The sequence below is a fragment of the Scleropages formosus genome, chromosome 14 (genome assembly GCF_900964775.1).
Source record: "Scleropages formosus chromosome 14, fSclFor1.1, whole genome shotgun sequence".
NCBI classification, from domain to species: Eukaryota; Metazoa; Chordata; class Actinopteri; order Osteoglossiformes; family Osteoglossidae; genus Scleropages; species Scleropages formosus.
The window spans coordinates 4,539,069-4,600,016 of NC_041819.1; the positions used below are offsets into that span (position 1 = coordinate 4,539,069).

Below are 60,948 nucleotides of genomic sequence, written 5' to 3' on the forward strand. Positions count from 1 at the left end.
TGTAAAAATACGGATAACAGAGTAGACATGAAGATTATTTCAATTCTTTTTATTGTAAGCTATTTAGTCCTACAGTGCAGATATTGGTAGGCTCACCAGGCTGTGTCAGATGCATTGCTCTCTGTGTCTGGAAATGGAGCACACTGACTAAAGGAAAGAAAAGAAGAAAAACCCTCGCTTTCCGAAGGCTGAAAGCACTTCCCTGTATACCTGTTTTTGTTAGCAAAGTCAAAACTTTCAGGTCATAGGGAAAGAAAAGCAGCAAACAAACAAATCGTTACGAGAATGCGCTCCGTTCGTGCTGCATGAGCTCGGTGTAGTTTTCTTTACCTCACCCCTTTCGGTAAAGGCATGCAGCAGCATCAGCATCGTGCAGAAATGACATCTGCGCTCTGCGTTTTACGCAGGTCGGCCATTTCTCTTGCCAAGGTAAGATTGCTCCCCCAGTAGGGACCTCCTATCTTTGGAGTAGCCTCAGGCCCTCTGAAAACAAGTGCTGTGAAATACCAGTTGCCTTCTATGCCTGCCTTCGCAGCTGGCAACTAAAGGTCCTTTAATAATTTTCTGATTCCATCCTATTCCCCTACTCCCCGTCTCACTCGATGGGAAACATCTAACAAGATCCCCAGGATATAACTGTGAGGCACCAAATAAGCATCCTGCTGGCCGCCCTGCAAATGCCTTCGCTTGAGCAGGATACCAAGGAGAAATCACAGGCAGGGCCACGAGACGCAGAGGTATGACCTCCACTTCAAAATGATAATGGCACTCCTCTGCAGCTGCGAGTTCGCTGTATTCCGCCTTTCTCTCGCTTTTTTTTTCCTCCGTTGCAGCGATCGTGAATAGAGCAACTAAAATTATAAAGACAATAATGATGTGTGGATACATGGCATCATGAAGAACAAACGAACATCACAAACAAGAACTCGTGATTCTATCATGAGCAGAAAACAAAGTGTCTTTAACTTTAAAGGCAAATAAATCTTTCCAAACCCAAAACAGTTACATATATCTTTACTTTTTTTTTTTCCAAATCGTAAAAATATTGATGATTTGCATGTCATCATCGAAAACAAAAACGCATTCCAACAAGCACAAATAAATATAACTATAAAAAGCAAAGAGCATACCATCTTTAAAATAAAATAAATTATCACACTTTCTCTTGACTTTCACATATTTTATCAACTTTTAACATTCATCAAGGGCTACGTAAATTATTCCAATTAAGGAATAAGCAACATTGTGGCTTTTTCTAGAAAGCCTTTTTAATAGAGGCTTTAATAAGATCAGTTTTTACTGTGTCATATGTACATTAGTTTTTTCTAACTTGTTAAAGGATCAGAGAGAAGTATGGTTTTGTAGTAAATGCCTCCCTCTGTGCTGCGTCCCACCTTCCTGCAGCGCCATTAAAGGATACATGAATAGTTCTGAAGCCAACGGCCACCCCATAATGGCTCAAATAAAAAATACATTCAAAAAGTGTGATAAGAGACTGAGCCTCTTTGACAGGAAAAAACGTGAAAATAGCCTGCAGTGTATAACAGAAATGCTAAAATGTGCCCGTTCACACAGTTCTGGGTTTAAGCAAAATCAAAAATGTTAAATCATTTAGTATGATGCAATGTTGTATAATATGAAGGAAAGTACATAATGGAAGTATTGCAGTAAACTGGGGTCTAATATCAGTATTAATTTTATCTGTAATGAGGTAATTTTTCACAAGTTCGAAGTAACAATAACATGCCTCATTCTCTATTCCTTCAGACAATACTGTGGGCATATCACTTTTTGAAAGAATTATAATAAATATGGGTCATCCCATTCAGTTTTCTATTCTCAGTACAATGTCCGCATGCTAATATTCTGTTCAACCCCTTCCAGCCGTTAAGTTACTTGTCCAGCTAGTTTCCTTTCAGAAATTCATAATCGAAGTGATTTATATTTATTTATGCTTATGTGTTTGGCAGACCATTTTTTCTAAAGTATCATACAGCTCAGAGTAAACAAAAATGCATCCCACAACACACAGAGGGTTTAAATGATTACAAATAATTACTGAAGCATTGCTTGTTTATTTGATACCACCTTCTTCATAGAGAACATATTCCAGCAATTACCTGCAGTAGTGACATACTGTACAAATAGGAAAATAGATAGAAAAAAGCAGGAAGTGAAGAGGAAAGGAACTCACTTACAAAGGATTAAGGAGCTCAGTAGGAAAATGGATCCAAGCGAAATGAGTTTTGAGACCTTGTTTGAATGGTGGAAAGGAATCAGCAGTTCTGAGGGATAAGGTTAATTGCAGAATGTTGAGATCAAAACTGAGAACCAATGGGCTTTAAATTCTAGACTCTTTATGAGCAAGCAGGCAGCCAGAGGTAAAGGAGCATAGCATTCCTGCTGGGGTGTAGGAATGGATCAGGTTCTGTAGATATATATGTGACTGCCATTTGACCATAACCAGAGCTCTGCACTTGGTGCAGACACCAAAAGGGACACCAATGGAAAGAGATGAGGAGGGGACATGCATGGCAACACTTTGCCAGGTGAAACAAAACTTGTGTTGCAATGTTCTGTAACAACTGTAGAGGTTTGATGGCAAAGGCTATAAGACCAGACAGGGGTGCACTACAGGAGTCCAGGCAGGATATTACCATAGCCTGGACCAGGACCTGGGTAGAAAGTGCTGTGAGGCACTATTGTGGTGCTATTTATCAACAGTGAAGCTCTCTAGCAATTGAAATTATAGGAGGGTGGATGTTATTCATTTTTTAAATGTTAATATAATCATATAAATCCAAATGAAGTTTTTATAACGTACTAATATACTAGCACACTAATAATGTAAGAACTCCACCAATGCATCTTTCCATGATGAGGCAAATGTCAAATGTCCAAACTAATATAATGTGTAATTGTGCCTCCCATCCCAGTCATATGCAGGGATTTCCATGTTCAGTCCCAGCCAGACTGAGCAGCCTCAAAGCTGTTTTATAAAATACCAGTCAAACGTTTGAGTACGCTTGCTGGGATTTAGTTTTTGTCGTAATTAATCCAGGTCAGTGGTCTGTATTGACCTTTATTTTCCTTGGCCAGACAGTACTTGCACAACCTTGGAGTCGATTTCAGACTGTTATCCTCATGAAAAATGAAGGACTGCCTAGCTAGCTGAAGCTTTGATGGAATCTCTGATTATATGCTATGACAGCCATGCTGGTTAACATTACCATGGACATGACAAAGATCACCAAATGTTTGACCAGTAAAGCAACCCCAGACCCTCGCACTGACTCGTCCTCCATGTTAGGAAGTCAGACCACACAAACTGGACTCATGTGCTCATCATCTCTCCATCTTAGAAATACTGTATTCTGTGACCTGATAAAATATTTAAAATTTTAAGTCATTGTACCAACTTCCACTCTTCCAGCATCCAGTTCCTGTGTTTTTTGGCAAAAGAGAAGTCTGCTTACAAGTGTGTTTAAACTTTTGACGGTTCCTCATACAAAGAGAGGGTCCCCTATTTCCTAATTTTACTAGGACCAAGAGTTGGTTTGCTCCTCGTAAAATTTGTTAGGTGAATGTGATGCAGAGTGGGCCAGGGGTTCATCATCAATTCTATATTGTTATTCTAGCTGTACTGTATCTGTAATGTAGTAGGTGGTTTTGGACTAAGTGACTGTATTTCAAGAGTTGCATCTCCGCATCTGTGTCCCCTCCCTCTGTTAGTGAAATGAACTATTGTTGACAGAATTATTTGTTTTTTTTTTTTTTTGGAGAAAAGTCTCAACTAAATGAATATATGACAGATCCCACATTTCAGATGGAAACAGAGCAGCGGACACTGTCTCTCTCTCCCACTGAGCAGCTCGAAGAGAACTGGTTGGCAGGCAGTCTGTTTTGGCCTGTTATGGCCTATTATAAATAGCAATGCTCAGTAAAAACACCTGGCCAGAGCTAGACCAGGGTGTTGAAAAATTTAACACAGTGTTTACGATTCACAATCACTATCTGTTGATGAATCAGGTGACAAACAATTTAAACTCTATGCTCACTCTATTAATGAAAAATATGTTGTTCTCAAGCTGGGGGCATGGTGGCGCAGTGGCGCAGTGGGTTGAACCGGGTCCTGCTCTCCAGTGGGTCTGGGGTTTGAGTCCCGCTTGGGGTGCCTTGTGATGGACTGGCATCCCGTCCTGGGTGTGTCCCCTCCCCCTCCGGCCTTACGCCCTGTGTGACCGGGTAGGCTCCGGTTCCCTGTATGGGACAAGCGGTTCTGAAAGTGTGTGTGTGTGGTTCTCAGAAAAGTTTGTAAGGGAAAAAAATTTGTTACTTGAAAGTGCATGTTGGGTGCTAGAGTGTAAAAGGACTGAACACATGCACTAAGTAACCCCACTCATCTCTAAACCAAGGCTGCACATAATAACTGTAGGTTAGCAAACCAAGGGCATGTGATCAAGGCCTGCTACTCTCTTGTCTTCTCAGGGTAAATACTTCACTTATTTTAATCTCCCTTCTCACATCCCTCTCTCAGCACTGGCTGCTCTCATTAGGTTCTTTAGCAGGAGATGATTGCAACTCTGCTATGATCTCTTCTCCCAGAAGATCTACTGCTCTGTCCTGCTGTGTTACCACCTCCCTCAAAATCTTGAGCCCACCAACCCGCTGTCTGCTATCCCCTGTTTTTTTTTTTTTTTTTCTCATGGCACTACTTGATCCTCTCCAATCTGGCTCCGACTCAGTTCGCTCAAACGAGACGGCTCTCCTCTCTCCTCGCTGACGTCCTTAACAGCTTACCCCCCTCTTGTCTTAATCCTCCTTGATCTCTGTGTTGCTTTTTGACACCACAGCTCGCTTGTTTCCCCCCTGTCAGCTCTCGGCCTCGCTCAGCATTTCATCTCAAGCTGCACTCAGATGTATATCAAGGCACAGTTCATGCCTTGCACCCACCCACTGCGATACCTCACATTCCACGCTTTCCAGTTCCACCCACTCACAGAGGGTTGAGCTTTAGTCCTCATTACCTGCCATTAGCACCTCCTGGCAAAATGGACCTGGGGCCTGGGTCCAGATTTATCTGCCCCTCTGTCTCTGTTTCTCTTCATATGTCACCTGTGGTACCCAACACCCAGACCAGTCGCTCGATCCTCCAGCCACATTTATAATTCAGTGTAATCAATCTACTTCACAATCTGCCCGGATGGAGTCAATATAACTCATTTGTAATAATCAGATATTCATGTTCCTTGTCTTATTGAATTAACCAAAGAGGTGTGATTTTGATCGGTGTAGTACATCTTTGATATATTCTGACTGTACATTCAATAGATTTATGATTTATGTTACTTTTAATTAGTTCAGCCTTTTTGTGTTATTTTTATGCTCGTGTGCACTTTTTACATTCATTATGCAGTATACCTACATAAATAGCACCCGTTGCCGAGTATTTTGTTTCTGATTAATTTGAAATATTAAGAGATCTTCTATGGTAATAAGTTTGAAAAAAATTGTGTCATATTTCCACTTGCTCATCATATCTGCTACTTCAGAACAACTCCACTAGTTTCAGCCATCTTCCTTATCATAAACATGAGGCAAGTAATAATAAGCAATCTTGACGATGATTTTAGTTGAACAAGATTATGACCACTTGACAGATTGATGTTGTTTATGACCGCACACTATGTTAAGCAGGGATAAAGGGTTTCCGGAGGTTAGTGTCCAGTTTGCAGAAGGGTTCCATCTGCTTCTGTTGTACTATTTTTAGTCTTGTGCCTTGGCTTTCAAAGCAGGACATCTTCATATTAAATTATCAAAATCCATGGCTTGACAACAAGAAGCCTATTTTGAGAAAAATTACATTAAAAAAACTCTAGAATTGTCATGATTTGTTAATACATTCAGACTGTGTGTGTGTTATAATTTTTACATGTTTTAAAAATCACACACACGCACAGGCTGAAACCGCTTGTCCCAAGCAGAGTCGTGGCGAACAAGAGCCTAACCTGGCAACACAGGGCACAACTCTGGAGTGGGAGGGGACACACCCAGGACAGGACGTCAGTCCGCCACAAGGCACCCCAAACAGGACTCGAACTCTAGACCAGCCAGAGAGTGGGACACGGCCATTCCCGCTGTGCCACCGTGCCCCGTTTTAAAAACCAGTGGTGTAAAAATATTGTAGTGTGACAATTTCTTATGGCTTTTGTCATGCCCATGACCACTCCCTAATAGACCACACCTGCCCCAAACCAGAGCAGCAGGGTATAAAGAAGCTGTTCCTGCTCCCCTAGGTGCAGAATCTCATCAAGGAAACAGCATCTCCTGTGCTCTGAAAGAATCACTGTCTATTTACCCGTTCTTCTCTAACCCTTATTTTCCTCCATCCCTCGCCCTTGTTTTCAACATCCACGAATCCCGACTTAAGCATCGCTTGCTTGACCTCCACTCTATAATCACCCCAAGAACCAAGTCTGCAAATTGACTGACCCACGCCTGTCCCTGATCACGACTCTTGCCTGTTCCTCTGTATCAGTAATAAAAATCCCGCACTTGTGTCCACACACTCCTCGCTCTACTACCTTCATCATTAAAAGAAGATTCCGCCTACATGATTGACCCAGCAAAGACTGAACGCCTTCAGAATGCAGTGTCCAGACAAGGGGCACTGCTCAGTTCCCACAACTAGAGCCTGTGGCAGATTTCGGAGACACTGCAGGGTCTGGTGCAGACAATCCAGATAAGGGAACCGTCGTATCAGACAAAGTAGCTGCCGCCTCCGAGCCGCATCCAACGTCATCCACTGCCACCCCAATCGCCTCTGCGATGGACTCACGGCTGGCCAAGCCTGAACGGTATGTCGGCTCCCCAGAAAAATGCTAGATGTTTCTTGTCCAATATGAGCTCATTTTCTTCAGCCTGCTGCATGTATATCACATGGATGACACCGAGATCACTTATTTGATTTCTCTGCTGACCACAGCCACACTTCAATGGGCCAAGGGCGTTTCGAAGAAATGTATACCAATCACCTATAAGAGCTTCAAGAAACAATTTGAGGCAGTGTTTGACCATCCCGTCTCAGGCCGCACCGATAGCGACCGCTTCATGAAAATCCAACAGGACAACCGGTAAGGAGTAGCGTATTCCCTGGAATTCTGGACAAGCTTCAGAAACAGCCTGAACTCCAGGATCCAGACCGAGGGAGGATTGAACTTTTGATTGATTCACTGAAAACGTCATTATGATTGACAATCTGTCTAAGGAACACACACATCGTCCTTGGCCGGCCCCATCCGTGTTCAGTCCCCACCTCAAGGCTCCAGAGCCCATGCAGATTGTGCAGGAGCGCTTGACCACCCAGGAGAGGCAATGCTGGCTCCAAGGATGGTTGTGCCTGTTCTGTGGGGATCCTGGACAATTCCATGCCGCCTGCCCTGTCTGACCACCTCCAGGAGATCTCAGCCAGGCACCAAAGGTGAGTAACGTACACCAACCGGAAAACCAGTTGTCAGTACCGATGGTGTTGTCCTGGGGAGAGAATCAAGTGGCTGCCCCCGCATTGATGGACTCCGGGGTACCCAGTTGTTTTATGGATCTAGCCTTCCCCAGGGAACAGGGCATTCCAACACAAGGGTGTGACATCAAGTTAAGGGTCACTGTGCTCAATGGGCAACCACTGGGTTCAGGGGTGGTGGAGTCCCAAACCGAAACTCTGGGGTTACAAGTCAGGGCGTGCCACATGGAAGACCTGGTATTCTTGATGATTAAATCCCCCAGTACTCCCATCATCTTGGGTCATACCTAGCTCACTCGACATGGGCCGGTGTTCTCGTGGAGCACCAAGGAGTTTGTTGCATGAGTTCCCCTATGCGCGAAGGCCTGCTTGTCACTCTCATGTTGGACCACTTCCATAGACAGCCCTGACATGTTCAGAAACTCATCCTCCAATCTGGACGAGTATGCCACAGCGGTCACAGACTTCATCGGGTACTGTGTAAATGTCTGCATACCACATAAAACAGTCCGCTCATTTCCCAACCAAAAACCATGGATAACCGTCAAAATCCGAAATAAGATCTGTGCGCAAACTTGTGCATTTCAGTCCAGAGACACGGATGCATACAAGAAGAGCAAGTACAAGCTTCACAAAGCCATCGCCAGCATGAAACAGGAATACAGCAGGAAGGTGGAATCAGAGTTTAACTGCACTCAAGATGCACGTAGGCTGTGGCAGGGAATCCAAACATTAACAGATTATAAACCACAGATGCAGACATTGACAGGTGCCGCTCCATCTCTCCCTGACGAACTGAACACGTTTTATAGCCACTTCGAGTTTGAGAACAAAGACTCCCCGGTACAGATCCCCACTGCGCTGCATGATAACGCCAGTCTCACCGTCTCTGTACCACAAGTGAGAAAAACCTTTAGCCGTGTCAAGATCCGCAAAGCTGCTGGTCCGGACGGAATTTCAGGATGAGTTTTAAAAACATGCAGTGAACAACTTCCTGTTGTGTTCACGGACATATTTAACACCTCCTTAAAATGCTCAGCTGTACCCACTTGTTTCAAAAACACCACCATTATCCCCGTTCCTAAGAAAAATAAAGTGAGCTGCCTAAACAACTATCGCCCAGTGGCACTGACCCCCATTGCAATGAAATGCTTTGAGAGGCTGGTGCTGGGATTCATTAAGGACACCATCCCAGACACTTTGGACCCACTGCAGTTTGCCTACCGCCACAAAAGATCCACTGAAGACGCAATATCACACACACTTCACACCATTCTGTTTCACCTGGATAATAAAAACTGCTATGCAAGTCTATTATTTGTGGACTATAGCTCAGCATTAACACTGTCATCCCAACCAAGCTGATCCACAAACTACTAGGGCTGGGACTGAGTGCCACATTGTGCAATTGGATCCTGGATTTCCTCACCAGCAGACCCCAGTGTGTGCAGATTGTCAGTAATACTTCCTCCCCACTGACCCTCAACACTGGCACTCCACAGGGAAGCGTCCTGAGCCCGGTGCTATATTCCTTGTTCATACATGACTGTGTGGCCAGTCACAGCTCCAACACCATCATAAAGTTTGCTGACGATACCACCATTGTGGGTCTGATCACCAACAATGATGAGATGGCCTACAGAGAGGAGGTGAGGCTCCTGGGAGAGTGGTGCCAGGACAGCAACCTGTCTCTCAATGTCAGTAAAACTAAGGAGCTGGTGATTGACCTCAGAAAACAGGATACGGCTCATGCACCCATCTACATAGGAAGGGACATTGTAGAAAGGGTCAACAGCTTCAGATTCCTTGGGGTCACCCTTACTGCCAAACTCACATGGACTGAGCACACAGCATCAACCATCAAAAAGGCCCATCAACGTCTCCACTTCCTCAGGCGTCTGAAGAAAGCCCGGATGTCCACTACAGTCCTCACCACTTTCTACAGGTGGGCTGCGGAGTCCATCCTCACAGGGAGTATTACATCCTGGGATGGCAGGTGCTCCATACAGGACAAGAAAGCCCTACAGAGGGTGGTCAAAACAGCTCAGGGAATCATCAGCACACAGCTACCAGCAGTCCAGGACACCTACACCACACGCTGCTTCAGAAAGATGATGCGCATCATGAAAGATCGTAGTCACCCCGCATGGGCACTTTTCTCTGCCATCTGCAAAACAGCTCAGGTCTATTCGAACTCGCACTGCTAGGTACAGGAACAGCTTTTACCCCACTGCTGTAAGAGTATACAACACTAAACAATGTGCCACCTTTAGTAACTAGAGTTGGACTGCTCCTCCCAAGCACATTGGTAAATTATACTGCTACTTTAAGCATTCTCATTCTCTTGTTCTTAGTTCTCTGGCTGTCAGCTGGTATTATTGTTATTACTGTTACCATTATTTATTGCTATTGCTGTTGCACTACTCACTGTCATTGTCTTTGTTTTGTTTGTGCAATATTTTGTATTGTTTCTGTCTTTGTCCATAGTCTGTGGAGAAGCATTCAGGAAGAATTTCATCATACTTGTACCTATGACAATAAATTAAACTTGAACTTGAACTTGAAGTAGCTGAGCCCTTGGTGATTCCAAGGGAATACCAGGACCTTGCGGAGGTCTTCAGCAAAAGTAAGGCCTCTGCCCTGCCCTAACACCGGCCCTTGGATTGCGCAGTTGATCTCCTGCCGGGCACCTTTCCCTGGGGCAGAGTGTACCCCTTGTCTCTGCCAGAGCAGAAGGCCATGGAGGAATTCGTGGCTGAGGCATTGGCCTCCGGGATCATTTGGCCCTCAACCTCACTGGCCTCAGCAGGGTTTTTCTTTATTGAACAGAAGGACAGAGTGCTGCGCTTGTGGATTGACTATCAGGGTCTCAATGCCATAACTATGAAATACCCTCATCCCCTACCCTCATCACCGCAACTCTGGAACAGGTCAATGGAGAGCTGGTGTTTACTAAGCTGGACTTGCGGAGTGCATATAACGTTATCCGGATCAGGGAAGGTGATGAGTGGAAGACCGCATTTAGTACATCCCTAGATCATTATGAGTACACCGTTATGCCTTTCAGTCTTTCGAACATGTCCTCAATCTTCTAGGCCTTTGTGAACCACTTGTTGGCAGATCTAATGAACAAGTGTGTGCTCATTTTTCTGGACGACATCTTGATTTACTTTGTGTCGATGGATCAGCATGACTAGCAGGTGTGCCAGGTGCTACAGCGGTTATTAGTAAACAACCTTTTTGTAAAAGAGGAAAAGTGTCTCTTCTGCCAGCAATAAGTTTCCTTCCTTGACTTTATCCTGAGTGCAGAGGGAGTGGCTATGGACCCCCAGAACGTCCAAACAGTTTTGGAGTGGCCACCCATCTGTTCCTCCTTCTCACTGAACACCGAAATCTAGAGTACCTGCAAACCGCTTGTGGCCAGAACCCCCGCCAAGCACAATGGGTTTTGTTCTTCACCCACTTTTGGTTTACTGTGTCATACCGGCCAGGCACGATGAACACTAAGATAGATGCCTTGTCCCACGTGTACAACAATGACCCGGTTCCTGCCTCACCAGAGCCTATCGTGCCCAAAATATGTGTTGTTGCTCCCGACAAATGACAATTCTTACAGGACCTCCAGTCAGCCCAGGAGGAAGAACCTGGCTCAGCAGGCAAGCCAGCCGGAAAGGAATAGATCCCAGTAAGTATGTGGCCTCCTCTGCTCCAGTGGGCACATGACTCCCCAGCTGCCAGGCACCCCTCCACCGACAGACTCTCTTCCTACTGCAAGGGAGATTTTGGTGACCCTCTATCAGAGAAGACATCCAGGAGTACGTGGAGGCTTGTGAGGTCTGTGCACAGTCCAAGACCACAAGACAGAAACCTGCAAGATTGCCAGAACCTCTGCCGGTGCCTTTCAGACCCTGGTCCAATGTGGCGATCACCTTCCTGGTAGATCTGCCCTCATCAGAAGGTAACACTGTCATCCTGGTTATCATCAACTGCTTATCAAAGGCGTGTTGCCTGATTTCCCTGCCTTGACTCCCCACTGCTCTTGCAACTACGGAGGCACTGTTCCATCATATCCTTTAACTTTATAGCCTACCAGAAGATATCATATCGGATCAGGGACCCCAGTTCACCTCTCAAGTGTGGAAAACATTCTGACACAAACTGGGGATGTCAGTAAGTCTGTCATCAGGGTACCACCCCCTGGCGAATGACCAGGTAGAAAGGCTTAACCAAGACGTCATCCGATTCCTCCACAGTTACCATTCCCAGAAGCAACACCTGTGGTCGCATTTTTTGCCCTGGGCAAAATATGCTTGTAACTCTGTTTTGAATGCATCCACTGGTTTATCCCCTTTCAGTGTGTTTTGGGATATCAACCTCCCTTGTTCCCGTGGCATCCAGGTCCTAGCAACATGCCTGTTATTGACGCATAGTTCCAGGACAGCGCAGACCCGGCATGCAGTGAAAGACTATTTCCATTAAAGTGCCCTCTGGTAAAAGATGCGGGCCAACCAACACCACCGTACTCTCTCCTTCCTGCCAAGACAGAGGGCATAGTTGTCCACTAGGGATCTCAAGCCACAGCTTGCTTCCAAGAAGCTCAGTCCCCATTACACAGGTCCCTTCAAGATCCTCCAGCAACTCAACCCAGTAACCTACAGACTGCAACTGCCCCCACAGCTGCACGTGTGTCCCACATTCCATGTGTCTTTTCTCAAGCCCTATCGGACCTCCCTGTTACATGCCTCTTGGGATGCTACGCCATCCCTGTCACAACAGGTAGATGGGGCCCCGGCATACACGGTCCCAGCAGTCCTTGATTCTAGGTGCTGGCTTGAGGGGTTACAATACCTGGTAGACTGGGAGGGGCACAACCCAGAGGAGTGGTGTTGGGTTCCTGCGCGGGATATTCACAATCCTTTCCGGATCTCTGATTTCAACAGGGACCATTCAGCACCCTGGCTGTGGGTGCGCCCTCCTTCCAGAGGTCATATGACGACGAGGGTCGCCTGTGGGGGGAGGGGGGAACTGTCACACCCACGACCTTGCCCTAATCGACCGCACCTGCCCCAAATCAGAGGAGCAGGGTATAAAGAAACCGTTCCTGCTCCTCAGGGTATGGAATCTCATCTGGGAAACACATGTCTCCTGTGCAAGAATCAGAGTCTACTTACCCGTCCTTCCCCAACCCCCATTTTCCTCCATCCATTGTCTCTTGTTTTCAACATCCACGGCTCCCAACTCCAGCATTGCTTCCTTGACCTTGATTCTGGATTTGCCCCGAGAACCACATCTACATATCGACCCACCCACGCCTGTCCCCGACCATGACTCTTGTCTGTTCCATTGTGTCTGTAATAAAAATCCCACGTGTGTCCACACAGACTCCATCGTCTCCTGCCCTTTTTCACTGACAGATTTAAATGTTTTGTTTATGTTAATCATGCATGTAACCTTGTAATTATCCATAATGTGTATGAATTAGAGCACACATACTTTAGAAGACTGGGGGTGCGGTGGCGCAGTGGGTTGAACCACAGTCCTGCTCTCCGGTGGGTCTGGGGTTCTTGTCCCGCTTGGGGTGCCTTGCGACGGACTGGCGTCCTGTCCTGGGTGTGTCCCCTCCCCCTCCGGCCTTACGCCCTGTGTTGCCGGGTTAGGCTCCGGTTCCCTGTGACCCCGTATGGGACAAGCGGTTCTGAAAATGTGTGTGTGTGTGTGTGTGTGTGTGTGTACTTTAGAAGAATGGATATTGAGCTCACTGGAACATAAAGAATTCAGAGCCCTGTGTTGAGTTTAAATTTAGCTTATAGCCAGCCAGTCTCATGCGCATTCTCATATTTCAGTACAAATTATAGTAAAATTCTTGGAAGTAGTGATCAGAGTGAAGATTTTGCTAATTACACAAAATATGAAATGATACTGTGTGTATTTCCAGGTTTACATACATACATTTTCAGAACCGCTTGTCCCATACAGGGTCACGGGGAACCGGAGCCTACCCGGTAACACAGGGCATAAGGCCAGAGGGGGAGGGGACACACCCAGGACAGGACACCAGTCCGTCACAAGGCACCCCAAGTGGGACTCGAACTCCAGACCCACGGGAGAGCAGGACCGTGGTCCAACCCACTGCACCACCATAGCCCCTCTATTGCCAGGTTTATTTAGTAAATATTTTGACACAGAGAATATGAGTTAAAATTCTGTGAAAAAGCAAAGGAAATCATTAGTTCTAATAATTTTTGTATTTACACTTCATATTTGACAAAATCATTTACACAAAAGTAGGAAATATTTTAACATCTCCAGCTATCATTATTATTAACTATTATTATTTATGTATTTGTGAAATCTTATATTCACACTTTTAGCTGTTGAATGCATTTGCTTTAACTGTACAACGTAGACTTCACAGTCACTATAATGAATCCATATATGGGGCAGCACTTTGTCTAGCGGTTAAGGACCTCGACTTGTGACCGAAAGGTTGCTAGCTCAGGTCCCAAGAGGTGCCTTACAGCAGCACTCTCACACAAGGTACTTAACTTGAATGGCTGCGTAAAAATACCCAGCTGTATAAAAAGGTGAAAGTGTCAAACTGGACGCTTTGCAGGTCTCTTTTGATAAAAGTGTCCGCTAAGCAATTTCATAATATTTCATAACAGCTTATGGCAAAACTCCCTTTTTCCCCAGTCAGTGAAAAGGGTATAAAGATATGAAATGGGTGTTTTAAGGCAGCAGAGGATGGAGAAGGGACCATGGGTAGGTTTTCAGGGTATGCTGTTTATTTAATTTATTGAAAAAAAGAATTATACTCTGCTGATGACAAATACAGATTCTTGATTAAGACTGAATACCTTTTGCTGCTGGGTGGAGGCAACAAAACTGTTGACCCATTGGAGCAGGAGTAGAGGACGTTGTGCTCAAGTGCACAGGACAAGACTCTATGACACATGTCAGACTGAGTTTCCCCACCAGCTGGGTTCCATCATATGTGACAGTATCATAGTGCTCCACTGTAGTGGCAGCTGAGTCACCTCCAGTCTCCCCAATGATTCAGCCCAGATGTTTTCTGGTAGTGTCAGGTGATCCCAGTGGTTTATGCAGGTCTTGGCACATATGCATGGTACACATTGGTTAAAGAAATTATGAAGGGCCGCTACATGGTTGTCCATTTATGGTCAACAATCCGAACTGAACTGAACCATGTTCCTCATATGATCCTTGTATCAACACTGATATAATCACCAATTAACTTAAGACTCTTATACTGTACCAGTTCTGAGAACGGACAGTATGATTTCTGTCCTTTCTCTGGGGTGATCACAGACCTGATCATAGCTGCCACTAGATTGCTAAGCACATTCTGGACATGTCTGATGGGATGAACCCCCAGAAGGCACCATGTGACTTGGTTCATCAGAATTCTGGGTTGAAAAATTAGCAGTCACTGCAAGACCAGGAGTTAATAAAACTTTAAAAATACTAAAGAAAAGCTTCCATCAACCTTCATCTTACACTTAATTTCTAGAAAAAAAAAAAGAAAAAACACTTTGAAACACTGAAACATAATGTTTTCTTGAATATCTGAGTTAGACAGGGTAATTTTTTTTTAGGATTTTTAATAGAAAATGTAACATACACGTGGTCCTAGATAAGGTAATTAAATTTAATAAATAAAAATAAACTGTCCATAACTGCAGTTATATTTCAGTAAAAGAATTTTACGTTTGAAAAGACCAACATTTATAAACAAGTATAATGCTGAGATACAAATAGTAACTGTAAAAACAGTCGATATGTTGTAAAGTCCTAGCATGTGTATTTGAATTTTCATGAACACAGAGAAGCAACATTGTAGTTTATGATTAGCCTTATTCTTCTAAAAGTTACCCATTTCCATATTTCCTTATTAAAGTCTTTATTCTTTTTTAATGGTACACTTTAATAGTTTTCTTCTCTTTCTAGTACTGTACAATTACATGCTGTTTTAATGAGTTTTAACTGAAAAATTAACATTAATCCTTTGAATTTCGCCTCATCGTCAATTATTCCTTCAGCCTTCACCTTTCCTTCTACTTCCACTGTGTTGATTCTTTCCTCCTTGTTCAGAATTGTTTATGCTGCCATCATCTTTCACTCCAAACCTCGGAGCAGCTGGACCTACCTCTGAGGAGCAGGGACAAGGGGATTCAACGGTAATATCGCCTCCTGTGTGACCAGTTCCTGGTCCATGGACACTGACCTCTACTTGCATGTCTAAGCTTATAAACGCTTTCAGGATCCTGTTTCATCCCAGCCTCTTCCAGGACATTATATCCAAGATCCTCCTCCTTCATTGCCTTGCTGAATGATTCCTTACTGATGTGTTCAGTCGTCATGTACCTTTACACGTGGGACAAGAGGCCCCTGTTGACCCTTCCTAAAAAAAAAGTTTGTATCTGTTATTTGGAGAGGGTCGTGTGTCTCAGAGTTGTCATTCTCTCCCTGCCAGAATCTGGAATCCAGGTGGTATTCCATCCATGACACTATGATTTAATTTTATTAGTGCAGTAAAATGTAGGGAACTCACTGTCTTATGTGTTAGATGTTTTATTTTTCATATATTTGTTTGCTCATATTTACTTATATTTAATGACTGACACATATGTGGCAATTGCCGAATCAGCAGGCAAATTACATCAGGTTTGAAGCTTTTCTTCATTCAGGGGTTTTTGTAACTTCTGGAATTAACACAGTTAAGGCGTTATTCCTAAGTAAATGCATTTACAAATTGAGAGAAAGTTTAACCACTGACACAGAAATCACATTACCAAGATATAAACTGCCAGTGACATTAATCTAACAGGAATAAAAATTAGTTTAATACTGACATTGCGAAGGAAACACAACTTGAAGTCTTTATCCCTTACTAATCTCCGTTTCTAGTCTTAAAGGCAGAGGAGGGGAAAATTCAGCGCACAGTTCTGCACTGGGTCAGTTGTTCAGGAACAGGTTACTACCTTGAGAGACGGGGTGCGAGTGGTCAACAGCCCCTTTCTATCAACAGCAGGTGGTGGGCCGTGGTGCAGCAGGTGGGGTATAAATAACATCACAGCGTGAGGGAATTGGTGTACCATGAGATGGCAAACAAACAAGGGGGGTCCACGAGTGTGTGCACACAGCAGAATGGGGAGTACATTCCCCTTCAGTCCCCCACTCCCCAGGACACAAGAGCTGCAAATATAGCCAGTGGTGCCTACACCACTTGTTTTTATGTAATTGCTTTGCACAGTGTGCATTTCCACCGCTCTCTTTCTTCTCCTTCCTCTTCCACACGCAGTTGGCAGCAACAATTATCCGATTCCAAAACCTATGCGTAAGACTCTCGCGTCACTCGTCCCCATTCCATTTAATGGACTCATTATTGTAGTAAATGGCTTCCTCTTCTTCTGCAGCGCTGTGACAATCCCAGGACCATCGAGCGAGGGGCTACTGCTGCGGAGGTACCCCTGGGGAAAACCCACACTTTTCCACGGGAAGGCCGTGTGGGTGATGGAAATGTTATTTGGTCCTGGGAGTGTTTTCAAATAGCTCTGATAGAGCGGGGGGGGGGGGGGGGGGGAGAGATGCTTGGGCACCATCCAGGTGGTTTATTCGCCAGTCCAGTAATAGTGATCAATGTGGAGGCACAAGGATCTGCCATTAAATCACTTCTGCCATTAGACTACGACACAGCCAAGCGTGTTTACGGCTTCTCGGCTGCCAGGCCTTCGGGACGGTAAAGCACAATGAAAGGCTTCCATTTCACCCTAGTATTGCCTGAAGCAGAATGTGGGGAAAAGAAAACGTGCCTGTCTTAAAGTGTAAAAGTTTACAGTGATTTAGACACACTTTTTCCCCCTTTGGGGATTTTAATTTTTCACATAGTGTTTATTTGTGCCATTTTATGCAACGGCAACTGAAGCTGTTCACTCAGCAATCTCTCTAAGTAGAGGTCAAAGATCAAAAGAAATATATTCAAAGATCCAGTGCAGTCTGCAAAGGGTAAATTCTGTGACTTTGTACTGCATTTGGTATTTGTCATTTGATTTGCTTTTAATTTTAACGTTATGTTTGAATTAAGGACTGCATGGCAATGATCACCTTCCACTGGGGGACCCTGAAGCTGCTCAGGACCATTAGGGTGGACAGAAGCCCACCAGAGAGGGCTTTCAGCCCGACTGGAGAATTCTGAATTGTCATTACGAAAATCTAATTCAAGAACTGTCGGTTTCCATTATGTGCGCAGTGCTCACAGTCCGAAGGTTATTGATTTAACGTGTAATCTACAAACAAATGTATTACCCCGAGTTTCCGGACCAAGGGAAATGGTAAACCAAAGGGAAGGGCACTGTAATGGCTGGGCTTGGATGGGAAGCCAAGGTAATTCTCCCCCACCTAGAGATGATTATTTTATTCCCCACATTCTGTGTTCATAGTTTTTCTCCCTTTCTTTCTTCTTTTTAATTAACTGATGCTAATGGAGACCTTTAAGACGATTCATCTGTCACACACCAGAACAAAAAAGAACAGCAGCCATGCTGGGGACATCGGTTGGGGTGCCGAACTAGAGCTGCTGCATTTCCGGGCAAAACCATAACTGTTTTTGTGGGAAAAGACTTTTGAACTTCAGAGCCTCCCTCTAAGGATTTCATAATCAAAGGTTATATGATTTTGCCCAGTAGCCCTGAAAACTAGGAAACTGTAGGAGGTACAGATATCAGAGAATGCTTTTGAGAGTTCCACATCCTCCGCCGACATGATTAAAGTGCACATTTATCAATTTTGTCAGCTCGTGTAGTATCAGCAAAATGAGAACAAAGAGATGGAGGAAACGTGAGGTTGGGGGGCTGCAGCTATTTGCATGTCAATCAGCACAATGGGAATGGCCTCTCAGAATCATCCATGACAAAGGTAAAATCACTGTGGCGATTCCTTTAATGTGTCGGCTGGCAATTCTGAAATGGCCTGCTATGCAATATGAAGGAAAATACGAAGAGGAGAGAAATCCAACAGTAATGACCAGGCAGCGGAAGTGTGCCTCTCAAACACTGGAAAGAGCATCAGTGCCATCTAGTGCTACAGAAGGATGCCCAAAACTCACCTTCTGCATGTAGTCATCTCTATTTTTATAGCAGTTCTGGACAATGAACTATAAAATCGAGTGTAAATCATGTCATCGCACATCAGCATATCATCATAAGTTTGGCCAGATGTCTGAAACTGGTCATTGTGAATGAATGGGATATTAGAATAACCAGAGTTCTCTCATCTGAAATGTTATTGGATAGTATAGCCCACATTAATGCAGATGTTAGTGCTCTGTGTAACATTGTCCTCTTCTTTTAAACTCAACCACCTAGTCGACACACACACACACACACACACACACACACACACACACTGACTGAAGCCGCTTGTCCTGAGCAGGGTCACGGGGAGCCGGAGCCTAACCCGGCAACACAGGGCGCAAGGCTGGAGGGGGAGGGGACGCACCCAGGAGTGGATGCTAGTCCGTTACAAAGCACACCAAGCAGGACTCGAACGCCAGACCCGCCAGGGAGCAGGACCCGGCCAAACCCGCTGCACCACCGCGCTCCCTCCCACCTAGTCCCACATGCCAAAAAGATTACCATTAACCATTTATTCATCTGTTTATTTTCAAAGCATAATTATTTCTGTCACAGATTCAAACCAGCAAGGATTAGAAGGAGGGAAAAAGAGGTCTGTCTGTCCCAGAAACCATAGGACAGGTGGTCCTAGCATCTGGAAAGAGGAGGTTCGTTGCCATTTCCAGCGCTTCGCGTTCACCTTGCGGGTAAATTAGCAACGTGAGAAAAGATGGGTGGTGTAAACGATGGTGACAGTGGCACCGTGGAAGGCACCAAGGACACATTCATCCCCAGCTTTTTATTATTGCATTAATAAGAAGAGCGACAGCTGGACAAGCGCCCGTAAATTGTTTAAAAGTTATTTAAAGGCTACTCATGACCTAAATGGGGGGGTTCTGATGGATCCGTTCATCTGCAGATTTATAGAGGCATGGGATAATGCCAGCACTGTGTTGGCTGTTGTTTACCCATTAATGGTGATTAGAAGCCTAATTTGGCTAGACAAAGAACATTGTAACAGGAGTGTGGCCTGTGCAATGCTGCATTTATTAAAAATGTAAACCACAAAGCCCATGACCTCTTTTGACAGTTGTTTTTGTGAGTGCCAGCAGGTCGGGTCATTCGGCCAAAGCTGAATAGCAACACGGCACGTACTGCTTAACACCCTCCTCCCATTCCCCCCACACCCTCTCATTCTGTGTCCTTGGTCCAAGGCTTAAATGTCACAAACAGGTGATGAAGATGCTGTCGGGAAGACAGGTCGAATTCACGTGCCACCTGTCCCAGTTGTGACTGTCTCTGGGGCTGGCGTGACACACATTGGCCAAGACGCACAGCGGCCGTGACACACGGTGGTGGCAGAGGAGACCCCGAGGCAGATTCAGGACAGAGTTAAGGCTTATATTAAGGCGTTCAGGGAGCACATACTGGCACCCCCTCATCCCCCCACATAGAAGGAGGAGTGAGGAGTCAAAAGCAACGGTAGGTCACCACGGATAGAAGTCACCTGAATACAAAAGATGCAGAGTGCAGGTCCTCCACTGCATTTTAAAATATGCCGCCCTGTTTGATATGCGCTGCGCACAATGACCATGAGAACATTGTGTTTTTAATTTATTCATCCATACAAGGCAACTACTCCATTGGTCATTTTGTTTCCGGGAGAACCCGATCTAATGTGTCCTTCGGTTTTTGGAACACTTTGAAAAGGTTAAGCCTGCACTAAAAAATAACAGTACAGGCACACAATAAAAGCACTTTCCTCATAGTCTCAAAGCCATATTTCAATCATCATTTAGTGTTGCAATCCATATCTTTTATGGCACATTTTACAGCATGTTAGGTCAAGAGGACATAACATTTTCTATTTGTCCTCCAGCAGTTTAATTTCATCACACTCTTGGTTTTCTTTCACGTGTGGACGAACCTTGGGACTGAGGATGCACATGCACTCAGCCATGTAGACAAGGTTAATTGTTACTTATTATTTGTAGGATCATTTGCTCTGAAGACACTGCAGGCCACAACCTGTCTAATAAATGAAATAGCAAAATACACACAGTGGAGACTGATGTAGAACTATGGTTTTTTAACATAAACAGAACTTTGATTTGGGAGACTGCAATAAAAGTAAAGTAACTGTAAAAATTAAATATACGTATATATATATATATGTATACACAATATACATATATATACACAATAAATATAATATAATAGCCATGTGTTGGTGGGTGATCTCTGTTTTTGTCCATTGTCATTCATTTCATTTGACACCAATACTTTTTGGGTTAGGCCCAGTTGCAATTAGTAATATGGACTTTGAAAATGGTCTCTTTTTTCTCTTTTTCTGCTGAGAAACACAGTTTGTAACTGGGGCAGGTCCATCTGACCTTCTTCCAGGCTCTTCTTTCCCACCTGCTTATTGTGAACAGGTGAGATGGACCTCCTGCTGGGAGCCCCAATGCTGCTCTGCTCACTGTACAGCACATTGCCTATTAGCTTTGTTTATCTAGGTTCCCACTTTCTCCATTCCCACTGTCCTGCAGCAGCAAACTACACAAAGTCTGCAAAAAAAGTGACTCTACGTTAAGTCCCTTTTTTGTGCCTTATGCTACGGTTAGCTTTGTCGAATCTGCAGACTTTGTGCATTAGCACACTGATATGTTGATTTACTTTAGATGATTTATATAGTCGCATGGTGGAACAGCAGGTAGTGTTACTGCCCTACAGTTCCTGGGTTGTGGGTTTGTATCTGGGTTCGAATGTGGCTCAAGGAGTCTTACCATTTTTCAGCAGTAATCCTACTGCAAACACCTCTGTGAGTAGCTGGCAAAAGCTGATTTCAGCTGGAAGGCACCAGCCCCACCCTTTATGCTTTATGCTCCACTAAAATCATATTAGAATGAGAGAGCTCTTTCACCATGGTAAGGTTTGAAGAAAAGCAAAATCTCAACATGAAAAAAACAGCAAATAAACATCCAGCAAAATCAGTTTTTATAACAGTTCCCAGGTGTCTTCTTTCCATACTGTTGTTTTGATCATTTTCTCCATCTTTCAGCCCCTCAGCCCCTTCTCTAGCTTGCAGGTGTCTGTCCCAAATTGCCCATGTGAGTCTCAGTAATCCATGTTCCAGCTCTTGGAAAACAAACAACTGACATCCGCTGATGCGGGGCCCCTGGACCCGAGGTCAGAGCTGTTGTGATTTCTCACAGAGCCCATGTCCATGTATTTGTATTCTGGGTCAGTCTGTGTCTCATGAATATTCCTGAATGGATTTATTTTTTCAAATATATACACCACAAAAATATATAATTTGAGGATCAGCATTATTAAAAGCAAGCAGGCATTTTCATATTGTAACTGCATCTCAAGTGATCTTATTATGGATTTTTTGTTTGTTTTTTCTTTTCCAATTTATACTAAATTTGCAAAGCAAATACCTTCTTAAAACGTGTACAAAGTACCAAAACCAATATGTTTGTTTGCTCTGAAGCAATTATTTCTAAATGGTTTCTTACTTTTTCTCGCTGTCATGCCGAAGAAGGAAAGGGAGCATGTATTTATGTGATCCGGTCCATCAGAAACCATTAGACAGACAGGTTTCAGAAGCAATTTCCCCCTCAGGAAGGTACAGAAACTTTCCTCTTCCTCCAGTATTTTTTTTTTCTTCCAGTCCCTCTGCAGTCATTAAGCAGCAACATATTCTCCCTTTCCATTCTCCGAGTTTATTATCAGCGGCAAGACCAGGACTCCAGACGAAAATGAGTACAAACGAATTTCCTGCTTGTTATTACCGTCTGTGCTGATATTAGTAACATTACCCCAGAGGTGCTCCTCTAATTATCTCCTGCAAAGTGACACTTCCTACAAGACTCTCCTGGATTAAAGAACCAACCTTTGATCCGCATTTTAATTTCCCAAGGAAGGAAAAAACTTTTACTATTTTTAATAAATGGGGAAATTACTTAGATGCAGTGGTGATTAGCTATTTAAAAAAAAAAAAAAGAAAAGAAAAAACAAAGACACACGAGGAGGCTGATAAAACAAAGACTGAGAAAATAAGCAAAGAGTTCAGGTTATTGGCAAGGAGCTGAAATGTCGTCTGCAGTGTATATTATTAAACCCACACTTTCTCTGGATAATTTTGTTCACTTGGTTATTGTAGTTCTGAGAGCTGTCAAGGGAAAGGAGTTTGTGCTCAGATGGAAGGCCTCATATTGATTTGCATTATAATATGAATGGTTTTGTTCAATATTAGCTCAATAACTGACTTCATTCTATAAAATGTAGCATTTTTCTTAATAAAGAAACACAATAATAAACTAACACAAGAATGGCACACAGGCGGCTCGGTGGCCATTTATGCTGATGCCTCACAGCTTATGAGCTGAAAGTTTCAACATGGGTTTGCATCCAACACAGTCCACGCAGCACTTACATCTTCGCATTATCTTTATGTAAGTTTCCTCCCACAGATGAAAGACGTTGCCCTTATTTTCTGAATGAATATGTGTGATTGCTATGTAAAGGACTAGAGCCCTGCCCTGGGCCACCAACACCCTGCATGGGCCAATTATTGATAATGACTGAGGAAAATGACTGGAAAAAGCTTTAAAGAAACTCGGTCAGTCACAAGAATCACACTTCTGCTGTAAGAACTCCAAGGAGGCCCTGGATTTTCTTCAGTGTGGTCAAGATTAATTCCATTAAGGTGAAACAGAGAGCCTTCTTGCCAAGTGTGTTACCTTGTCTTATGATCATCGGGGAAGGCAAAAGCGTTAGAGAAGGGGGTTCGATTCTCACCGCAACTGTCCTCGGTGCAGAGTGATGTCAGAGGTGCACGCAAAGGGCTGAAGCCTGGCAACTTGTACTTGGGGAAAGAAAGCCCAGAGAGGCCGAGATCCATCCCCCGGCTTGCTGACCCCGCTCCCTGCTGACAACTTTTCTTTTCCATTTAGAACCTAAGAATATGCTGTCACTGTAGCGCCATTGATGACTGAACCTGAGGTATTTTAAGGGCAAATGCAGTTATAATCACACCCGCTGGCCCTCGCACTTTCACTCTTAAATGGAGTCCACTCAAGGAAATCCCTGCTGAGCCCAGCATGTGTCAACACCCCAGAAGGTTGTTCCATTTCAATTTCAGGCAAGTGTAGTATAATCAGACCCACTGCCCTTGCACTCGCACTCTTAAATGGAGTGTGCGGCATGGGAGACTTCTGAACCTCAAATATTCTATCTATTATAGCTAACATCTTGTACAGAGTGATTTGCAGGTGGAGACTTTCAGGCAGATTAAGGAAACAAGAGGTCAGCAGTCGGCATTAATAACCACCGGGTATTCTGTCATGCTATTAAATGTCAGATGTGATCCGCATTTTTTGTGAATATCCCATTTTCAAGTGCTGATGTTTATTCTCTCACGGTCATTCCACACTGTACATGTGTTTCCCGTGAGATGGTGTCGGGTGCTGTGCGCTGCTATGACCAACTGTTGTTCATATGAAGTCACTCCAGCCATTGAGCACCCAGCCATTCATTATTAATCGCCACTTGTCCAGCACAGGGTGATAGTAAAAATTCAACCCATCTAGATCAGACCCAGCTGGTTCCCTGGGTTCCATCAGTCTTGAATCAGGTATTCACCACTTGGATACCAAAATGCTAGAGCCTGCTTCAGTTCCACATGGGAGAGCTAGCATGGCAATGCGAATGGAGCCATTGGTAGTGCTCTTGATAAGATTGTTAAAGCCACTGCTGTTTGCATGGGAGACAAAGAAAAAAACTGTTAATTTTTCCTCTTCATTTATGGAAATGATTGGAAACAATGCAGAAAATGACCAGAATAAAACACATATACATTTAACACATTGATGATGTGAAACGGAAATACTGTCACTTTATCAGAAAATATTGATTTAAAAATGAACTTGACAGAAAACCTTACGACCACTGAATTTTCCCAAAGTTTCTCATAACAGCTTCCTCACCCTCGATTCACCAAAATCGCACAGTACAGGTCATAAAATTATTTTGAAAAATAACTTATGAAATTATGAAAACAGAGCTCCCAAAGAACCCATAACTCCAAGATACACATCTTGTGACTGCAAACGGCACTGCAGCACATCAGAAGCACATCCACTGTGTAACTCAGAATTACTTATTATATCTTACTGATCAAGCAGGGTGTGGTGGTAGTGGTGGTCGAGCCCCACTTGGGGTGCCTTGCAACAGACTGATGTCCTGTCCTGGGTGTCACCCCTCCCCCTTCGGACTTGCACCCTGTGTTGCTGGGTAAGGCTCCGACTCACTGCGACCCCACTCAGCACAAGTGGTTGTTGATGATGGATGGATTTTACTAATCTTGTGGTGCTCTTGTGCTACAGCATTGCCTACTTTTTTTAGACTTCACTTTCCAAGCTGTGTACTTCAAAAAGTGTTTGCACTTATACACAGGAGTTTCAGGATGCCAGCTGTTCCACAAAGCGCATTGTGCATATATTGGGCGTTAATGAAGCATAGCTCAGTGTAAGTGTTAATTAAATACCGTACAAAGCGGGTGCAGCATAACTGCAAATCTCATATTAATCAAATGATCACAAAACAATTCCTTTCCCTCAAAGAGCTGTCACCCACCAAACAAAGCCAAAAAAGGCATCGATAATTTTTGAAGCTCTTCAGCAATACTTAACTCCAAACAAGTGGACAAGCTTTTATGACTAAGGTTCACACTTCTGCTATACAAAGAGTTTAAAATTGCAGTGCTGGCATCCCTCTCAGAGCACAATTATTTCATGTAAAACACTGAATTAAGGTACTGCAGCACAGTGCTTAACGTCACCTCCTGCTGAGTGGTTCACATCCCAAAAGGAGTGTATCTACAGTTCCCTTGAGCAGCCTACTTAACGTGAATTACTCCACAAGACATATAACTGTATATTCAACCATATAAATGGTGAAAGAGCCAGACAGCAATAATCATAAATACATTATCGCAAAGATTCTAGAACCGAAAGCTGAAGCAGCAAATGGAGTCTGAAGAGCTTCTGCACTGTGTGTTAATAACACTTTATACACAAATATATACCAAATTATCATTAGTCTGTTCCATAGCTGATACTTTTACCTAAAGCATCTTACAAGCCCATCTTCTAAGCCGCTGCTTCAGGAGGAGGCTTCTTCTCACTTCTGGGAAATGATATGTTAAAACATAGCAATTCAGTAGCTAACAAACCACAGACAAAGTATCAGTGTTATTTTATTTAATTTGTCACATATTCAAGCAAGAAGTTTTATCAGATAAATAAGCAGAATGAAAAACTGGCTATCTACATAGGTTGTCCTCGGGTTATGACAACGATACTAAGAATAGTTTTAGAAATGAAAGTGAAATTAAAAGTTAATATCATGTTTCCATGTTAGTATTATTTTAACATGAATATTATGTGAAAAAAGTGAAACAGTATAACAAAGCCTAACAGCGTTCATCCATGTTCCGTCTTTGTGTATCTTTATGGTTCATATAATATTAGGCGATTTTCAACTTCTGACAAAGTCAACTTTCAACAGAATAATTGGAACAGGATCCCCATGTCAGCTGAGAACTACCTGTTCTGCATCCAAAATAAATTTTTGAAGGACTGTAATTTTGAAAAACTGGCTGATGTATTCCCATGGGATGGAGATTACCATAGGATAGATAGCCTAGCCAAACATGAGTGCGCCATGAAACGTGCTCCACCCTCCACTTCTCACATGAGCAGTCCGCCTCTATTTAAGGATGGCTTCCTCAACTCAGCTGAGTCTGTAGCAAGTTGCTTGTGAAGGCAGATTGGATTTTGTCCCAGACGGGTGTTCTCGGGTACGTTCAGCGCGAACTGGGACTCCTCAAGTGGCAAAGCAAAGCACACCATCAGAGACGAACCTCTAACCGATGACATTTAGTGCGAGAGACAGAGCTGCGGTAGCAGCACCTGCCGTCTGAGGAAAGGACTGATGGCAGAGGGCCCTGTGCTGCAGATACCATAACGTACAAAATCGGCATGCACACATGACAGGTATTCGTAATGATTTCTTTGTCCTGGGTTTGGCAAGACCACCGAAGCAGTAGCAGGCACGTGAACAGCAGCACTGTTTGTAACATCTGCTGCTCCTTTATAAGTAAGGAGTATATATATTATATACTCCTTACTTATATTATATATATATTTAGTATAACTACTAAAATAGGCACTCAACAAATTTTCTATTTTTGGGGAATGTCACATGACTTTTTCTGAACCAGTAAGCTACTTATATGAAATGAAGCAGCAGGCAGGCAACCTAACCAGACTAAATGATTCTGATTCTGACCTCCTGTTTTAATGTGAGTCAAATCACACAAGCTGTTAATTAGTCAAGGTTGACTAATTAAGGGCTCAGTTGAAAAAACCAACATACCCTGCGGCTCACGAGGACCAGGGTTCCCTTACCCTGCATTAAATGGACAAATTGTCTTTATTTTGCCCATATTTCCAACAACCGCTGACTGATCCACAGAACAACAGAATGGGCCCAGACAGGGACCGCTTTGTCAGAGCGCCAGACTACAGCAAATTGCCCCCACGGCATGTCAACAACAGCGGCCGGCGCCGTTAGCACACCTGCAGTGCTCGGGAAAAACGACTCCAACACCAGCACAATCAATAGAAAGTGTATTAGCAGGAACCGCACTCATGACTTCCCTCACTGCCCAGTACCTCTTCACAACTCTACCTACACATCTCTGTTTCTCTGGATCACACAGCTGGAACCACGTCCAGTGTGGCGCCGAGTGAATCTTTGTCAACAAATAAAGAGGAGTCAGACAGTTAAGAGCTCCAAGCATCATGTATCCATTTTAAATTTTCAGTTATTTATCTGCAGACTCTTTCCTCTAAAGAGATGTACATTGATTACTGTGTAGTATTTACCTTGTACTACTATCCAAGATGACTTACAATGAGCGCAGCACTAAGATTTTTGACACGCCTGGGCAAGAATCAATATGACATACCCCTTAGACTTCTGTCTCTAAATTAATAAAGGTACACATCCCGGGATTATGAACAAGTTCCGTTCCAAAGTCTGTCTTCAAGTCGAATTTGTATGTAAGTCAAAACAGTTAGGTATGGCCCATGTCTAACATCAGTTAGTCAAATGTTTGTCTTAATATATAGTATATTGTATACCTTTCTGTGCATTAAAAACATTAAAGAAACACTTTCGCATACACTAAAATATCTTTAACATAATAATAATAATAATAATATATGAATGCCAGCACATATGGTGAAGGAAACAAACTGTACTTAAGAATCACACATCTGCAGCTATGTCTCTTTCTCCTAATGTAATGCACAAAGTGTATTTTAAAGGAGATATACGTTGCTTTGGCAAAAAACATCTGCTACATGAATACATGCAAATGTAAATGTAAATGTTGTAATAATAATTATATAAGCATAATAATGGGGCGCGGTGGCGCAGCAGGCTTGGCCAGGTCGCACTCTCTAGTGGGTCTGGGGTTGGAGTCCTGCTTGGGGTGTCTTGTGATGGACTGGCGTCCCATCCTGGGTATGTCCTCTCCCCCTCCAGTCTTGCGCCCTGTGTTGCTGGGTTAGGCTCCAGTTTGCCGTGCCCCCACTCGGGACAAGCGGCTTTAGACAATGTGTGTATTGATAATAGAGAGATAGTGTGTGTCTGTAGGTATAAGAAACTTTAATATTCGCTTTTCCAATGTTCATTGGCGTTTCACCTTTCACTTTATTATTTCCACTGTAATTTCAATCGTGATCATTTTCCTTTTCTTTGATGTATCACCATTACTTGCATCATACGGTGGCCCACGCTAGTGAGCGCAAACCCTATGGTTCGGAGGGTAAAAACAAAAAAAAATAAATAAAACCCAAATACAGTAACACACAAGACACTGTTAACAGTAACGTGGTCCGCCTGAAAAGAAGGAAGTCCTAAGTTGGGATCACACGCCCCACTCACGAGCCTATGAACCGCTGTAGATGTGCAATGTTTTGATGCGCATTGCAAAGTAAAGTGACCGTTTGTTATTAGGAATCATTGTATGTTAATCTTTAAACAACCCTAAGCACAGAATTATTGAACAAACATTTACATCACACCAGTTACCACATAAAAATTTATCAATTTCAATTTATTCTTTGATTTTTGTAGTAAAATTTGGTACCCCCAATTTTCAAAAGCCAGCAGATTGCCTAGGTTTGCCTAATTATAAAACCAGCCGAGTTTAAGGTACTAGATACACTACAGTAAACTCCCCATAGTCATTCACCCACCTATGCACTACAGCAATGTAACACACTCATTCCCTCACACATCTTTATTCACATATTATGGGCAGTTCAGTAACCTCATCACAAATTTCATAATTTCTGAAAACACACAGCATGTTTGCAAGTCCTGAGACTTTAAAAGAATATGATGCAGGTTCATTAAGTTCACCATAGTAGGCAGCTGATGTGTGTGATATCGCTATTCTCCCACTCAAATACAGACACAGAAAATGACCACATATATTCACCAGCATCAGAGCTCGACTGACTTGCTCGTCTAATCAGTGTGTGTATTTCCTGACATGGGATTGTATTGAAGTTTCCACGCTAACATCTACTTGATTTTTGCCTCTTTACGCACGCATAATGTGACAACTGCCTGTTTTAATGAGATATTATTATAATAAGAGTGTCCCTTTCCGAAAGATGACTTACCAAGGCAAATTTAATCTCGGTCACTAATGCAACGCATATGCAGAGATATTGTGCACATCTGTAAAGGCGGTGTGCAGCCTTTACATGCGCTAAATACTAGTCTCTGTATTTTTAAACAAATACTGGACCTACAAGGATTTTCCAGATCTGCTCTTATAAGAGCTTCACAAAGGTCCACTTGAAAGGGCTTTTTAATAATAATATGAGGTTAAATTAGTTCCACACTCAGACGTAGACAATAGCTGAGCCGAAGCAGCAGTTCGCTGTTTTTAATTCAAGCCACACACTGCCCAGACACCTCACAATACATAAATAAATGGGGGCGACAGGTGTCATAGCAGTTAGAGCTGTTGCCTCGCAAACAAAGGACGTGGACGTGAACGCCTACTCTCGCTGTAGTACCCTTGATCACGATGTGACATGCTCCAGTAAATATTACCCTGCTGTGTAAACGGGTAAATGATTATAAGTAAGGCAGTACACAATTATAAGTTGCTTTGGAGAAAAGTGGAGGAGCACTGGGGACTCATACTGCAGTTTTTTCATTGACACACAGAAAACTCCACCAACAGGTGGCAGTGAATGCAAGAGGAAACAAATGCAGTGATTGAAAAGAAAAAAAACAAATAAAAGTTGACCAAGTTAAATGTTATGTGTAGAAAAACTGTTTACCCTGTTTTAATAACATATACCAAGAACATTGTACAACTAATTCAGTGTTATATATTGCCCTAACTGTGTATTCCAATCACAGGTAAGTATTTAGAGTGCACTGTATGACATGCGAGGGCATAGAGTTCCCAGCAGGCTGATTCATCTCATTTTATCGACAAAAATCTGAGAAAGAGTGTCAGCATTCCACTAATGCTTCCTCTCATGGTAACTAGCGGGGAATTATTTGAGGAGACAGCAGGCATTGCTCACAATTTGAGAAACTGCCCATGTAATTCTGTTTGGCTCAATGTATGGCAACCGCTGATAACAGTGCGGTAAATCATTGAAAAGGCAGTGTGGGTTCACCCTGCCCGATGTAATCTGCGGATGCAGGCGGCCGATTGCCGTAGCGCTGGAGTGGATCTTGTTGCGGAACGCCGAGGAGAATGACGAGATGGCTGGCACTTGGGCCCGTGCCAGTTGCCTGTATTGGGTATTATCTGTATGTTAATGCCAGAATAAACACGGCTTCTTCCATGGCGAGAAATCAACATGTCACCGATGGTTGCAGCACCATAAAACAAAATTTGCCCATCTCTGCATTACAGATACACTGTCAAGACCAGTGCGCATCTGTTATTATAAGAAGCGTGAAAGTGATAATCCGTTTTTCCTCGCTCCAGTTGTGGGCCCAGTGCATATAATTCTTGGTCCCTATTATTAAGATCCGTGTTGCACTGAAGGGAAGCCTGAGCCCTCGCCGTCTCAGCACTCATGACTATTGCTTGAGCTCAACACGATGTCAAAAATCGTTCCAAATTTTATTGATTACGCTCACATTTGATTAAGCACTTTGTGCCAGAAAGACTTGGGCAAGGCGGGAAAACCTCTCCACCTCGCAAAATGATGAAGTCGAAATAACCTGCGCTTCATTCGTCATGCTTTGAAACGATGTACTCCAGCCTGAGAGATGTTCGCCATTCATACGCACTTTCGACTTTTCTTTTTTTTTTTTTTTTTTTTTTAATATAGATGAGCTCTTTTGCCCTGCTAGTAATTCTCAGCATGCACATGTTAAGGAATAACCTTGAGATGCAGAGGCCAAACGAATGCATACGGGACCCACGGCCTGAGCTTCAAGTAAACCTGTCCATCTGTTGCAGACAATCAAAATGCCAATCTGCCGCTGACCTTCAGATCCACAGCCGCCAATGCCACCGGGGCCTGCCTACTAGCAGCCGTCCTCAGCAGGAAGGGGCCGCCCAGTGGGCGGCCCAGGCCGACCGGCGCGAACCCTAGGGTTGTCCTCGAAAGCCCCACGGCGCGTCCCTGCGCCAGCCTGTGGGCGCCTTAGTTGCCGCCGGCAACAGGCCGGCCTGTCAGAATGATGCATGGTAGGTTCCGAGTCGGCCCATCTGGCGGGTGAGTCATTACACCTCTCTAACTTTGTCTGCACGGGCACCCTCAGGCTGCAGATCTCACATCGGCAAAAATCCATCCTCTGTCAGAACTCGTGGCCCCAAATCACTGTCTCCGGGGGAGGGGCCTATTGTACCCAAGGTGAAGACCAAAAAGCCAGGGCTGAATGCTTGTGCGCTTAGTGATTGCTTTACATACCCTCCTGAGAACATGCAGATTACGTGTCTCTTGAACTCATTTGGTGTGTTACATTAAAAACTTTTTCTGACTCTCGGTGTCTGTCAGTTTCACTGAAAGTGCTCCGCTGGCCATCTGCACTAGTTGTGGATTCAGTCAGTTTGTGAAAATGTGTTTACCGCGGTTCCTACCAGTGAAAGAATTGTGATGGCACGAAAAATTTGTTCTCATGTGTTCTAAAATATATTGAAAACTGTCTGTTCCTGCTGTAGTACCATTGATAATTGTACTTACCCTGAAATGATACAGTAAGAATTGCCCAGCTGTACGAATGGGTAAATACTTGTTGTTGTTGTTTAACTGACACTCTTGTCCAAGTTACATAATTTATAATGTTAGGTTTGTCAGTTATTTAATATTAGTTATTTAACAAATAACTGAGAAACCTAACATAAGTTATGTAACTTGGACAAAAGTGTCAGTTGAAGAAGAAGAAGAAGAAGAAGAAGAAGAAGAAGAAGAAGAAGAAAAAGAAGAAGAAGAAGAAGAACAACAACAACAACAACAACAAGAATAATAATAATAATAATGATAATAATGCTTATATGACGACAAAAAAAAACATTAAATTTCTTTCTCTTTTTTCACTTTATAGAAAACTTCACAGTATTTTGTTTGTTAATTCAGTTTCATTTGTCTCCATGTTCCAGGTATTGTGTCAATAATGATTTCATTTCTAAATGCAATTGAAAATTGCACTTAAAATCAAGTGTATTTCAGCTGATGAAGAGCCATGAGAGAGGGTGCAAATTCTTTGTCGGGGAAGGCCGAGCCCTTGAGCGCACTTCTCTTGTGCTGCTGTGTTGTGGTTCAAGATCACGAATGACGTGCATTCTGCATACCTGGGGAAGGTGATTTAGTGCTGCACCTAGAAGAGATGGTTTTCCTAAACAGTGGGGTAAAAGCAACACTTACTGGTTCATGACACTCGGATTTTACAAAACATTTTGGAATGTGTTGCTTTAATATTCTCCTTCCACTGCAATACTTCACAGGAAGAGAAAGAGTAACTGAAAATAATCAACATTCTTGCAACGTAATTATTTATGATTATTATTCCTTATATATTTCATTACCAGTGAGCCTGGAAAAGTCTGTCATTGCTTCATTTCACAGCAGCTTGTTTTCCTCTCTTGTTTCTCATAGAAGTTTGTCATTCAGCTTGGAATGTCTGTTTGTGAGAAGCTGGCCTGCTTGGGCTGTGTGTGTGTGTGTGTGTGTGTGTGTGTGTGAGAGAGACAGAGGACAGAAATCACTGTGTGGAGAAACTCTGAATGCCACCATCAGAGGAGAGAAATATGCCAGACAGAAATTGCTTTCTGAATAAAAAAAAATCACTATGTAAATGATGCATTTGCTAAGACTGCTGAAATGAGGAAATGATCAATAGCATTATTTGTCATTATTTATGAGCTTCATGAGACGTTCTGCAGTTGGCCACGAGGTGGCACTCAATGCTCAAATGAGTTCTAATAAACTCAATTCTTTTAAAAACATTTTTAAAAACGTATTTCTGATAGAAAAGCTGCTCTCCTAATCTGAAACCTCTAACCTCCTGATATGACACAGACCCACCACCTGCTCGCTTGATCCAACCCTATCGTCACTCCTACAGAATATCTTCACCTTCATCTCCAAATCATCAACTCCTCGCTCTCCTCTGGCTGTTTCCCAGCTGCCTTCAAAACTGCTCTCATTTCACCTCTGTTAAAGAAACCCTTACTGGATCCTAATTCAGTCCAAAACTACAGGCCATTCTCCCTCCTCTCCTTCCCGTCTAAAACTCTAGAGCGGGCGGCCTATGATCAACTATCTGAATTCCTCACTCGGAACCATCTCCTCGATGGATACAAGTCTGGTTCCAAAGTTGGTCACTCCGCTGAGATGACGCTTCAGGCAGTGTCTGATGCTCTCCAGTCGGCTAGAGCCGCCTCCCTCTCCATGGTCCTCATCCTCCTCAATCTGTCTGCAGCATTCGACACTGTCAACCACTGGATTCTACTTTCCTCTTTTAGTCATCTTGGGATGAAAGCAGCAGGACTAAGATGGTTTGAGTCCTACCTATCTCACAGATCCTATCAAGTGGTCTAGCAGAGTTCCTCTTCTCCTCCTCTGCCTCTCTCAACCGGTGTCCCGCAGGGCTTGGTACTCGGTCCTCTTCTCGATCTACACCTCCTCCCTCTGCCTGGTCATAGCCTCCCATGGATTCAAATTCCACTGCTGTGCTGATGATACCCAGCTCTTCCTCTTCTTTCCACCTGGAGCGTCAGACACTTCTGCAAGCATTGCTGCCTGCCCATCAGACATCACTGCAGGGATGTCTGATCACCAACTCCAACTCATCGTCTTCAAAACAGAGATTCTTCACCTCCCAGCTGGCCTGTCCCCCCTGTCACGATCTATCACTCAAACTAGACAACTCACTCATTTTGCCTGCCTCCTCGGCTAAGAGACTGGGAGTGACGTTTGACTCAAGTTTATCTTTCTCTCAGCACATCGAAGCCACAACCCGGACCTACAGATACATCCTGCATAATATCCGCAGGATCCATCTTTACCTCACAACTGACTCTGCCCGACTACTTGTTCAAACCATGGTGACATCCCCTCTGGACTACTTCAACTGTCTCCTGTGTGGCCTTTCCACTACTGCCATCAAACCTCTTGCAGATGATACAGAATGCTGCTGCTTGAGTTTTGTTTGACGTGCTAAAGCATTCCCATGTATCTCCACTACTCATTTCTCTGCTCTGGCTTCTTATAGCTGCCCGGATGAAATTCAAGACCCTGCTTATTGCCTACAAATAGATCAATTGAACTGCTCCCAGCTATTTACAAGACTTGATCAACCACTACACCCCAACCAATCCGCTTCACTTGTCTACTTCTGCTCGCTTGATGGTCCCGCGCACGGAAGGTAAAGCATTCTCAGTTCTGGCTCCATTGTGATGGAATGACCTCCCCTCTCACTCAGAACTGCTGAACCTCTGTCTACATTCAAGAAGGGTCTGAAAACCCATATTTTCCAGACTCACTTTGCCCATGATCTCTCAAGCTCATGTATGGTGTAAATGTTCATGCACTGTAACTTCACGATCATGCCCAGATAAGCTTTTGCACAGCTGCTACTCCTGTATTGTATGTAAATATTTGTGTACCTTTTTTAAAAAATTGGAGGAAGGTGATCAGGACTCGTCTATTCTGAGTTTTGTGCGCCTACTTGTGCGATGAACATGGGTGCATGAAGTGGAAAGAAACAGATTAATTTTATTTAAGAATCACATGTCTGCAACTCTGTCTCGCTTTCTCCTAAAGTAATGCACACATTGTATTTTCTCTAAGATGTACATCGCTTTGGGGAAAAGCATCTGCTAAATGAATAATTGTAAATGTAATGTAAATATAAAATCCTGATTTTTATTTACGACATTCAGGGTTTCAGTTTAACATCTCTTCTTTTTCTTTTTCATTGTAAGTTGGAAAAGTGCTCCTGAAATTCGTGTTTAATGAATTCAAAACAGGACCATAATGATTAATTCCTGTTTCATCCAATGCTTAAATAAAGTACCTCAAAAGAAGTTCTCTCCTTTTTTCATTATTTCCATATCAGTTACTTTTGTGATACAGTCATTTTATATGCTAAACTGTAATCATGTAAATTTGCTTACCTTCTTAAGTTATAGCGATGCATTTTTCCTTCTTCTTATTTGACACTTTCCCAATTATCCAGCTGTATCCATTTACGTTTATTCATTTAATTGACACTTTTCTCCAAAGTGTAACTTACAATGTTAAGCTCACAAATACACACACACACACACACACACGCACGCACGCACGCACACATTGTCTAAAGCCACTTGTCCCAAGCGGGGTTGCGGCGAGCCGGAGCCTAACACAGCAACAGAGGGTGTAAGGCTGGAGGGGGAGTGGACACACCCAGGACGGGATGCCAGTCCATCACAAGACACCCCAAGCAGGACTCAAACTCCAGACACACCGAAGAGCAGGACCCCACCAAACCCACTGCACCACTGTGTTGCCTCAATGTTAAGTTACTTACAATTATTTACCTATTTCTACAGCTGGGTAATTTTACTGGAGCAATGTCAGGGTGAGTACCTTGCTTAAAGCTACTATAGCTGGAAGTGGGATTTGAACCTGCAATTTATAGGTCCAACGGCAGATGCTCTGACCACCGCACTGTAACTAAAGAAATAATTGTTGGTAACTTTGTCATGGAGTTTCCCTGGCGCGGAAGCGTCGGACCCAAGTGCGGCGCACAAGCAGACTGTTCATGGGGCAATCCAGAAGACATAGCCAGAAAGCAGGCAAAACGGTCACTGATAAACGAACGGAATCAAAAGGGCAAATCCTAGAACTGTAATCCGGAAGATGTGCGAGTGTTCAGGTCAAACCAGGAAGTCAGAGGTGAGGAGCAGGACGAGGAGCAGGACGTCTAGAAGCGCGAGTGAATGATGAGGGCGAACAAGGTTCCGCACTCGTGTGCGCTCTGCGCTTTCCTTTTATAAGCGCGTCCTCTGAAGTTCGCAGGTGCACCTCATCGTGCTGAGATGGAGAGGGTGAGAAACTTAACATTGTAAGTCGCTTCGGAGAAAAGATTCACATAAATGAAAAAATGTACTTACAGTGATTTACTTATTACTACATCAGGATAATTATCTCAGTTGAAGGTAAGTACCTTGATTAAATGTGCTAGAGCAGGAGAGTGGATTCAAACCTGGGCACTTTGGGTGTAAGGCAGTAGCTCAAACCACTGCAGTGCAGCACCTGTGGTGAACGCGGCACAACCGAATTCAACTGGAGATTTTGTGTCCCTGTACTCTCATTAATGTGGCTTCAATATAGTTTCCATAGCAACACTAAGACAACTCCAGATATTGCCTTTCCTGTCACCAGAGGATGTGGACAAGACAGAGGCAGCTGACACACCTGTGAAGCCCAATGGTTCGGAGTCATGATGGCTGACACCAGCACAGCGTGCCTTTGGGCAGCAGCTGTCACTTGTTCTTCGGGAGGACAGTGTGCCGCTGTGTGCATCTGAGGGAACGGCCTCCCAGAGCAGGAGGGCGACGCTGCTCTAGCGCCACATTTCGCCGAATCCTTAGCGAGGAGAAATTAACAGTGTCTACAGCATACAATCTGAAACAGGCATGTTTCAAGAGCTATTTCCTGCATTTAACCATTGAGAAAATTAGACAGTCCATTTGGCATGAGCAAACATTTGGGCATGCTGTCAGTGGTGTACTTAGTGACACCTTCCTCGGCAAAAATCGCAGCTTCCAGACTTTTCTTACACCCTAATGAGGGTCTTCATGTCCCTGCTTTGTGTTGACATTTACATTTGTGTTTATTGATAAATGTAACAACCTGCTTTACTGAGGGGTCTCATGTTCGAGCAGGAATAAATGTTTATTGTAAATAGAGGAGAATTGTGGGTAAACTGTGAAATAGTTGTCCAACCACTGCGGGGACTCACGGGGATTATGAGGGTGTGAGTGTCTCTTGGAGAGTTAGGAAGGGGAAGGAAAGCTTGGGAAGGGCTAAGCAGTGGAGGTCTGCTTGAGGTGTAGGTCCTTGAGGAAAGGGGTCCTTGGTCCAGAACATTATTTTCAGTAATTTCCTCCAAAACCTCTCGCTGGTGGTCCATGAAGCCTTCGTAATGAACAGCATCCGCATGTCCTCCTTTACCTCATCGGAACCCAGAGCTCACCGCGCTACTATGTCAATATGCAGATAGTCAGGTCTCTGATATGAGAAAGGTACAGATTCCCGCTGTCTGCGGTAACTTGCCACTTCACCTGAAGCCCATGTATGTGGACTATGGGAGGAAACTCACACAAACACGGGGAAGATAAACTCTATGAGGACCGAATCGGAATCGATCCCACAGCCCACAGAAGAAGTTTCCCCCCAGATGGCGACTTACGTATCCTAGTTGAATTGTGTTCCAGTATGTTAGGCAAGTATAGTGAAACTGGTGAAAAGTATTTCCTGTCGAGGTGGAACGCTGCAAAGCTGGACGGTCGGACGCTCCAACAATCGTGTTTTTAAACCCTTCCTGCACCTCCTCTTTCCTGTGTGCTTGACCCTAATGAAACTTCACAGATGGCTTCAGGCTGTTATTTCAGGACTTACCCTGCGCTTCATCTCTCACAGAGGGCTCATTAAAGCCATGCAAGAGAAAATCTACTACTAAGTGCTTTACATTAGACAGGAAGTCAAAGAGTCATATTTATGCATGAACATTCATTTATTACAGAAGGATCATTAAAATTGTAACATTTTAAAGATGATAATAAGTCTTCTCATTCTGAGAAATTATATCTTTTGCAAATGCATGTCAAAGTTGGTACCTTTCAGCGTAATACTTGCTGTACAACTTTCATACCAGTCGTACCGGATGCCTGCGTATTATCCCACATGGATTTGGCCTCCAAGATATATACTGTTTTAGTGAATACTGATTTGCCCTAGTTTTTTGCTGTTCTTTTTCCAGTCATTCTGCAATAACCCCAATGCTCATCTCACTTACATCCTCTGTTGATTAACATGCAAAAAAGACTTAGGAACTAGAGTCAGGAACTGTAAAAACATTATACAGATTAAATATTAAGTCTTTTCCAGCTATCACCAGTGTACAGTTCAAATAATAAAAATATACATAAAAAATTGGACTTTTCACTTACCTTACATATTCTGTGTAACTCATAATGTATAGAACATCACATATCCAACTTTCAACAGTCATTTTGAAGTTGGTATGTCAAAGAGAGGGATAAGTCTGAGTTGGGAGACCAACTACTCATTCGTAGTCATGGGAAAATCTAAATATTAGCTGTGGACTCATGAAATAGGACATAAAAAGACAGAAACCCCTCAGACACAGCAGACTGTTGTATTTTATTTGAAAGTGCTGGAAAGTGCTCACAGTTGTATCCTCATGTGGAGACACTTTGTTTGAAAAGGAGAGATGGAAGGTTCGAGTGCTGGGATGCTGTTACTAACTCTTTTCCAGTAGGACTTTCCAGGAAACATTTTGTGTCCACCATGGACAGGTGCACACGGAGGAAGCTTTCCCGCTGTATCTTTGCACTTGAATGTGTTCGGTTTCATAAATGTTTAACATTCCATATATGCATTTAATTGTGCTGGCTTTCATACATGCTCATTTAACAATATGTATACTTTCACAAAATTTGTGGGTTTAAGATTCTGTTACTAGTTCTAATTTCACCAATTTCTAGTACGGTTTAAAAATGTAAAAACACTTATTAAACACTCAGGGGTCATGTTTCACTGTATAACTTATTCAACATGTTCAAAAATACTGGAATTATGCAATCATCACAAGACATCGAATTTTAGCAAATAGTCATTATGTATCTGGTTCATTGTTTCATATTTTAATGAAATATTTCAATTTTCTGAAGCTGAAATTCTTGACGTAAAAGAGAATCTTCAAAAGCACCACATAAATCCCTCATGAGAAGTGCTTCTTACATGGGCGTCATCAGAAAACATGGCTTTGAAAACACGGTAGCCACGCACACAGATTTGTGCAGCTGCATCCAAATGACATCATGGTTTAAGCTGAACTTAATCAAGATCTGATTTATTGTGTAACCAAAGGAGTGCTCAATCCTGCTTTTATATAGTACTACAAAGAGAGAGCAAAACATCAGTATGTGATGGATTTTACCATTTTACGCAGTAACTATTACTTTGATTGAGGAAATTTAATAAATTGATATACAATACAAATTGTGAAACTAAAGTCATATGCCTTTAAATCCATCAAGCATTTGTCTCTTCTGCTTGAAGGTATGGATGTGCTAACTGGATTTATGGAAAAAGACAATTTAGCCCTTTAATTTTCCCTGCATTTCAACTGACTTTTACAAGGTTAGACTTTAAATAGCAGAATTTATAAGGTACCTTGTATGTTCTGTTACAAAAGATTCATTATTGCTATTTCTGGTTAAAACATCACCTATCACATGCGGAATGTTGCTTTTTGTAATTACTTTAAATGGCAAGAAATTTTTTTAAAAATTTGCACCCACACTAAAATATATTTCTTCCTTTCTAACAAGCTTTCATCATATTTTACAGGAAACCATACTGAAAAAATGGTGTTCACACCTAAAAACATTTCTCTCTGTAGGGTAATGTATGTTTTGGGAAACAATTGTATGGATATGGATATGGATATTGAGCAGTAAAAATGCCTCAAGTCCCTTTGAAACACTGAACACTTAGATACCTTACTGGGTCCAAATCAGAGCAGCCAGTCTGAAACTGTTTGAGCCAATCAGCTGTGGCTGTGAAGTGATTTGCATAGGGGGCGTGTCCAGCTCCTCAGAGCACATTCAATACCTCCTCCGGCTCACACAGAGCAAAGCAAAGCAATGAGAGAAGCTCTGTCCTAATGACGCAGGAAGATGAATTTGCAATTGTCACTTCTGTAACTCATTTCTAGGGCAGCTGTACAGAAACATGTTTGGCCAACATTACATCGGCACAGGAAAGTTATGGGTAAGAGAATTTTTTTTTTTTTTTTTTACATTTATACATCTATGAAAGCAGTTTGTTACAATTTTTCCAGTATCTCTTTCAAAAATAATTTCTAGGTAATTCACTACTTTCAACTGAAATTAAATCTCATTGACTTGGCTTGTTTCACTTTAATCATTTATGAAGTCACAATCTTTGCATGTCAGAGGATGTGTTTGTTAGAATATTTTATAGCTACAGTTGAATTCAGCTGAATTCAGACTCTTACTCACTGCAAGTTTTGGGTACCAATACTTTTTTAGCTGAAAATGAGGCCTGCATGTCTGTGAAATGATTTACTTATTTTTTTAAAATGTGCCATTATTATTATTCATTCCAGGGATTGTGCATTCTCCTGAATTTCATCAGCCCTTTCTCCTGCTTTTCAAATTTCAGCCAAGCAAAAGAAATCATCTATAAAATAAAGGAAGGATTACCCAAGGGAACTCTAATAGGGTCCATCGGTGCTGATTTAAAGTTGGATTTCTCTGTTCATCCCCCTTTTTTGTTCAGTCTGGCATTAAAGAAGATCAGCGATCAGTATGTAAACCTAAATACCACAACAGGGGAATTGTACACATCTGCCTATGAAATAGACCGAGAGGCAGTCTGTTTGGAAAATGCAGACGGTCAAAGCTGCTTCTTATACTTAGATGTGTTCATTTTGCCCCAGCAGTACTTCCAACTGGTAAAAGTCAAAATCCTTGTTGAGGACATCAATGACAATAAGCCCTGTTTCCCCTCAAGCGAAATCCAGCTGGTCATTCCTGAGAACGCTCAGGTGAACTCCAGGTTTGCACTGGAGCAGTCAGCCAGTGACCCCGATGCTGGAGTTAACGGAGTGCAGATCTACTGGCTGGTCAACGATTATGGGGTCTTCACTCTGGATGTGGAAGAAAACGAGAGCCGAGAGCTAACACCCATCTTGATTGTGACGGGCCCTCTGGATAGGGAAACCAAGAGCGAATACGTGACAAGCATCATTGCTGAGGATGGTGGGAACCCACCCCTTCTGGGAATGGCCACCCTAAAAATCTTCATAGCAGATGTGAACGACAACTGTCCACAGTTTACGGTATCCCACATCAATGTCACAGTTCATGGGAACGCTACGAAAGGGCAGCACTTGGCAGGTCTACATGCCTTTGATCCTGATCAAGGAGCTAATGCCCAGATAACATATGTCTACAGTGAAAGAGTGCCTAGGGATGTGAGAACGCTCTTTCATTTGGATAAAGCCACTGGGGTCATTAAACTGGGAGGTCATGTAAGCTCAGCCCTTGCAAAATTGTATAAACTGACGGTTCTTGCTAATGGACCAGGTTGCATACCTGCTGTGGCCACAGTGACACTGCATATCGTGCAGGATTTTTCTGGGCCGCCAGTTATCATTCTGCGATATATCGCTGCTGAGAAAGGGGGTGTGGTTTCTTTGAAAGAGTCTGAGCCACCGTTCACTCCAATTGCATTTTTCACAGTGAAAAGCACAGGTCAAAATGGAAAGGTAGACTGCCAGCTGGAAGCTGAAGGCCCCTTTCGACTATCACCCTACAAGATGTTTGAGAATGAGTACCTACTGGAAACCACAGACTCACTGGACTATGAGCAGAAACAGGAGTATGAACTTACAGTGATGGCCAAGGACTCCTACGGCCTGGTGATGAAAATGTTTCTTAAACTGCAGGTAATTGATGAGAATGATAATGGGCCAGTGTTTCAGCAACCTCTGTTAGATTTGTTTCTTGAGGAAAACAATCCCCCAAACACCTTTCTGGCCAAACTGCATGCGACAGATGCTGACAGTGATGTCCGTGGGGAAGTTGTGTATCTCCTGGGATCTGACGCACCACTGATTTTTGCATTGGACAGGTTGACCGGAGTACTTGTGGTGTCGACGTCGCTTGACCGTGAACAGAAGGAAAAGTACAGGTTCACAGTAAGGGCAGTGGACTGCGGAAACCCACGGAGGGAAACCATTGCCACTGTGGTCATTACTGTGTTGGACCGAAACGATAACAGTCCACGTTTCATCAACAAGGACTTCACGTTTTTTGTCCCAGAAAACTTTCCAGGATTCGGGGAAATAGGAGTTCTTTCTGTGACCGATGCTGATTCTGGAAAAAATGGCTGGGTTGCTCTGTCACTTGTTAATGGTAGTGACATCTTTGTCATAGATGCTGGTAAAGGGGCCTTGAGGGCAAAAACTTCCCTGGATCGGGAGCAGCAGGGTACCTATTTTCTGTGGATCGAAGCAGTTGACGGAGGGGAGCCCTCACTCTCCTGCATCATCATGGTCACAATTCTGCTCCTTGACGTTAACGACAACCCACCTGTGGTTCTGTTTCCACAGTCCAACCAGTCATACATGCTTGTACTGCCGAGTACTCTACCAGGAACTTCCATAACAGAGGTGTATGCTGTTGACAATGACACAGGCATGAATGCTGTAATCGCTTACAGTATCATCCAGAGAAAGGGAGGGGAGCCAGGGTCATTCGACATAGACCCCGAAACAGGAAACATCACTTTGAAAAAGGCATTGAGCGACCGAGGCCTGTATAGTCTTCTGGTCAAAGTCAGTGACCATGGCCAGCCCGAGCCTCTTTATGCGACCGTAATGGTCAACCTCTTTGTCAACGAAACGGTGAGCAATGAAAGCTATGTACAGAGTCTACTGGCAAGGGAGGAGGAGATTGAAGTAGATGAACATTTTCTCAGCAGACTAATAGAACGTTCAAAGAAAAGTGATTTTTCTCCTTGTCAGTCTGCTTTGATTGCACTCTCTTCAGCATGCCTGGGACTTTTATTTACAGTGTTGACGCTGACTACCTATATATTTTCCAAGAAGCTAGAAAAGAATGACAAGAGAGTGAGGAGACTTGAAACAGATATGTCATTTAAGAGCAAGCAGTAGCTTTCACTTTATGGAGATTTAAAATCTGTTACACTCCCCTCCAATGGCATTTTTTCTGAATATTTTTGTATTTTGAACATATTGCAACATTTGACAATTTATAACAACAAAGTTATTTGAATATGTAGTGATTATTCAAATATATTTTGTTGTTACATGTAACTGAACAAACTGACCAATTAAATACATTATAGACATTAATGAAAATTGTAAGTCCCTGAATTAGGACTGAGGGAGTAACACTGACAGTTTCATAGAATACTGTTTATACATTCCTTGCTTTTCAGTATAACAATTGTCGTACTTCTCGGTTATAATTGTAAATTTCTATTTAATGTAATTTTATATGCAGTAATGTGTTTTTGAGGATATTTTTGCATTTACACTGTTCTTGGAAATTTTCAGTTTTTTTCATTCCAGTAGAAGAAAAGAAAGATCTTCACTTTTCTATCATAAATAGTAAAAATGTAAAATTACAAAATACCTGTGATATACAGTATAAATTAAAAGTTTGGGGAATTAAAGCACTACATGAAATGATTTCAAAATTGCTAGAGTAAGTGCAGAATCTGAATTGACACATGTATTCTTAAACCCCTCAACAGATTCTTGTTTTGTTCCTGAGGTTCCTTTCTTAAAACTGTATTTTGTAATTCTGGTATAACACAGTACTTTAAATGTGGGTTTAAATTACTATGATGTAAAAACAAAATATGAATAAAGGTTATTTATTTTCATACTAATATTTTGTTTTGCTATATGTACTGTATACACACAACAAATCAGTACTGAGGAACTTTTTATGCATTAATTGTACTAAGAACTTTTACTATACTCAATGTGTATACATTTTCAGTGTGTATAAACAGTCAAGTTAACATTGTTATGAGTTTTGTAGGTTATTATGTCATTACACAGCAAAATTTTAGTTACCAGATTATAATAGCAGATACCCATTGTAACAGCTCACAAATTGCTTTAAAATTTAATATTGAGAAAAGGCAAATATTAAATACGGAGGACAGTTTCATCACTGACATGTTAAAGGTAATTCCAACCAGACACATTAAAAACAGCGTAAAAGGCTAACCTTTAGAAACTCCTTAATTTCACTCCACATGTTGCGTGGAGCAGTTAACCTCTGCACAACTTAGATGAAGTTTATAAATTCTCTTCATCATTGTTGCTGTTGCTCAGTTAAAAAGCCTCACAGCAAAAGCATTCAGTAGAACAATAATCACAAGAGAACAGGTAGAGTAGAATTTTATCATGTACGCTAGTGTTCAAATATGTGGGATCACCCAGAAATGTAGATATTTTTCAAAAATTTTACTTATTAATTTATTTAAATTGATTTAAAAATATAGCCAAGACATCATCACTAATGTTGCAAATGAAATTACTACTTGAAATGACTGATTTATAATTTATTATTCACTTAAGATAGGGGGTGTAGTGGCGCAGTGGGTTGGACCAGGTCCTGCTCTCCGGTGGGTCTGGGGTTCGACTCCTGCTTGGAGTGCCTTGCGACAGACTGGCGTCCTGTCCTGGGTGTGTCCCCTCCCCCTCCGGCCTTATGTCCTGAGTTGCTGGGTTAGGCTCCGGGACCCCGTATGGGACAAGCGGTTCGGAAAGTGTGTGTGTCTTCACTTAAGACCGCAAAGCTCCATTTTGAGCAGACATATCTCCAGTGTCCTAATGGCAAACCTTTGTAATTCTGTAAGTACAGCTGAAATCGGCTGTTCTGCTGAAGAAAGGAAGTAAATTGTCATTCGTTTGCTTGCAAGGTAGTAAAGTAAATTAGTAAAGTTCACATCTGGGCTCAAAAAAAGCCCAAACAAAGTAGCTTTGTCAGTCTTTTTTTTTTTTTTTTTTGCGAAATGAAGGTTCTTCCATGCCGTCAGATTTCATCAGATTGCCAAGAAACTGAAAGGTGTCTAATTCTGTCTTGAAAGAAGAAGGAAAGCTATATGTAACTAGAATAAAAAAGAAGCAGATGACCCAGATACACAAGGTCACAAGAGGATAAGTACTGTAGTTTGTGGTATCAGTCTGTGGTTTGACAAAAGATGCCTTACAGTTCCCCATTTGGCTACTTCCTTAAATCGTATGTGCCAAATACCACTCATCTGCAGTGAAAATATGACTGCAGGACACTGAGCTTAGAAGCAGGCTTTCGAAGAACAAGCCATGTCTGAAACTGGAAAGTAAAAAGAAAAAGTTAAAATGGGCAAAAGAACACAAGCATTGCACAGGGGATGACTGGAAAAGAGTATTATGGATGGATGAGTCTAAATCTTCGCTTTTGCAGATGACACTAGTTTTTTTTTTTTTTTAGGTGTTTAAAGGTATTTAAAGTTTTTTGCTTGAATTAGAGCAGTAAAAACCCATCTGCATGAATAAAAACACACACACACACACATCTTCAGAACCGCTTGTCCCATACGGGGTCACGGGGAACCGGAGCCTACCCGGCAACACAGGGCGTAAGGCCGGAGGGGGAGGGGACACACCCAGGACAGGACGCCAGTCTGTCGCAAGACACCCCAAGCGGGACTCGAACCCCAGACCCACCGGACAGCAGGACTGTGGTCCAACCCACTGCGCCACCGCACCCCCTGAATAAAAACAGTGCGTCATAAAATAAACAACAGATTTCTTTCTTTTTTGAGACATTTCGAAGTGTGCAACAATATGTGCATCATTTTCACATCCTTTAAACTCCATTATTCATACACTTCTAATACTGAACAACATCTCTGTTGAAATACAAAAAACTAATTTAATCTCCTGTGCTGTTTTGGATATCCTGGACAGGTTGGATTCTCTTAAAAATCAGTGATGCTCAGAAAAGCAAGGAAAAAAAGGTGGCCATCAACAAGACGGAAATTGTCACGATGACAGTGGACACACCCCTCTCAGCACCAAAGACATACATGAGGGACAGAACATTCTGGAAGCAGTCTTTCTATAATGCTGTACATGGTTTCTAAGAGCACATATTCACTTGAGAGCTCTTAACAATAACAGCAGCAGCAACATTTTGTGGTATTAGCAATATCCATTTTTAGCTGTGGTAAATAGAAAAGGTGCTGATGGTGTTAACAACAGCCTAATAATGAATCGCCAACCTCGGTCATATGGGATAAATTAAAAACCTCATCCAGGGTGCAGGTTTGGTGTGTACCTTGAACACTGGCCTTCACTTGTAATCTCATAGGGAGCTCAGAGTAATGGGCCTCATTAGTTTAACTGTAGTTTCTCCCAGTAGAGTTAAAGGCCTCACTGAAAACTCTAAAATGATCAAATAAACAAATTCACCTTATTTAAGTGTGGAAGTTTTTCCAGTTCTGATTTATGCTGTATGTTACAAATATTTTGATGGAAGTGCAGTGTAGTAATCGCCTTAAAAAATTGTGATAAACTGGTATGTGGTAGATTGAAATATTCTATGGCTTTGTTACTTAACAGTGTGCACCTTGGTGGCACTGAGCAAAAAATTATTATTATTATTATTATTATTATTATTGCTACTACTACTTCCCACATCTCATTCCCTTGTTTCTTCGATTAGAAAAAGTGATTTAATTTATTTTTTAATTACAGAATTCTGAGCCTTTCTGCTATTCTGCTATTTTTGTATTGTGATATTTATCATAATCTGCAGCAAAAACCTATTGTTTTAAACAAAGTATGAGGTTCTTAACAGATTAATTTATTTGAATGCCCACGTGCTGATTTTTACTTAAAATGTATGCATTTAGCTGTAATATGCAACCGTTCATCACTGACCAACACAAATAGTAACTTTACCCTTTGGCAATAAAACCTAATTACAGCTGTTATAGTGATGGAGTGTCTTGCTGGCACATAATAACAAACTGAGTCCGGTTTAGAAAGAAAAAAGAAAAAAAAAAGAAACTTGTATATTGCTCTCTAAAAAATAAAATACTTTTACTAGCACACATCCTGTGACTTCTAACTAAATTAAAAAGAACAGAAGACATCAGCCTGTAAAATAATATGCAATGAATATGTAGGTATGTTCACAAAAGGAAAAAAAAAAAAATTTAATCACAGCTATGTTAATTTTTCTTCAGCAAAACTCCACAGACATGGATAGACTATCAGTTAAAAGTATATCAATATAGACTAGTCTGGGTTAGTTGGAAGAAGTGCTGATAAAGTGCATACAGAAGATTATTCATGTAAGTAAAAGGGGCAGCAGGTAGTGTTCTGGTTAGTGCTGTCACTGTGCAGTCTGAAGGTTCCTGCGTCAATCCCCACATTTGCTGTAATACCCTTGAGGAAGGTTATTACCCAAAATTACACAATACGAACACAGTACTGCATGCACAAATAAATCATTGCAAAGCTAATTATTTTACACTCTAAGTTGCATTGATCAAAAGAGTTAGAAAATAAATGACAATAAATGTTATCAATTTGATTATTTTATTCAATCTTAATTTTTTGAAAACTGTCCTCAGCCAAAGACATTGTGTTTAAGATCATATATTTTAGATCTTCTCCGCTTTCTACTTTTTCCCGCTGTATGTTTTGCAGAATCCTTGAAAAGCTGTCTGGTGTCAATTTGTTATCAACCAAGGACCCTGTAAACCATTAGTGCATTTCATTTTTATAACATTATTTTGCTGTGTATATAGCTGCTATCAGAAAGCTCTTCCAAGACTGATGGAAAAGGCAGTATCTGAAACTACATTAAATTATTAATTGTTCTCACAGTAAGTAATTACAATCGGCCATGGATCACATTTCTAGATTGCCTTTATTGTTCTGTCCATGCCTTGAATTCCAACGAATACAGGCACAATAACAGTCTGGGTTGGGTTACATGGGTTTGAAATTTCTATTAACTCGTTGCCCCGGTTATCAGACAAATCTCCTTCATCCCCTTCCTTGTCTTGTGCATCAATAATGCATTTTGATGTTATTTCTCTCCACAACCTTCTTTGATTTAATAAGTTGCACAGGGCCATGAGGCAACAAAAATAATTCCATCCCGGGCTTTGATCCCTTGTGGATTATATTACTACATTCTTTTTTCCTTTCTTTGTCAACTATCAGCTTAGAAATGGTTTTGCAGGACAGTGTGCTTTCTTGCTGCAAAATTTACATAATGTCATATAGTAAAACAGAAAGTCAAACCCACTGCCAGTCCCTGTCATGTATTGCTATTTGGCCCATGTTATTTTAAAATTTTTCTTTCTTAACTAATCTGCTGTCAACGTATTTTAAAAAAACCTGTTTTTTTTATATTTCTGATTTTAATCATTTCTCTTTCATCAGTGATGTCATTAGGTTCAGCCTTTACAGCCGCTCTGGGACTCTGAGGGGCTATAACTGTAAGACGTTTAGTTAAACTCAGATAATGGGCTATAACATAGTAATTGGCTTAGTTCTTTACAATATCAGTATTTGTTCTCCATGCTGATATTGCCTTACTCTGTGTAGCAGAACAGTGAGATCTCCAAATGTCTACTTTTAAGTCTGATTGCAGATATGACCACTGAGACAGGCAGCTTGTCATTTACATTTATTTATTTAGCAGACGCTTTTCTCCCAAGCATCTTATAATGAACTCTGTCTAGTGTTATCAGCCCACACACCTTATTCACCAAGGTGACTTACACTGCTAGATACACTACTTACAATGGGTCGCTCATCCTGTACATCAGTGAAACACACTATCTCTGTGTCACTCATACGCTATGGGTGAACTTCAACAGCATGTCTGTGGGAGAAAACCAGAGCACCTGGAGAAAACCCACACAGACACAACAAGAACATGCAAACTCCACACAGACCGGATGAGGAACAAACCCACACCCTCTCATACCACACACATATTGCAAGAGAGCAGTGCTACTTGCTGTGCCACCATGCCACCCCACTTGGAAAGCAAAAACAAAAGCAAAACCAGTACAGCACATTCTTTCTGTTCTACATCCTTTAGTCTTTTTGGTACACACATTTATGCCATCAGTTGTTCTGCAAATACATTTTCTTTTTCTTGCCATGGTGTACATTACAGCCAGCATAATTTGTTGTAATACTTAACCATATCAAAATACGTTCCAACAGCATGCACCAAATGCCTTTTTGCAGGTGTAAGGCATAAAAACAATCTACATGTATACTCATGATGATTAGACCAATTCGGTGACGATGCTATGAGGGAAAATAAATAAAGTCATGTTTTCAGCACTGAAAAGGTCATTGGCTAGAATTCGTTTTAAGGTAACTGAGTGATTTTCCACTCTTTTGAAAACTAACATGATAAAGTGAAAAATGTGTTTTAATCTATTCCTTTTTAAGCCAAATAACACATTTTAGATAGACGGCCTAAATGAAAATGACCATCTATTTGCATTTTATATTGATTTACTTGGCACACACTTGTGTTCCAACTGAAAGGTTTAAGAGCATAAAAATTTTGGTTGAAATGACATACCACAGCATATCCTGGTTTATGTTACAGCTAGTCAGATAATTAATCTCACTTGACTGGGTGTTTTGAACAAATGCATACCAAAATCCAAGCCACATTAAATAATTTGCTAGTTAAGAACTTCCTATAATTATAAAACTAAATTTTACAAAACTCTTACATACAGCAGGTTTGGCTGGGTCCTACTATCTGGTGTGTCTGGGGTTCAAGTCCCACTTGGGGTGCCCTGCAACAGACTGGTGCTCTGTCCTAGGTGTGTGCTCCATGCCTTGCGCTGCTGGGCCAGGCCCCCGCTTGCCACAACCCTGTCTTGGACAAGTGGCTTCAGACAGTGTGTGTGGTTACATATGCATTAATGAAATACGCTTTCATTTATTCATACTTTGTGAAGCTAAAACAGGGTCGAAAATACACAGAACCAAAAAATGATCTCCAATCAGGAGCAACCCAAACTGTTTCTGGGATCTGTAATCTATCCCTCTGGGTACAAAATCATCATATTGGTTTCATATGGGAGTGAAACTAAGTACTATGGTAAAATGCAACAGTGGAATGGTTTGTTGGTCTCACCGGAATGTCAATCATTACCAGTAATGTCAAAATTACATTTAATGATGGCAAAAATAAAAATGGTTACCAATGGTTTTTCTTATGTTTTCAATTTAGTATATTCATTGACTAATACTGTGGGGCATGGTGGTGCAGGGGGCTTGGCTGGGGCTTGTTGTGTGGTGGGTCTGGGGTTTGAGTCCTGCTGGAGGTGCCTTCTGGTGGACTGTGGACTGGTGTCCTGTCTGGCATGTATCCCCTCTCCCTCCAGCCTTGTGCCCTGTGTTGCCAGACCAGCATCCAGTTTGCTGCAACCCCCCTCGGGACAAGCAGTTGTAGAAATTGTGTGTGATTTATTTATACTAATTTAATTCAACACAATTGACAGGTTGTGACAAAAGCTTTACTTGAGCACAACCCAGCATACCCTGTAGCACACAAGGACTTGAGCTGTCTATCCCTGACATACAGCCGAGACAGCAATTAGTTGTAAAATGGGATGCACATTTGAAATGATGAACTTTTTTAAAGGATCTCTCCTTCAAGGAATTCAAAAGGAGGTAACACGCTAGAGGCATCCCCCAAACTAATGTGGCAGAAGAACTCTATACAAACTCCTATCCATCATGGACAGTGTTTCTCAATCCTTGCATGACACCGTGGCACAACAGAGCATCACTTTCAGCAATGGACTGGTGCAGTTCTGCTGTTCCAAGGAGCATCTATAAGGCACTACAATGTGTCCTCATACTGACAGAGTGGTACCGACCTCTTATTGTCCAAGTAGTAATGGTCTATTTATCTTTCTGTCTAGTAGGTGTTTCATTCTTCACGCAATTTCTGCATGATCCATACACTTAATAATGGTTAAATTACTGAGCTAGTAACTGATTTGTGACAGTTTCAGATATCACAGGTATCCTTAGACAAGGAATGGTCTTAGAAATGTCTGCTTTTCAATGTTAATGTTTTATAAATGTCTGTCTGAGACCGCTTCTCCCAAGAAGGGTCGCAGCAAACCGGAGCCTAACCAAGTACAACACAGGGCGCAAGGGACACCCCCAGGACGGGACACCAGCCCTTCGCAAAGCACCCCAGGCAGGACTCAACCCCCAGACCCACCAGAAAGCAGGACCCTGTTAAACCTGCCGCGCCACTGCACTGCCACACCACCCTGCCCCCCATTTTATAAATGTAGTTATGAGAATTCAATGTTAGTCAATAATCTGAGTAAAATGAAGTATGCCATTAATTAACAAATACCCCAGGATGATTAAACAACAACGAGAAGAGTCCATTTTTTGCAGTAAGATTTCCATGAAGCAGGACTGATCCTCTGTTGAAAGGTGGACAACTGGCACTGTGCCCATCTAATCCATTTAGTGTACAGAAGAGGCATTTTGCCAACTCATCGGTGACTTATCATTTGCCCTAATGTACGCTTTCAGCCAGTCTGTGGTATTACCTTGAGGACAAGTGCACTCATGCCATATGGCAAAGGATCATGTAAGCCACTGTTTTCCTTATCAGAAAGGCAATACAGTTGGAACATTAGCAATTACTGTTTCTGCTCATAATCCCTCTCCTGAAAAATTTGTTGTATTCATTAAAAAGTAAAAAAAAAAAAAAAAAAATTAAATTTTGCCAGCTGATTGCTATTGTTATGCCTCCTGTTTGCTTGCCTGTGAGAGCATTCTACTTTGTAATGAAAAGCGCACTGAAAGACACCTTATAAAAGGTGTCTTTCAGTGCGCTTTTCATTAACAGATGCTTCAAATTTTCATTTCTGCAAATGTGCCAAGTAATTGAATTGTATGATTATATCAATACTAATTTTCACTTTGTCAGCTATGGGTTTTTTTCCCTGAAATATTTATGATAATGCTTTAAATGAAATCTACTTAAATAAATCTACTTCGCAAATTTCAGAATCTAAAGGTCATTCTAAAAATCCAGGGCTCTATGAAAGTCCAGGATTATCCTTTGAAAGTCAAAAATCCTCTTACAGTAGTTGGCAGTAGTTTTTTAAAATGATAATACTGTATTGGCAAATCCCTCATTCTGAATCAATCAAAAATCTAATGAAGTGGTATAACTTTCAGATATTTATTTTCATACTTGGTTGTGATGCTGTGAACAAAAATGTTTAATACATTACAAATGTGTTAATAGGATTGGTTGTTACTCCATTGTCTTAAGGGTACTGGACATATATTCTGCAACTTCATTTCCAAAAACCTCCATACTCAGACACACGGGGTAATGACGGCACAGGTCAGCTGAGAAAAACCTTAGACAATGTAAGCCATCCTATCCATCCACCTGTGGCATGATGCCGATAATGTTCAGTTCCCAGGAAGATCTAGAAACAGCTGGTTGATGAAATAATCCAGACCACAGGCTGGGGTACAGGGTCAAGCATCTTTAATGGCCGAGCTATGCGAAAGATGCATCTAAATCCAGTACTGGAGTCAAATCAGAATTTTACTTTTACAAAACCCAGTTATGGGCAGGATTTAGTCTTTCCTAGCATTTTTCAGGGTGGTATATTACATCAGGAATGTAGAAACATGTGATAATGTTACAAGCAGTGCTGTAAGCCAAAGCCAAAAATAAAAAGATGTGATAATGTCTGTGTAAACAGGAATTTGCTGCATACAGAGCTTCCTGCTCATGTTAGCTATAGATAGCACTGCAGTCATGTTTAGCCAAGATATTCAAAAGCAAGCATATTTTTTTGAATTGCATGCCAAGGCTTCACCCAAAGCGCTGACAGATAGTGATTGTGAATAGTAAGTGCTGCTTTGCATCAATTTTAAAATAAGAAAATAACCAGAACTAAAGCTTGTAAATTAGTTAACAAAACCACATGTCCTGAAGACACAGGGAGATTGTTTTGCTGCCCTTAGAGCCTTGTTTTTCTTCAGCTTGTCCTATATTTATCTTCATGTCACAAGTCACATTGGCCCATGTGTCTGTTTTGGTTCATCTGCGAGTCACTGTCATCACATATAAGCCTTAAATCTTCCAGAGAGGGAAAATTCAATAGTCAAGTTGGAATGCATGAATGGTCAGAGTCAGAGTTTCATTCTAATAATAGAGCTTCTACTGGACTTAGAGCAATTCCTTACAAAGCAGAGCTTGCAGCTCCTGTTGCTGTGGGGACCCTGGCTATATTTTACCTTCCAACAACTGAAGAGGAAGCTCGGGTAAACTTTGGTCAAAGGCTCACTTTGGCCCTCATCTACTTTACTCTGTTTGAAATATTTATTTTTTTATTTTTTGTATGGATACCAGAATTGTAGAAATATGAACAACATAGTGTATTCCTGGGAAAGCAACTAGAATAGTACTTAGCGCTGCTACCTTCCACTCAGAGTACCCAGGTTTGAATCCCATGTCCTTGTCTTGTACCCTTAAGCAAAGTACTGAAAACACCCGGGACAACAGGTAGTGTAGTGGGTACAACTACTACCTTTAGATCTGAAGGTCACAGGTTTGTTCCCCATCTTTGGCTGTAGAGGAAGGTGCATACCCTGAGCTGTTCCAGGAAAACTTACCAAGTTCTATGAATCTCTCATACAGAATACAATAGTAAGTAGCCTAACACTTTACATTGCTTTGGAGAAAAGTATTAAGTTAATGTTAAAGAGAAACATGCTGTTGTCCTTGTCATGACCCCAGGGGGTGAAATTGCTGGTGTTCACCAGAAGCACTACCTGTGATCCATAACTGACCCAATGCACCTGTTTTCAATTAACCCCATCGCCAGTCCCCGGCCCCGTAAAAAGGGAAAAGATACAGTACACTACTGCTTTGTGGATCCTTGATCTGTACTTTCCTGCTTTTACAGTGCTTGTCTACCAATTCCTGTTCACTGACCCGTTCCTCCAGTTACCGTTCCAGTGTGTTTCTGCTCTGGTCCCGAGCTCCTGTCCTGTCCACACTAGTCCTTAGTGGTCCTGTCCAGGTCCTGTGTCTCACCCTGTATTGTCCACATCTCATTGTATTGGCTCTGTTCACTTGTACTGTTTCACGTATTGGTCAACACCCCATGTGTCTCTTTTTACTCTGTGTCTATAGTATCACTCATGCACTTCATTTCTGGGTTCGCTCTGCGCACTTGTATTTACGCCCTGCTGTTGAGATCATTGCGCTGTACATCCGTGTCTGGACTTTATAGCAAAACATGTCCGTGTTCATTTCGTTACAGACATTTTAGTTTGCACAGCTTTCTGGAAACAGTCTAAGAACTCTGTTTCTACAGGGATGGAACCAACTCTCCTAATTCCATGCACTTTACTTGGAGCTTGAGAAACTGATGCTTTTATAGCTGTGAAATTCTCAGTCCTCGGGAGGAGATGTTAAGTCCTGAGCAGTACATATTTTCATAAGGATAATCCAGTCACCCACACCAGCGTAAGCAGCGTAGGACAGCACTTTAGCACAACTGCTGGTCGGCTTCAGCTGCTGGATTTGGGACACACTCATGTAGGAGGCCTTGCCTCTGGTAAATTTGTTCAAATCCTGTTGATAGTTAAGCTTCTCACCACTCATAGCTCAGTGAGGACACGTGTAAGATGCAATACCTGTAATTACATACTATTCACACGTGATTTTGATGGCAGTTTACTTTATTACTTTTTTAGCAGACACTTTTCTCCAAAGTGACTTTCAATGAACACTATGTAGTGTTACTATCAGCCCACACATTCTATTTACCAGGTGACTTACACTGCTAGATACATTACTTACAGTAGGTCACTCATCCATACATCAGTGGAACAGTGCTTGCTGTGCCACTATGCTGCCCACAAATAGTTAATATGAAAGATAAATTTCATAATACTGTGTAACTGAAATCAGCAGAGAGTTAACTAAAAAAAATCAACACAGGAGGGCTTTGGAAAATAATAAGAATGTGACGTGGTTTCAGATACTTTAGCAGGATGTCTGACTAAAAGCTAAAATAATACCCTGTTACACGAATTTAAAAAATGGCTTATTGTATTACTGTTACAGCTCTGAAAAAATGACATATAATGTTGTAATACTCAACCATGTAATTTAAGATTTTAATGAAATCAAGCCTCTAATGAAGCTTATTAAACTTACAAGCAAATATTCTGATGAGATTCATGTAAGAACAAAAACAATGCACATTATGAAACTGAGATGTCCATTAAGGAAAGAAAGAAATTAAGAAAACAATTACTGTAAGTAGCCGATCTCTATATAACTAATTTGTGTCTAATAGGTAGTTGTGTCGGACAAGCATCTTGAAGCAAGACATAATAATTTACATTTGTGAACCATCAGCGGTGCCTTTGAATGCCTAAAAAGCCAAATTGTTATAATTGCTGCAGCACAGAAATCAAAAAATAGGAAATTAAAGCAATTTGTCTGGTCCATCTATCAAGGATTTTGTAATTTCCAATTTTCACTGTGGCAGAAAACAGATAAAGATATGAAACTGGGCAAGTGAGACATCCCGACTGACAGGTGGCCTGAGGGGAAAAGGGGTGGGGGCTTAATTGTGAAATTAACAAAGATTGACTGGCTGCTCCTGCCCCATGTGTCACACTGAACACACTGGTATGTCATCATGAAGAGCAAAATGACCAAATTGAAGTGATGAACCTATCGAGATGACTGCACATTGATGGAGACTAACATTACTGGCCTCCAGGCAAATTACTGGGTCAAGGCAAAAAAGTTTCTTTTATATGAATTGTAAAAGATATCACTTAATATTTATTTTGTGTGCCTCTTACAGGTGTGTTTCCAACAATTAAAGGAACTGACAAATTCAAGAATCCTGGAAAAATTCATTTCTGAAGGTGAAGTGATATCAAGATATAGCCATACTGTAATTATTGTAATTATGAGAGTAGAGACAGGTCCTCAGTTAGTAATGCTCATCACTCTGTATGATACATACTATTCACGATGATACTAACTAAGCGGCTGGTGAACCCTTAAGTAAAGCACATTTAACTGTATTTTTGTGACAATACGTTAAGAAAATACAGTTTGTATCAATGTCAAATGTCCTCAGCTAAACAACATAAAGCTGAAAAAGACATGTGCAAAGTGTGTGTGCTGCTAGATTGTCACAGAGCAAGGACAATGACACCACTTCACAGGTTTTCTTGTATCTTCTCCAGGAATTAACCTCAAAAGCGGAGATTCTGCCTACTTAATGATATAAATGTGATAAATCCTTCCAGGCTTAATTTTGTTCTCTAAGGACAGTATTAGTATTAGAGGTCTTTCACGAATGATAAATGGGTTTTTAGACATGATACTGTGAACCTTCTCCTCTTTCAGTTCTTTGTTAATCTCTGCATAGGTCTAGGCGGTTCATAATACTGCTGTATTATTGTCAGAGGTTGCCTGTCTCCTCCTCATACTCTATCAAGTCTTCATAACAAACATCTTCATCCTGTTCAAAAAGACATGGCTTCAGATGTTTCAGAGGGCAGTTTCTTCCAAACAGCCAAACTGAAATTTTTCACTCAATTAATAATTGATTTTAGTGCTGTGCAGATATTTGGTGGTATTTGCTTAGACTGTGACAAAAAAAAGTGTTACATTACAATCAACAGAAAACCTTTTCAATCTCAAGGTCTCCATAATGACACAAAATTTCTGTTATTTTGAAAAAGAGTGAATGAGTTCCAAATTTATCATTTATGGGGATTCTTTCATTTTTCAATACAATTTTTCACTGTTGCGCTCAATAAATTCTAAGACTGGCCACCATGTGATGCTGCTCTTTCCAATGGACTGCAACTACAGCACCTCCTTACAGTGAGCAGTCTTAAAACTTATTGTCTGTGCCACTGTACAACTCTGGATTGAATGACTAAAGCTGTGTATTCTGATGTTGAAATCACACGTACATTAAATAGGTTGACTTAAGCCCTATACATAACATATAGCACTTTCATTCCAGAAATTTTTCATCAATACTATGAATGAAGGGGAAAAAATTGAAGAGGAGCCATGGGGGAAATGCATTCTTAGCAGAGTCCATGTGAAGAGGTTTCATATTATGTAGAAGAAACTCTTCACAGTTTGTATAGTCACTGAACATGACAGCAGTTGTTGATCCAAATCAGACAAGAACATTGATCTAAAACCCAATAAAACTTAAAACAGTAGGGGAAGAGAACAAAAACAAAATGTATGCAAAAGACTTCACTTACATCTAACTATTTCATTAAGAAATTCTCTACTAACAAAACCTTGGATTGCCTACACATCTTAAAGTCTTTCCAGTCAAGGCTCCCAGTCACTCGTCTCCTAGTTTCCAAATATTCCCCCATAATGGCTAAGGTCTAAATGGACTGATTCTAAGCCTTTTTGACATTTGATGTGTCCTGACCTTTATTCAATCCAATGTTCCTGTTCAGCACTTCATCCCCAGAGGTAATGCCAGAATACGGTTTAATAGGGTCGGCCGGTCGGTGCACTGAATACCCGTTCTATCTGTATGTGTGTGCATGTGTGTATTCTCAACTATTGGAGGTGCACAACAGCCCTGCCTTACAGCAGAGTGCTTGCGTTCCTATCCTAATAAAGTCTTTATTTTAGAGCAACTTCTGTCAAAAAAATCTGAGATTGACTGGTCAAACTTCGCCTTCCGCTTATTACTTTGCTCAAGTTCGTTACCAAACTGGGAACTGAAGTCAGTCATGCTGTTAGCCTGCAAGGGTTTGGACTTTAAGTAACTCTTTTTTTGAATTCTTCTTAAAAGATATGCCATCATACATCGTCACAATCTAAACTGATCCTTATGAGCTTTTTCAGGGTGATGGTGGCGGCAGTGTCATTCTTTCATAAGGATCTTTACAGTCCACACACTATTTTCCAACACATTTCTCCCAATAGTAAGAGTAATACGAAGCACAATACGGTGCAAGAGAGTGAGGTGAAAGATCTGTGGCTGTTTTGGGGTTCAAGTTATGAACCAGGACTCCACTGTGTGTAATATTTTTTGTTCAGTCTTTGCTATGTTAAAACTAGCCATTGCTAATAATTGCTATACTTAAGAGTTATGAAGTGTATCACCCTGCCTGGTGTTTCATGCATCAACCAGAAGCCTGTAAAATATCCTTGGATTTGGCTATTGATTCCCAGCCCTGAATCTGGTACACCACTTAGTAGGCTGCTTTCTGCTGGCCAGACCACCTAGTCACTTGAAATAGAGAATGAATTTGAGTCAGAACAGAAACATTGCAGGAAAAAAACACGTGTGGGAAAGGGACAATGGAGAAGGAGGACCCTTGGCACCAGTAGTACTCATTCTTTCTTGATACAGAGCACACCTTCCAAAAAAGACCAAAAAAAATATAAAAACAGCAACAAATTTGTTGAACGCCGATGCTGTTCCGCGTCTCTGTCTTTGACTAAATTCAGCATGGCGTGGTGTGACTGAAAATAATCCCTCACTCTGCTCTGATAAAGTCTATCACTCTTCAGGCCTTTCATTAAAAAGCACAGGGACTTAGAGGGATTCAAGCTACTGAAGCATAATTGTACAAGAGCAATTAGGGATTTCACTTTACCCCAGTGCACCACACAGGGTCTTCTAAGGATGCCGCTTTGAAATAGAGCGACAGCTAAATACAGCTTGAACAAACTGGTCTTTTTTTCCATCCCCCTCTAGTTGTGGTAAAGGCTCTAATGTGTAGGGAGCCGCTATCAACAACGGTTAGTTTTATTCATTGGCGCGGCACATAGAGGGAACTTTATGTGCTCTTCACAGAGCAGGATGACAGGAGAGCGATTGGACTCGCCCACCTGTAGAAACTGGCGTGTGGCCACCACTGCTGCTGCTTCGCTCGAGTGACATTAACATTGAGGATCGAGGGATCGGCGGAGGCAAACTGAAGTAGAGAGAAAACTGCCTGCCATTTGGGCTTCCAGTTTAAACCGAGAAACTCGAAAGACATTTCGAAAGTTCCCAGCAGCACAAAAACAGTTCTTACAGCTGTTTAATGTCATGCTAACTTTCTATGCTTGTTATTGTTACATCCCTTGTAGAAGCCCTCTACAAAAATAAATTTAATCGCACTGTAGTGGAAAATAGGCACAAAACTGACAAAATGATAGTTATTGCTGCTTGGGACATTGTCACTTTCAGCCAAAGGGACTCAAGAAGTAATCCTACAAAATCTACAACATAAAAAATATTTAGTTCCCCCTAAATGTTTTAGTCATTGCAAATATTTAGAAAGGAATGAATATGAGCAAACCGACATAACTCAAAATATACTTTCATATACTTATATTTCTTCAGAAAAAGTCTGATGTAACGAATGGAAAGGTCATTTGTAGATAATAACATGAGTACAACGTCAAGAAGCCAAAGAAAAAAGTTTTCCTTAATGAAAAATAAATAAATTTAATAAATACAGGTTATTTCAACACCTGGTATTTTTAAAGAGAATATTATTCCATTGTTTTTCCAAATGGAGCTGAAAGACACCTCATTTGCCACCAAGCTTGAAAAAAAAAAATCCAGCTCAACAAAAAATATAAAAGCACTTCATTGTGAAATTTTTGGCAAGTTCCAGAGGTGACGCTATCAATGCAGAAAATTGTGAACCTTTTTTCCTCTAACTTGATATGAAATGTGTTTAGTTATTTCTATAACCATCTGTGGTGGAATGGACAGTTCTCCAGAATGATACAGTTCATGTAAGTCCAAAAAAACATTCCTCTCTGATTCTTCATTGCCTCACCGTGCAATTTGCTGAAAGTAAGAGGCTCAGGAAGGTCATTCTGGCATAGAGAACGACTGTCATTGTAGATCCTCCTCCTCCAGACCTGTCAGCACAAATCAGTACAGTGTCATCTGAACAACGGAAGATGAATTTGCTTTTGCCTCCTTTTACTTTATATGCAAACAGGCACAGTAGTAGTAAAACGAAACCACGTAGCTATGAGAGCACAAGTTGTCCATTGTGACTTTAATGAACACTACGCGGGCATCTCATTTAGACATCATATATTACATGCAATAAGTCATCCTAACATGGTCTGGGGAAAAAAAAAAAAAAAATCCGTCCTTCTTTTATCTTCTTTGAATAACTGCTTGTCCAGTGCAGGGTCATGGTGGTCCAGAGCCTATCCTGTGGGGGTGTGTCAGGTGTGAGGCAGGGTACAACCTGGACAGAACAAAGATCTGTCACAGGGTGGTCTCACACAGACACACAGACACACACAGACACACACACACACACACACACACACACACAGCAGTTCATCTGAAACAGGTCTTTGGACAGTGGGAGAAAAGAGAAGCACGCAGAGGAAACTCATGTTAACATGGGAATCAATTCAAACTCCATACAGACTGAGCTGGATTCACTCTCAGCATGAAGCACCAATTCTACCTGCTGCACCACCCTTCCACAACAGCTACAAAAAAAAACTAATAATGACAGCAGCAGGAACAAGTCTACAAAACCACCACCACCAACAACACTAACATTAGTAATAACAATGCTTTATTGGCTCCATTTAACATTTTGCAGAATGAGCAAATAAATTTTCCAGTCAATGTTTCATATTGTATGGAAATTTAAAAATGATACAAACTTCCCGTTTCAACATTTAAACAGAGATCTGCTGGAAAGCATCCTCTTTTTCAGTTAGCAGTTCTTTTGTTAAATGCAAAAAATTTCACATATTTG

General features: G+C 41.8%; 1 protein-coding gene across 1 annotated transcript; it reads left to right on the forward strand.

Annotated features, from left to right (window-relative positions):
• Nucleotides 1-40,162: 40,162 nt before the first annotated feature.
• Nucleotides 40,163-43,221, forward strand: LOC108942365 (protocadherin-20-like). The gene is made up of 2 exons (XM_018765685.1): nucleotides 40,163-40,289; nucleotides 40,648-43,221. The coding sequence occupies exons 1-2, from the start codon at nucleotides 40,251-40,253 to the stop codon at nucleotides 43,219-43,221; spliced, it is 2,613 nt and encodes an 870-aa protein (XP_018621201.1). The 5' UTR covers nucleotides 40,163-40,250.
• Nucleotides 43,222-60,948: the final 17,727 nt, after the last annotated feature.

Coding starts and splice junctions, on each gene's coding strand:
- LOC108942365 (XM_018765685.1), top strand. CDS start 40,251: ATGTTTGGCCAACATTACATCGGCACAGGAAAGTTATGG. Junction 40,290..40,647: donor TCGGCACAGGAAAGTTATGG/GTAAGAGAATTT, acceptor TATTCATTCCAG/GGATTGTGCATTCTCCTGAA.